We start from the raw sequence: 72089 nt of genomic DNA on the forward strand, positions 1-72089 counted from the left end.
GAGGCCCATTTTTTGACCAAGTATATGGTGAATTTTGGAGAAAGTAAAATGAGGAGCTGAGAAGAAGGTATATCCTTTTGCTTTAGGGTAGAATGTTCTATAAATATCTGTTAAGTCCATTTGACTCATGACTTCTCTTAGTCTGTTTATGTCTCTGTTTAATTTCTGTTTCCATGATCTGTCCATTGATGAGAGTGGGGTGTTGAAGTCTCCGACTATTATTGTGTGAGGTGCAATGTGTGTTTTGAGCTTTAGTAAGGTTTCTTTTACATATGTAGGTGCCCTTGTATTTGGGGCATAGATATTTAGGATTGAGAGTTCATCTTGGTGGATTTTTCCTGTAATGAATATGAAGTGTCCTTCCTTATCTTTTTTGATGAATTTTAGTTGAAAATTGATTTTATTTGATATTAGAATGCCTACTCCAACTTGCTTCCTCTGACCATTTGCTTGGAAAGTTGTTTTCCAGCCTTTCACTCTGAGGTAGTCTCTGTCTTTGTCTCTGAGGTGTGTTTCCTGTAGGCAACAGAATGCAGGGTCCTTGTTGCGTATCCAGTTTGTTAATCTATGTTTTTTTATTGGGGAGTTGAGGCCATTGATGTTGAGAGATATTAAGGAATAGTGATTATTGCTTCCTGTTATATTCATATTTGGATGTGAGGTTATGTTTGTGTGCTTTTCTTCTCTTTGTTTTGTTGCCAAGACAATTAGTTTCTTGCTTCTTCTAGGGTATAGCTTGCCTCCTTATGTTGGGCTTTACCATTTATTATCCTTTGTAGTGCTGGATTTGTAGAAAGATATTGTGTAAATTTGGTTTTGTCATGGAATATTTTGGTTTCTCCATCTATGTTAATTGAGAGTTTTGCAGGATACAGTAACCTGGACTGGCATTTGTGTTTTCTTAGGGTCTGTATGACATCTGTTCAGGATCTTCTGGCTTTCATAGTTTCCGGCGAAAAGTCTGGTGTAATTCTGATAGGTCTGCCTTTATATGTTACTTGACCTTTTTCGTTACTGCTTTTAATATTCTTTCTTTATTTTGTGCATTTGGTGTTTTGACTATTATGTGACGGGAGGAGTTTCTTTTCTGGTCCAATCTATTTCGAGTTCTGTAGGCTTCTTGTATGCTTATGGGTATCTCTTTCTTTAGGTGAGGGAAGCTTTCTTCTATGATTTTGTTTAAGATATTTACTGGTCCTTTGAGCTGGGAGCCTTCACTCTCTTCTATACCTATTATCCTTAGGTTTGATCTTCTACTGAGTCCTGGATTTCCTGTATGTTTTGGACCAGTAGCTTTTTCTGCTTTACATTATCTTTGACAGTTGAGTCAATGATTTCTATGGAATCTTCTGCTCCTGAGATTCTCTCTTCCATCTCTTGTATTCTGTTGGTGAAGCTCGTATCTACAGCTCCTTGTCTCTTCTTTTGGTTTTCTATATCCAGGGTTGTTTCCATGTGTTCTTTCTTGATTGGTTCTATTTCCATTTTTAATTCCTTCAACTGTTTGATTGTGTTTTCCTGGAATTCTTTCAGGGATTTTTGTGACTCCTCTCTATGGGCTTCTACTTGTTTATTTATGTTTTCCTGGAATTCTTTCAGGGATTTTTGTGACTCCTCTCTATGGGCTTCTACTTGTTCATTTATGATTTCCTGGAATTCTTTCAGGGATTTTTGCGATTCCTCTCTGTAGGCTTCTACTTGTTCTCTAAGGGAGTTCTTCACGTCTTTCTTGAAGTCCTCCCGGATCCTTATCAAATATGATTTTGAAACTAGATCTTGCTTTTCTGGTGTGTTTGGGTATTATGTGTTTGCTTTGGTGGGAGAATTGGGCTCCGGTGATGCCATGTAGTCTTGGTTTCTGTTGCTTGGGTTCCTGCGCTTGCCTCTCGCCATCAGATTATCTCTAGTGTTACTTTGTTCTGCCATTTCTGACAGTGGCTAGACTGTCCTATAAGCCTGTGTGTCAGGAGTGCTGTAGACCTGTTTTCCTGTTTTCTTTCAGCCAGTTATGGGGACAGAGTGTTCTGCTTTCGGGCGTGTAGTTTTTCCTATCTACAGGCCTTCAGCTGTTCCTGTGGGCCGGTGTCTGGTGTTCACCAGGCAGGTCACTTCAGCAGAAAAGTTGGTCTTACCTGTGGTCCCGAGGCTCAAGTTCGCTCGTGGGGTGCTGCCTATGAGCTCTGTGTGGCGGCAGCAACCAGGAAGATCTGCGCCGCCGTTTCCTGGATCCTCCGTGCACCAGGGTTCCAGATGGCGTTTGGTGTTTTCCTCTGGCGTCAGAGATGTGTGCAGAGTGCAGTCTCTTCTGGTTTCCCAGGTGTGTCTGCCTCTCTGTAGGTTTAGCTCTCCCTCCCACAGGATTTGGGTGCAGAGAACTGTTTATCCGGTCTGTCCCTTCAGGTTCCGGTGGTGTCTCAGGTACAGGAGTCCTGCTGCTCCTGGGACCTCCCCCACGGGAACCCAGAGGCCGTATACAGTTTCCTCTTGGGCCAGGGATGTGGGCAGGGGTGGGCAGTGTTGGTGGTCTCTTCCGCTCTGCAGCCTCAGGAATGCCCCCCTGACCAGGCAGTGAGGTCTCTCTCCCACAGGGTCTGGGAGCAGAGAGCTGCTTTGGGCCGGGATCCGAGGGTCGCCATTCATATTTATCATGGGTCTTCCCGCTTCAGATAATCTCTCCTTTGGATATATACTATGGGTTCCAGTTTAGTTTTATATGAGATTCCTGAGTGTGCAAATGAGTGGGTATATCTGTCACCCCCCCCCTTTCTTGGGCTCTTTTCCTTCTGTTTTTTCGTTTTGTTCTATTTCAATGTGTTGCTTTTTGTTTGTTCTATCTTATTTTTATTATTGACTGATGGGTCTTATCAGTTTCACTTCCTCAAAAGTCTATTTGTTTTCTGATGAGAAACAGAAAGGGCTATACCCAAATTAGGGAAAGTGGGGAGGGATCTGTGAGGAGTTGAGGGAAAGGAAACCACAGTCAGGATATAGTTATGTGAAAAAAAAAAACCCACACACCTATTTTCAATAAAAGGAGAAAGGTAAATAAAAAAATAGAAACAACAAAAACATCAAAGAAAAATCTTCACCCGATTGCCTGACAGTGTGTTTCAGTTGACTCCAGATACAGTCAAATTGACAAGCAAGACTGGTCACCACAGACATCATCCATCACGGTTTATGAGTCAGGATCTCTCGCTGGTCCAGAGCTCACTGAGTAGGAGGGTGGCTGGTTACAGAGGACTTGGCTATCTCTTCTTCCTCTTCTTGAAGTCACAAACTCATGTCCTAGCACATGGCTTTCTTCTGGAGATGTGGCAGGAATGTGAATTCAGGTTCTCATTCGTGTAAGGGCAGCACTTTAATAACTATCTCCCTGACTGGTCTCATCCTTGGTGACAGGATCTCACTTCCGGCCAGGTTGGACTCCCACTCCTGACCCTCTTACCTTAGTTTCCTGACAGCTGGATTATCCACATGTGCCTGACATTACAGTCTGTTTTAGTTCATAGAAAACGGATGGTTCTAAAATCTGGAGCTAATTATGACCAAGGAGGCTATCCATCAATACTGCCAGTTAAAATAGTTTAAAATGCAGTTAGAAATAGTTATTTTTCATTGAAAATACTAAAGCTAGCAAAAGAATTTGTAAAGGCTCACAGCGGAGGAGGTGGGAGGAAGGTAAATGCATTTGCCAACGGCGACCACTGGAGTGACTGCTAACAATCTGAATTAGGATTATTTTTAAAAGCAAAAGTCTGAATACATTTCTTCCCTGAGGCAGGCAAGGGCCATGGCTGGCTCCATCCATTTTTAGCAGCTGGCACATTAATGAGACCATTTCTATTGAAATGAGCTAAATGCTGTTACCATTTGTGGACTTCCAACTGATTTCTGAAGCATTTATTGACCTAACAGATTTTTCAAGAATCGGTTAAAAATAAAGTTTTGCAAGTTAAATTTTAACATGTCTATTATAACCTATGAGTAGTTGGCATTTATATTTAGTTGGATTGGCTCCTACAGTGTCCAATTTCCTTTAAAGTTAACATTTATATTATATGCACACACATATATGTATATGTGTGTATATATACCTATGAGTAAACATTATTAATTTACTAAATTTGCAAATTTTTGACTTTTTTTTTAAAGAGAAGTGATAGAGACATCCATTGATCAAGAAGCCAGTTGTTTGCTATTTGTAGGGATCCTACACAGCTAAGGTAGGGTTGGCTCAGCCAGAATCCAAGCCCATCATAAAACTGTGAGAAAAAATGGAGCACACCTCAGGTTCCTGAATTGCGTGGGCATTAAATAAGGTTAAATTCTTATTTAGCATAAGGCATATGAAGAATACAAATACTCAGTCTGTAACCTTGGATTCATGTTGACTTCGCACTGCAGGTGTCTCATATGCCAACATAAATGTATGTCTAGACGTGATGATAAGGTCTGAGATGGAATTGTATGTATCTAGATAGAGATGATAACTCTTCTGCATATCATTGCTCCAAATTCTCCTTAATGTGAATGTTGCCTGTGTCATTCCTCCAGGAACTTCCTATGTCTCATGTTCCTATAGATGCTCCCGGGGGAAATTTCATTCTTGTTTATGGTTTCCACCACCACATGCAGAGACATAAACAGTAAGGCAAACCTCCAAATCTCATCTATCATGTTCCCTTTATGTCTTTTTCTTCCCAACTATATTATAACTAGTTGTGGTGGTTTGAATAAGAATGGCCCCCAAAAGGCTCATATATTTGAATGTTTAGTCACCCGGGAGTGGAACTATTTAAAAGGATTATAAGGAATAGAAGGTGTGGCCTTTTAAAGGAAGTGTGTCACTGGGAGTGGGCTTTGAGGTTTCAAAAGCCTGTGCGAGCCAGGCCCAGAGTCTGCCTATAGATCAAGATGTAGCTGTCAGTTACTGCTCCAGCATCTGCCTTCCTGTCTCCATGCTTCAGGCCACGGACACAATGGACTAAACCTCTGAAACTGTAGCCAGGACCCCGATTAAATGTGTTCTCTTAGAATAGTATCTTTAATCATGGTGTCTCTTCACAGCAACAGAATAGTGACTAAGACAGCCATGTCCAGCGTGGGGCCTATGGGCTGCATGCGTTCCGAGGTAGCTTCAAATGAAACCCAGTATCTTTGTAGATCATGTCATGTCACAGGGTCCGAAGGTTAGAAGGCTAGAGGTGGCCTAGTGGGGAAGATCACCTGTTTTCCTAGAATCCTAGTTTAGTTCCCAGCACCCATGTTGGGAAGCTTACAACCATCTGTAACTCTAGCTTCATTAGATTTGGCACCCTTTACTCTTCTGGCTTCTCTGGCACACCCTCACATAGACTCTCTCTCTCTCTCTCTCTCTCTCTCTCTCTCTCTCTCTCTCTCTCTCTCTCTCGCACACACACACACACACACACACACACACACACACACGTATAAATGAAATAAAACTATTTGAAAAGGATGGACACACCTATTCAACATTTCCATTTAATTTTTCTTACTGGTACCTCAAATGTAAGAGTCTGTAAGTTGAACTCATCATTTTTCTAAAGCACTTGCATCAAACAGCAGCACAAAGTCCTTCTTAAATTCCCTACTGGTAGCAGTGTCTCCTTGACCCGTCCTCTAAGCGATACTACAGAGATGGGGACCTTACCTTCTGTGTTCATTTCCGATTGCCACTGTAACACAACACCTCAAAAATGTAGTCAGAACAACACAGATGGAATATCTTACAGTTTCAGAAGTCCAGTATATATCTTGGTGGACTACATTCTAAATACCATTGAGGCTGTGTTCCCCTCTTGACATTCACTTCTTTGTTATCTGCCATCCCAGAGGCTGTACTGGTCGTTTTGGTACTTGGTCTTTCCTCCAACTTCAAAGTCAGAAGTATCAGGTCAAGTCCCTTTCTGGCCACTCTCTCCTGTATACATATGATTTTTTTTCTTCCATTTTTCAGGGCCCTGATGATTCTATTGAGTTTACCCATAATCTATCCTAACTTCCCCATTTTAAAGTTGGCCATTTAAAATCCCTACAATCCTTGTTTTATGTTGTTCTATAGACACTGTAGGAGAGCAAGCCTGGTTTTCTGAAGTTGTAGAGATACAGGTGTGTATTTGAATCAGTGTGTTACTGTATTTTCTTAACTTCAAGTAAATTAAATTTATTCTGTCAACATTTTTATTGCTTTAAATTATTTTCAGTAAGTTTCTAGAAGTTCTGAGAGGAAAATACAGTAGAGTTTGACTTATCTTCCACTTTCCATAGGGGCATCAGTGTTGGGTGGTGCAGATTTTCTTCAGTCACTTTGCCTCAAAAATGTTGCCTTAACTTGAGCCATGGGCTAAGTGCTTCTACCACAGGTTCAGGAAAGAATTTGTTAAGTTTATTTGTTTGTAAAAGGTGTTAGAATTTGATATTTGATGTGACTTACCCATATTTTCAAAGACTGTGAATTAAGAAAGCATCTGAAAAATGCTGAAGTGTTGTCAGAAGCATACTCACACACAGAGTGCTTTTCAAAAGCTTTGAATAAACTCTCCTTTCTCCTGCAGGTTTGAAAAGGCTTGGTGCTTTGCTAATGGTTGCCAGCCAGCTGATTTCTGTCCAGGAGGCTGTAAGAAGTGTAGTAAGAAACCTGTTCTTTTAACATTTTCAGCCTCTCTGGAATAAGTCTGAGCAGGAAGTGTGCTGTGGGAAGTCTGTTCTCAGATTCTCTCCCCCCCAGATTCTCACTTCTAGAGGTTTCTTCCAAACCCAGATGAATGTCTGATACATAATTTTCTTATTCCATACAAAGAAAATTGTGGTACGGAGGCAAGTGGATTCAACGCCTTGATTCACCCCAACGGCAAAAGACTTCCCATTTGTTCTTGATGGTATCAGGATAATGGCTTCATCATGACTTGTCAATATTTGGAATTTCACTTTGCTGCTAAACTAAGCAATCCAGGTTCATTTCATGCCCATTTCATTGGCAGAGCTATGCATTGGCATTTACTCAGTGAGTGTAGGAAGGGCACATGTCCCCAAGGCTCAGAAAAATGCCCATCACTCAAAGTGTATTAAGGTATGAATGCTGGGCACTTGACATTGTCTGTGTCTTCTTGCACTAGATTCTAGGAACTCTTTGACCAGAATTTACTATTTCATGTTTCTATCATTGATTCAATTAAAAAAAATCTCTGGAATAAGTTAAATTCACTCCTCTTACTAACTCTTTAAATGCAGGAAACTTTGAGGTATGTAGAAACAATTAACCAATGAAAGATTGTTCATTATAGGGTTCTAGGAGCCCTCCGAGTAGAGCAACAATTTTAATGCACAGAGTAGAACGCAAGTGAGCTGCATGGGCAAGAAATGTGTCTGATCCTTTGCAGACAGAAGAATTCATTTAATTTTTTAACACATTAATAATAAGAAATAGTATGAAAATATTTTAAGGAATTATCCAACTGAATAGTGTCTGCAAATATGTATATTTTATTATTGTGTCACTGAATAAGTTTGACTTTCCTTTCTGTTTTTATTTGTTTCAAATGCACTTAGAAAGCAAAGATTATGTTATTGCATGTTTTGCTCTCTTAAAAAAGTATCTCATTTTTATACTCATTCTAAATAAAAAATTCCTTTACGGTAAAGGAATTATCACATTTATTTCCTGTGAGGAATTTTTCTCTAATTAAATTGTTGCCTTTTACCTTTCTGTAAGCTAATAAGACACTATACTAATGGGAACAGAACCAAGGTAACCAACTTATTTTCAATTTGTGGTGTTAATTGCTGTATTTTGTAGGCTATTTTTGGGATTGTCAAAAATGTGGTTTATACACATTTGGGGGCTGTTAGCTATCCTTGATGCTTGCTGTACAGTCAAGGACGAAGCTCATGACTTTACTTCATACAGCTCATGCCTTTTCCCTCTGCTCCTGACACATTCAAATCAAAAATACTCCAAGAGTGTTCATCAAGTTGTAGACTTGTACTGGAACTCTTAGCTGGAAATACCTATTAAATACTTATAGTTCAGAAGAAAACACATATTTTAAATAAAATAAGGTTGTTTCAACTTTTAATCAAAAATTTAAACTACTATGTAAACTACTCATTTTTTCCACAGGTCAAATAGATATTAACCTTTAGTCATATGTGCCTCCATCATGTCTACAGGCACAAATCATAAGGTTTGGGTTTTATATGCTGTCAGGTGTTGCTGCGCATACAGGCTGGCAAGTGCGGGGGACTTCACTTCATCCTCACAGGTTCACCAAAAATTTTGTTTGAATCAGTCAACATACTGTAGGATGTTACCAAAACTGGAAAGACAAAAACAAGATACATAAACGGGTGGTCTTCATTCTTTTTTTTATTAGAGTTTTTTTTAATTTACATTTCTAATGTTATTCCCTTTCCTGGTTTCTTGGACAGATGCCCCCAATCCCATCCCCTCCCCTTCTTCTATAAGGGTGTTCTTCTCCCCATCCATGCCCCCTTCCCGCCTCCCACCCCCAACATTCCCCTACACGGGGAGTCCAACCTTGGCAGGACTGCTGGTGCCCAACAAGGCCATCCTTTACTACCTATGCAGTTGGAGCCATGGGTCAGTCCATGTAAAGTCTTCAGGTAGTGGTTTAGTCCCTGGGAGCTCTGGTTGGTTGGCGTTGTTCTTATGGGGTTGATAGCCCCGTCAGCTCTTTCAGTCCCTTCTCTAAGTGTGGGAAACGGTACACTATGCGTGGGAGGGTGCAGGGGAAGTGCCCTTTATTATTTCAATTGTATTCCCTCTGGCTTCCCAATTAGTCCAGCAAACCTACCTGCGGCACTTTCTCCTAATGACTGCGTAAGAGAAGGAAAACAACGTTTGCACACTGAACTTGCCTGTTACTTCTAAGTATTCCAATTGCTGTGTTAGAGATTAAATTATACAGAGGACATGCAAAAACATTATTTCCATCTTTAATGCACATTTCTTATATAAATTATGCATCTCAATAGCTCTTTTAAGATAAACAACATTACAATCTCTAAAAAAAATAAATACAGGGAGTGTACCCTTTTATTACAAATATATTTTTAAGATAAATACATTAAGACATAAGAGAGTTATGATTTGCTTTTGATCTCATGGTTTTTTAAATTGGTTATTTTATTTATTTACATTTCGAATGCTATCTCCCTTCCCAGTTTCTCCTCCACAAACTCCTTATCCCATCCCCCTTGCATCTATGAGCGTGTTCCCCACCCACCCTCTCACCCACTCCTCCTCACTGCCCTAGCATTCTCCTATACTGGGGCATCAAGCCTCCACAGGACCAAGAGCCTCCCCTCCCTTTGATGCCAGATAAGGCCATCATCTGCTACATAAGCAGCTGGAGCCGTGGGTCCCTCCATGTATACTTTTTGATTGGTGGTTTAGTCCTTGGGAGCTCTGAGGGGTCTTGTTGGTTGACATTGTTGCTGATCTAATGATTATTCTAACACAAATTCTATATTTACAAGAACCATACCATCAATAAAAATACTTCTAAATAAAACCAATGACAATAATTTAAAAAGTTTGTAGATCTTATAATTGAACTTTATGCGTATTTAGTATTAAGTACTGTAAGATACTCTGCATAGGAATATACGGGATGGCAGAGAAGTAGGTTTTAATTCTGAGATATTTAACAATAACAGTGATAAGTGACAAACACTCAGTGTACATTCACTACTGAGCCAAATCTATACAGTAGTTAGTCAATGCTACACTTTTGATTTAGATATTACTGTTTCCCACATTTAGCAACCGTTCAAGTCACAGGTAAGAAATTGTCCTTGGTCAAATTAATAAGAAATAATGGAAATAGAGTTTGAATTTAAAACATTTTTATTAATTAATTTCTTTATTTAGTTTACATCCTGACTGAAGCTTCCCCTCTCTCCTTTCCCCCCTCTCTCCTTTCCTATTAGTCCCTCCCTCTCACCTCCCTTCCTGACCTTACCCAACCCTTCTCCCTTTACATCCAAAAATAAGAGGCCTCCCATGGGTATCAACCCAGCTTGGCATTTGCAGTAAGTTGCAAGCTGTGGTAAGATCAGTAGATTAGGCACATCTAAGTTTGAAACTTTTTATGTCATAGTCTGTATTTCTCCCTCGACCATTGAACTTTACCTTCTTTAGGTCTAAAGACGAGCAGAGGATTCTGTATACACACATGCTGATGCAGTAACTATAATACAGATGAGTCGAAACAACAGAAAGACACATCGGACCAAAGAGAGCATGGCAGACCTTCCTTCAGAAGGTAAGGAAGAAGCTAAATGTGCAGCTGAGGAATTGTGCACCAGCTAAAAGTAGGATGTTTTCACTCTTCATAGTATAATGCTGGACACATGGTTCAGTATTAGTAACAACAGCAAGGAAAATGGAACTATCTGTTTCTGTGTGAGTCCAAGAAGAACATTTTTATTATGTCTCATGTAAATTCATGGGTCTTTGTAAGTATCACTTTAATCCACGTGAAAAGAAACTGGAGGGATTATGATGGCAAAGTCTTTATAAAGACATTTATTTCAGTAAACAGAGAAGTCATAGGACAGACACCTACAGGGTCTTTCACTAACTCCTTATATATTGCATGTGAAGCTGGGGTCTTGCCCACAAATCCTGCTCTTCCACATACCCTCCCCACCCTCCCTTCAGCTACACAGTGCCATGCCTTTTTCAAAAAACACAAAACTCTGCGTTATGGATGTGATTTTCAAAAATAATCATCACAAACAAAAGTGCTTAGAATGTTCAACTGCATTTGTAGGATGGGGCTGTGTCTGCCTGCCCTTAAGCTTTGTCTCTGCTACTGAGATTCTTAGTATCGATTCATACATACAACTGTCAGAGATGGAAACTCCATTTCTATATCTTATTATCATACATCTATTGTATTAGGAATTCAGTTTCACTGTTCCTTTCAGAAGTGCTTGTGTCTATATAAAAATCTCCAATTCATGAGAATCTTATTTCTTACACCCACCCCCTATTTCCCCCAAATAAGAATGTTAAATGGATTGAACTCAAGTAAAGTCAGAGAAACAAAACACGGTATAAAAATTTGGGTAAAGAATAAAAAGAAACTCCCTTTTAGAATCCTTTCAAAGCATGAAGGTCAGATAGAAACGGTGAAAGAGGAGGCTTCAGAGCTGGTCTTTGCTTTTGCTATGCCACCAGGTTTCACTAAGAATATCCAGGGATTGGTGGAGCAGTCAGTCCAGCATGAATCAGAGGCTTCTATAGTAATGTGTGAGAAATCTTACTACTTCCATGTATTTTATGAAATAGTAAATACAAAAAAAGTGATCTTTTTTTTTTAATTTTTGTTTCCAGAATAGTTTCTATTGCTCTTGGCAGATAATAATCACACGTGATAGTGGGTTCTGTCATAGTTGTTTTCACGTGTGTGAAGAATGCCTTTTGGGAGTGTGATCTCTTTAAAGAGCATCTCTTGGACTTACCAGATAACATGAAAGAATTCTAATCACTCTCTGTACAAGTAATAATAAATAAGTCCGTGTGTCAAAGCAGTCCACATTAGACAGGGGAGAGAACAGAAGAAATTGTAGCTTCAAGCTGGAAGGGTGCAGCGAGGGGGATGATGAACTTGAATTTGAGGGATATACTGTGATATGTGAGAAAATGGCTGCTCGTCATACTGTCGTCCTGTTTTTGAGCTAATATCTCCTCTAACAGTTTACATTGAGGATCCCTTTGTAAGATATTTTAGTGGTTTTCATAAATACTAAAAATCAAATGTACCTTTGAACACTGTGGCTCGTGGTTCCACATGAGGAGGGGACAGAAATAGACTTAAAGGTTAGAAAGACTTCTGAACCATATATATTAAACAATATTTAATTCTCAATCCTAGAAGTGTAATGAGAGTGCCAAAAAAAAAAGGAAACACAATGACAAGATGTCCCCTTTTAAAATTAGACTTCATTTTTAGTGTCGGGTCCATGGCATGTTTAATAAATTTGACTTTGAGTACTATAATCCTTCATATGACATTTTAGGATTTGAGCATAGTAAGGTGTGCTATGCTTCATCATGTTAGTGATTGACTCTCTAAAGACAAATTTCAAAGTTGAGTGATATGAAGCAAAGAAAATCGATATTGGATTCCTCCTCCAATTTAATTAAAATAAATTGTGTTAAGATTTCAGATACAGAAATTTATGTTTTCCTAAAATTCAGAAAACAAAAGTTAACAGTGCCAAAGCTCTTTAAAAAAGAAAAAAACCTTAACTATTGTCTGTGTTAGGGGGATGGGGACCTGGGGAACTGTACCTCTGTGCATTTTAGAGAGACAACTAGTTACTGTTAACTACTAATAAAACAAAGCAAACCAAACCACCTATGAGTTTTTTTGTGGCTGGAGAAGCTCTTCAGTGGTAGAGGGCTTGCTTCCAAATGTGGGGCCTGGGGTTCAATCCTCAGTATCATCTCCTACCCCCAAATATTAAAAGCTTAGGATAGGTTTTTGGTGAATAGGCTAAAGTATGAAATCAAGAAAGACGAAGTCATTCATTCAAAAGGTATTTGATGAAAAATTCCATGTTTTAGGTTTTTTCCCCCTCCAAATCCTGTGATTTCAATCTTGTAGACAGCAAAGCCACACTCTCGGGCATGTCCTCTTATGACAGGAAGAAAGCCAATGAAGATGGGGAGCCACTCTACGGTAGATCATGTGCTTAGTAGTCATGTATAAGGCAGTGAGTTCAGTACACACACACACACACACACACACACACACACACACACACACACACAGACACACACAGACACACACACGCAGACACACACAGAGACACAGACACACACGCAGATACACACACGCAGACACACACACAGAGACACACACAGAGACACAGACACACACACAGACATGCACACAGACCCACACACACAACAGAGACACATACAGACACACATAGACACACACAGAGACACATACACACTCAGACACACACACAGACACACACACAGACACACACACACACACACACACAGACACACACACAGACACACACAGACACACACACACAGCCATTAATCAACAAATACAGATTCCATCACAACTATGAGAGCTGTTCTGCAGAAAAGAAACAGGCCCATTACAAAAGGATGTTAAATAGTTGGGGGTGTCAGGGAGATCTTCCTTGAGTGAGATGCTTCTCAGAGGCCAAGAAACAATAGTTGAGAAACAAAGATCCCAGTAGTGGAGACAGGAATGCAGCTGAGGCTGAGAGAGAAAGGGGCACAGGCTGGGAAGTTTGGTAGAAAGGAGGTCATATGGGCCATATGTATCCCGTGCTGTCTTTTCCCCTAAGCCATGAAAATGTATGAAGCAAGTAGGTGACTGAATGAGACACTCAAGTTTGCATCTGGAAAGAACAGCTGCTGTTTTGGGGGACTGGTTGTAACCAGTGTGGAGTGGTTGGGCTATAACAGAGTAGTTTGAGTAGAGTAGAAAACTAGGGATTTACAGGTACTGCATAAAACAGCAGGTGCTGGACATCCAAAGAAATTAAGGATTTTGAAGCTTTATGGGAAATAAAATTGACATGACTAGGCGATAAAATGGGTTTAGACTCTCTCTTTTTGCCTTTGTTTTCATATAAATGCATATGTGAAGATTTATTATATTTCCACATAATCCGATCTTAGATGTATATGTACATATATGTATGTATATATATGTATATATATGTGAGTGTATATCATGAGGATATGTTTCAAATTAGTTCTTTATAGATTATGTTTAAACAGAACATTCCTTATGGTTAATTTCTTTCTCTTTTTAAAGCAGATTCTCTACTTGGTCTTATTTTTCCAATAAAGAGCAGTGGTCGGGATTTTGATGCTCCAAACTATGACACCACTGAATAAAGGTGGAAGGAAGACCTCTTTGCTGGGACAACTCATCAGCCTAAGAATTCTGTCACACACTTTACCCTGTTTAAGGCTGGAGTCTGCCAAGTTTCCTCCCAAGTACTCATCAAAGAAGTCCCTCAAATAACGCCAAGGTTATAATAATGTGCTGTAGTTAAAGTGACAATAAAGAAGAAGTAAAAGTGAAAAGCAGTGAATCACTTGTGACCACCATCACCCAGGTAGGGCATGAGGGGATTTAGGGTCAGCCTGCAGCATGATGTGGAAAAGCGACTGGCAGAGTCTAGGGTTTCAGAGATTTTGCTATAAGTTTCCAAGACTCTAAATGAAGCCATTGTACATCACCTTACTGTGTTGCCCTAGCCTAGCCATAGCAGGAAGGACATTTTAAAATACAAAGTTACAAGAGCTCTTGCAATATTTCTCTCTCTCTCTCTCTCTCTCTCTCTCTCTCTCTCTCTCTCTCTCTCTCTTCTCTCTCTCTCTCCTTTTGTTTTGAGACAGGGTCTAATTATGTCATTCTGGCTCTGCTGGTACTCACTCTGTAGAACAGGCTGGCCTTGAACTCACAGAGATTCTCCTGCCGCTGCCTTCTGAGTACTGGGATTAAAGATGTATGCCCCATGCCCAGCCCTCTCGCAGACTTTCATCCTTCTTTGATCAATCCTACAAACACTGTCAAACATGAACTACTGGTAATGATACAGCAATCCAGAGACACTCTGGGGGAATATTTAGAGTTGGGTTTAAGCCCACTTTCTTGATAATATAAATAATCACTTTCAGCTTGGTATTTTATATTGTAAGAGACAAACTTGGCTTGGAATAGCCTTTATTTGGGAACATCTCTAAGATGCCCTCGATGCTGAATTCTTGTCACTGAGCAAACAGGAAGTGCAGACGTTGTGGGCAGGGGATATTAAAATGGTTGCCACTCGGACTCCGCCAACTTAGCTGCCGCTTCCTTTTGCTCCTTACATCTTAACAGCAGTGCTTTTTTTGTCCTCCGACAACATTCGTTTTGAGAAGTCCAGTTGATTTGAATTTCTCTCTGTTAAAAAGGTCACTGATATCCCACTCCTATCCCTTATACATCCTTGCCTCTGATCAATAATCTATAGTAATTATTCCTGTGAGACATAAATGTTTTAAGTTAATGAAGTCACTTTTTTTTCATTGAGCGTGTATTGATTTGGGGTACCCACTCTACCACCTTTAGGGATCCTTTTCGATAATTGTTCCTCTATAGTAGAATCCTTCTGGACTCTAGAAAGGTTAAAACATTTTCAAGACTGTACGTCTTAATTATAATATATGACTCAGTTGACCTTGTCACTTTTTAATAAAGTATTTACAAGCTTGCTTTCCTTTTTATTTTCATGTTGGTAAGTATAAATGAACTAATTTTATAGTAGAAGATACCAAGGGTTCAAGGTATTACATAATTTGTCTATGGTAATTTATAGAAAATGAAAAAGTCCACACACACACTAGGTAACATTTAAAACTTTTAAAACACACAATTCAAATTGCAATAGTCATTAAATCCTTGTTATGGTTGAAGCACTATTTGGGCAATGACTTGGGTGATAGAATTTTCCACTCCCCTTCCACAACTGGATATTTTTAGTTAAAAAATTTTTCAGTACAAATAAGGCAAGACAACCTCCCTATTGCATTAGTTTCTTACAGCCATTAACTTACTAGAAGTTCAGAGCTTCTTTTTGAAAAGAGATATTGGAAAAGCCACCAAACTATCACCAAACATAGTATGCTCACGATTTTCTTCAGATGAGAAGAGAATGGAGTTTGAACATTTGCAGTTGACAGCGCACATGTTCAGAACACCAAATGGAACCCGGCTAAAAGATCTGGACGTGTCTGCTGATGGCTTCCTGGTCTTGGCTGAGCTTTGAAGACCCCCAAGCAGGTCAGTCAACAGCGCCTGCGCAGGGCCTCAGCTGACGAACCGAAGCAGCTTCTGTGTGGATTCTCTTATCCTGGAGTCTTGTTCTGGGGTGTGGGGTCTCAGATCCAGCTCCCACCAGCAACACAGAGCAAGTGTTTTAGCAGATGGATGGAATTACGTGGTTGGAAATTGTGTGACTTCTACACTTGGTCCCTTGGCCAGGTATTATTCTTCTAGGAATTCTTAAGAGGAAGCCTTCAGCAGCCTAGGGCAGCCTCAGTAGTACTCAACCTTTGGGTTCTGACCCCTTGGGACTAAATGAATTTTTCATGGTTATCGCAAATCAGATATAGTGCCTATGGGATGTTTACATTAACAATTCATAAGAGTAGCAAAACTACAGTTAAGAAGTATCAACAAAATAATTTTACGGATGGGATCACCACAACATGAACAACTGTCTTAAAAGGTTGTAGCATTAGGAAGGCTGAGAACCATCTCTCTAGCTGCTCTATTCAATTTGGAGAGTAGCTGGTGGAGACTGTCCTCAGTAGGATTGAGATCCTGGGGTGCTATGTAAAGTACCAATACCAACAAAATAATTAAAGCGTTAAGAGAGTTCCAAGATTATACTTCATTGAAAAAACGATTGTTTGGGGACCAATGTATAATGGGTATATGGAATAAGAGGGAATGTTTAAATTAGAACTTGATTTTGGATGGTGACTGCCCAATATTTGAATCAAGGATAGTGACTGAAACTCCGTTAGGAAAAACAAACACCCGCAAAACCAAGCTAAAACAAAAACAAAAAACAGGAGGGTATAGCATTGGGAGCTTTAATTGTGTTGCATTTATGAAATATTTTGAAGAAATGTCTGTAACTAATAAACTACTTTGATATTGGCATTGTGACAGAAAATTTCAAAACACCCCCTAAGGTATAGATGAGGGTGGCTTTCCAGGAAGGTTTGCGGAGGGGAAAACGCTGCAGTTCTCCACATTTCCAGCAGGGGTCAGTATGTTTTCATCATTACACACGGGGAGCTCTCAGGAAGCAGCCACAGTGTTGATCCTAATTGGAGCAGACGCAAGGATCTTCTATAATCCACTGACATCCTTTTCAAATAATAATTCTTAGGTGGGTGGTGGGCTGGTGGCTGCAGTGCCAGAGCGAGGCTTCTCCACAATGAAGCCTAACCATTGTCAATTATTTTTGATGTATGCTAGCTTAACTTAAGTCTCCGTCTGACTGGCGTTTCCAACCCACAGAAGGGTATTCCTCCTCCTAATTATGGAGACACAGTGCCAGGATGGTCAGAACCAGTGTGCTATTTTGGCTTAATGTGCTCTCCAAAACGCGTTCCCCCTTCCCAGCCTCCTTGTGCTCTTCCCACTCAGCACAAAGACAAGCATATGCTTTCAGTCAAGAATCTTAGGAATGGTTTACTTATAACCTTAATTGCTGAGGCCATTGACTTTAACTCATTACATGCCAGTCCTGGGAAGCAGTTAGAGACGTCCTGCGTACCTATGATTATAGTTGTGTGAATATATCTCCCAACAGTTTGGTAATCACAACTAAATCTCCCTAAGTCTGTCCACTTTCTAATAATTTGTTTAGGAGCTCTGCCAGCTGTGCTGTGTATTAAGGGAACAAATTGTCACCCTTTGTGTGCATTTTAAAGACTCTTGGTTGCCTTGAGTCTCAAATTGTCAATTGGAAGACATTCTTTGAGAGGAAAAAAAAAAACCAAACTCCCCTCCCCCACAACCACCACCAGACACACAGCACGTTCAATTTTTTTCTCTCTCCTTGGCCCTGGATTCAGCCCTTTCTGGTGATCAGGGGAGTGAATGTCTCCATGTAGAGACATTTGCAGAAATCTGATTCTGGAGAGCCAGGAGTGTAGAGCAAGAATATATTACCAGGACACCGGAGAAGACTGTTAACTGCTTATGCGCTGCGCCTGCCTGAAGGGCGAGCCACTCACCTGGCAGTGCACCTCTTCTGGCCTCAGGCTCGGTGAAAGCAGGGCTTTTACCCTGAGGCCTTCACACCTCTCTCTAGGTGGGGGCTGGAGAATGCTGCTTGGAAGATGAAATACAAGCTGGAAAGAAAGCTACCGGGAACACAGCAGACCAGTGGCATTTAGAACTCGCACAAGCTATGTAAGAGTCAGGAGAAATTTCCACTTCGAGGAGAGGTTGCTGGGTTCCTAAAAAGATTGGTTTTTGTTTGTTTTTGTTTTGTTTGTTGTTTTTTTTTTTCACATACCAAACTGGCACATGCTTTTTATACATGTGGGCGCATTTTACACAACTAAAGCTATTGTTCCTCTTACTGTCGATGATTACCAATATCCTTTAAAGTTCACGTTGCGATAGTTAAGCAAAGCAGGCTCTTTGATAAGATTCTTTGATGAGACCACTCTACTTCCAGTTTTTCAAATCCATGTTTACAAAAACAAATGAACAAACAGACAAAACATAAGAGCAAGCCTCAAAGTTAGGTCGAGGTATAAGATTTGCAGGGCACAAGTTGCTAAAAAAGGTCAATGTTAATTTCATGGGAGGTCTTACCTGATAGGCACTCTGAGTCTTATGGGGAGTCAGGAGAAGCTGAAGAGAATTTTGGGCTCATGCTTGGCGGATGCCAAAAGACAGATTAATTTACCGATTTTTAAAAAGGGGTATCATTTCCATGAGTATAAAAGTAGTTCACCACATAAGAATGCATCTCTTAAAAATAAGCATTTATTTATTTGCTTCCTTAGCCTACTATAACGCCAGAATCTGCTACCAGAATGGGACCGAATTGATGAATAAAACAGGAACGGGCTGTATTCCCATGAAGGTTACACGCTGCTTGCTAAAATATACATGCTTTGAAAAGTATGTATGTTCTAAAAAAAAAATCCCCAGTATATTTTTATTTCCTTACTTCACACGTTTGCTTCTTCATATTTAAAATGTAGGCTGAGATACTCCTTGCGTTCTTTAAAGGTGGAGGAAAAAAAGAACTCCAGGGTGAACGACAGAATTTTGGTGGCTGTGGAATAGCTTCAAAGTCTTAATTGGGAGCAGGGTAGATATGAACTGGTTTACAAATAATTGACAGATTGAGATGCTTCTTAGAAAGTTCACTCATTCATAAAATGAAACAATATGCCTCTGGAGTAGCTGACTCTAGAGTTCAAGGTTGCCTTTCCCCTCCACAGGAGGCTGCAGTAACTCAACATGGCAAGGGCTTGTTCTCACAGTAAGGTTTCCGCAGAGCCAAAGGGCCTCTGCCCTTAGAGTCCTGATCTCACAATTTAGGAACGGTGAGAGGAAGCAGCTTCCCAATTATCTTTTAAGACTCGAGTGGATTTTAATTCTATCCACTGGGTTTCCTGTTAAATATGAAAAGCAACGTTAAAAGACAGTGTTCTTTAAATTTGTTTATTCAAACACATCTCCTCAAAGTTCAAAGAATGGCTGTCTGCCTTTAATTTAAAAACTAACACAATTTGTAAAGTTTAAATTAAACCCAATGCTTGAAGCCACACTAATTCTTTGCTTATTGCCAGGGTGATCCAGTTTTCAAGGCACCAGGAAGCCAGTATCTTCTATCAGTATAGTTGGGTGTCTATCCTAGGCTCTGTGGAACGGTTACGGTGTTCCTTTAGAAGCTCAATTTTGATTTTTTTTAACTTTCTCTCACTTAGGAAAACATCATCAACAATGACAATAACAAACCCTGCAGGATCAAAGCGACAAACGAAGAGACTTGATATGCCATGGTGGGGGATACCCAGGGTGGGTGGGGGATACCCAGGGTGGGCTTTCACCCTCTCAGAGGAGAAGTCGGAGTGGGCATGGGAAGAAAGACTGTGGGAGGGGGACCAGGAAAGGGGGGGCAGTGATCGGGATGTAAGGTGAATAAATAAATTAATTAATGGGAAAAAAAGCTACAAGATAGTTATTTTCTCTCCTTATTGGCCTGTCTCTCCATTCTCTGTCAGAAGATGTGATTGATATCCAATGTTTCCTAATCATGTTTACCTTGAAATGGTAAATAACTACAAGCAACTACTAGGTGTCTTGCATTGAGAGCTTTCTGAACACAAGAAAGCTCTAGGTCATGAAGGTCAAGGCCTGAGGGAAGAACTTACCGATGTATTGTTAGATGAACATGATGTCCAACTGCCTTGGACATATGTTAGTGTCTATAGATTAGCATGGTTCTTAGCCTTTTTGGACAAGCTTGTGTTTGAGGTGGGCAATGGTTAATGCAACGACTCACAGCCTCTGTCAGTGCTGAGAACAGGTGACCCCAGTCTTCAATGGAACATCTATCTGCATCTTGAACCCCAACCCAAAGCTTACAGAACGTCACAGAAGAGAAAGGGGGGCGGGTGGAGAATGTAAGAATGGTGAAGGGTAAAAATGCCGTGAAAATGTCTTTTGGACAAGTCAGGTCTGCTGCACCTAGAAATCCACAGCAACAGCAGCTGTCTGGAAAGACAGGGCCTATCAGCATTGCACTATGGGATAAGGCCCATCCCTACATCAACTCCAGGCAGGGGCACCATTCTCAGGGGTGTAGTCACTGGGGATCCACTCATGTTCATGGTCCAATTCCACCTTCACCCACATAGCAGCCTTAATTAAATGCAGTGGTCCACAAAGAACAGAGGAGAACAGAACGGAACGGAACGGAACGGAACAGAACTGATGCAAAGAGCCATGAGACCTGCAGGAACAAAGAAGGTATTCCACGAGAGAGAGAGGGGGGGGAGGGGAAGGGGAGGGGGAGGGGAGGGGGAGGGGGAGAGGGAGAGAGGAGAGAGGAGAGGGAGAGGAGAGGGAGAGGAGAGGGAGAGGGAGAGAGAGAGGAGAGGGAGAGGAGAGGGAGAGGAGAGGGAGAGGAGAGGGAGAGGAGAGGGAGAGGAGAGGGAGAAGAGAGGGAGAGGAGAGGGAGAGGGAGAGGGAGAGGGAGAGGAGAGGGAGAGGAGAGGGAGAGGAGAGGGAGAGGAGAGAGAGAGGGAGAGAGAGAGGAAGAGAGAGAGAGAGAGAGAGAGAGAGAGAGAGAGAGAGAGAGAGAGAATACCAACAGAGAGAATACTGTTGCTTGTGTTGAGATTCCAACACTGCCTGGTTTCCAGTTTTTAATCTTGCGGCAGAAGAGTTATTTTTAACTGCTAAAAACTTACAAACGAACCCACTTGATCTCAGTGAGTACATTCCTTTCTGCCAGATGTGGGACCGAGATGTCCTGTGAAATCTGGTGCCCGTGTAAACCTGTACACATGAACCAGTAACTCGGTCAGGTAGACGCAGCTTGGCAGCTCAGTATCTCCACATTCCAGATCCTCTCGCATATTGTTTTCTGACGTTAAAGGAAAAAGGTTCACTTGGATTTTTAACTTGCAACTGACCAAATTTCTTTATTCGTTAGGACATTCAATTCAAATGTGAGACCCTTCTGTTGCAAATGTATATATATATAACATGTGGGGTGTGTGTGTGTGTGTGTGTGTGTGTGTGTGTGTGTGTGTGTGTTTCTAGTTTAAATTTAGCCAATCTCTCCTACTTATTTCATTGTCTTATTTGTTTAATAATTTTGAGACCCGACATCACTGAAAGCCCAGCATAAGGAACGAATGAAGTCCTAATGTTTTGTTTTACATAGGCAAGGCCATGTCAAGGACCCCAGTGTCTCAGACTTGTGGGATTGGCACAAATTTCCATGGTAAGACTCAGCAGGATGGCAAAACCTTCCTCGGGACTGAGTATGAGTGTTGACAGCACTCAGGAAACACCCACCATCACTTTTCTCATTCCAGACATTTAGAGCCTGCAGACTGCTCCCCTGTAGAGACTGTTAAGAAATTAGCTGAACCTTAGACAGAAAATTCTTGTTCAGCTGCACATGATAACCTGATTCATTTTTTTAAAAATCTGCTAACAATAACCCAGCCTCCTTGTTCATCTCTGTACAATAAACACCCTGAGCTTCCAAGACTCTGTGTCTTCTCTGCCGGAAAGGCCAGATCACCTGATCCCAGCGTTTCCGTGCCTAGGCGTCTGCCATTTCTCCACTCCCATATCACCCATAGGTTGGCCTAAACTTATTATGCAACTGAGACTGTCTTCAAACTCCTAATCCTTCTACCTCAGACTCCTGAGTACTGGGATCATAGCTATAGTCCTCTACATTTGGTTTCTTTCTTACTTAAAATAATTTTTGTCTTTATGATTCTTCATTTCTCTTGAACTATATGTAAGCATGTAATGCATCTGAAGTAATTTCAGAAGGAAATCACTTAAATTTTCAGGATGAAATTAGCTTTCTAATAACTAAAAATAAATATAAATTTATTGGTTGTTGGTTGTTCACAGATATTAGATTTTTAGGTAAGCCTCATACATTGTACATAAAACAAACCCATGGTGTAGAGCATAAGGTAGGAAGTTATTCAGATGCAAAGAAATCAATATTTAGTGGATGGTAACGTAAATAAAATGCAGGTATCTGCCATAGCATCTCTTTAAAGTCCTGCCATTGATTTGGAAGGTCATGGAGACATAGCGTAAGCAATTGAGATTTTCTTTGTTTTTCCTCCTGAACTTAAGACAACTGCAGTCAGCAAGAACATTATACTTGGTATTTTACAAAGGAAAAGAGTGGATGGGGTGCCTGTGAGATCTTATGCTTTTACCAGGAAGCAGATTTTCTTCTGAAATCTCCCTCCAGATTCTCTTAATGTCTGCTGGCTAGAGCCGTGTCATGTAACTTTTCTAGACAAAAGAAATAAATGCATAGGAAAAGTGGCTAGGCAGTGAGTGTGAAAAGGGGCACGCTTTTAGACATTTCAAATACATAACGAATGCTATGCATATAGTTATGGACCCTTATAAGTAAGTATAGTTGGGTCATAAACTGAGTATAGTATTAATACACTCATGTTTAGGTAAATAAAGGCTTAGGTCAGTGGTTCTCAACCTTCCTAACGTTATAACCCTCTAATACAGTTCTTCATGTTGTGGTGATCCCAAACATAAAATTATTTTCATTGCTATTTCATAAGGTAATTTTGCTAGTGTCATGAATCATCATGTAAATACCGGATGTGCAGATAGTCCTAGGTGACCCCCTTGAAAAGGTCATTAGACCCACACAAAGGCTGTGACCCACAGGTTGAGAACCTCTAATTTGGGTGCTACATGTATACATAGATGTGTGTGTGTGTGTGTGTGTGTGTGTGTGTGTGTGTGTGTGTGTCTGTGTGTTTACTATTCTAATCCCACAAAGTGAATAAGGACTAGGGCTTGGGCTTAATTCAAGGTGATCTTGTCCAATTATGATCTGTGTAGGAAAAATCTTTTCAAAGGTTCAAAGGCTCATGTGTTGAAGGTTTGGTCTTCAACTGGTGGCAAGTGTGAAGTGATTGGGTCATGAGAATGTTGACTTACTTCATCCATGCACTAACCCTTTGAAGCAAGTCTGAAGTGATTGGGTCATGAGAATGTTGACTTACTTCATCCATGCACTAACCCTTTGATGCCATCAAAGCAGACTGAGCAGTTGGGAAGAAGAGACTCCTTGGAGAGAGTATGTTACTAACGTGTGTGCTGTCACAGGGTGTATCTAGTACTCAATGCTTTCTTTTTCTCCTTGGCTTTCCTGGTGGCTGTGAAGTAAGCAGCATGTATCTGCCCTTCCTCTGGAGCACAGTATCTTTGCCTTGTCACAGGCCTAAAAGCAATGGATGCTGCTACTCGTAGAGACCTATGGGATGTGCACCAAAATAATGTTTTCTTTTTTGAAAATTGATTTTCTTATATGTATGATATCACAGAAATAAAAAAGCTTGGTTTTTATTTTATATGAAAGTAAAACCTGGTTTTACTTACAGTTTATGTGTTATATTATGTAGTAAAAGTGACACACATCTTTAGTCCTAGACTTCAAAGGCAATGGGCAGGAGGATCTCTATGAGTTCAAGGCCAGCTTGGTCTACAGAGAGAGTTCTAGGACAGTCAAGACTACACAGAGAAACACTGTCTTGACAACAAAACAAAACAAACAGTATATTCATTTAAAAATACATAAGTACATGGATGCTAATCTAATAGTTAGTGCTAATTAGTTTGAAATTCCTACCCAGGACACGATCTACTTTTCCATGGTGCCTACTAAGTAAAACTAAACATACCACCATTTAAAAAATATATCCTGAAAGCCAGGAGTGGTTGCATGTGCCTTTAATCCCAGCACTCAGAAGGTAGGTGAGTGTGTATTTCTGGGAGCTCAAGGACGATTTTGTCTATATCGAGTTCCAGGGCAGCTATAAATTAAAAATGAGTCCCCATTTCAAACTTTCACATGCATGCACATAAACATGCATGCACGCAGGCATACAAACACACGTGCGCATGCGTGCATACACACACACACACACACACACACACACACACACACACACACACTGAAGTTTAATATCTCTCTTGTACCTAGTATGCACAAAACCCTGGGTTTAAATCCTATTGCTGCATAAAACTTGGTGTTTTGACATGCCTGTCATTCCCACAAGAGGCAGGAGAATCAGAAATTCAAGGTCATATTCAATGTAGAGAGTTTAAAGTCACATCAGGCTAAGTGAGATTCTCTCTCTCTCTCCCTTTTTCTCTTTCTGTGTGTGTGTGTGTGTGTGTGTGTGTGTTTATTCATTCGTTCTCTTTAGAGAAGATACTGTAACACAATATTCCTACAATATAATATTTACTATGTCTAGAACACTGACAAAATTAGTAAACATGTGTAAAACTAGTAATATTTAATCTTTTAGCCAGAAAAGAAAGTAGTTTGAATGAATCAACTCCAGCATAGTACAGACTTATAAATATGCTCAAATTTATTAATCATTTTGTCATGAATATGCATATCAAGACTGTTGTACACCTTCAATGTATCCAATAATAGTAGAAACATAATTAAGAAAATGAATCATGAACAACCATGCAACCCAATCTACAAATAAGAACCAGTTAGAAATTCTCAAACTGAGAAGTCGATAGCTGAGATTGTGAAGTTTAATAAAAGGCTTCTCTGTTGGAAGGAGAAGAAGAAATATTTAGTCAGCATCAAGATAGATAAATAAAATTGTTGATCTGAGGAGCACAGAATGAGTTAGAAAATTACGAACAGAGCATTAAGAACCCATGAAAACAATACGAAATATTGTAATATTTATTACTAGCCTTCCAGAAGTTAAGGGGGGGAGAGACTAAATTATAGATAAATAATATTTGAATGAATAATTCTTTAAAGATCTCTACAGTTAGGTTTAGTGGGGGCATTTCAACACAGAGGAGGCAGAGGCAGAGGCAGAGGCAGAGGCAGAGGCAGAGGCAGAGGCAGAGGCAGAGGCAGAGGCAGAGGCAGAGGCAGAGGCAGAGGCAGAGGCAGAGGCAGAGGCAGAGGCAGAGGCAGAGGCAGAGAGGCAGAGGCAGAGGCAGAGGCAGAGGCAGAGGAGGCAGAGGCAGAGGAGGCAGAGGCAGAGGCAGAGGCAGAGGCAGAGGCAGAGGCAGAGGCAGAGGCAGAGAGGCAGGAAGCTCCTCATTCCTTGGAGGCTAGCCTGGCCTATATAGCAACTTTCTAGTTGGCCAGGATCAAATGCTATCAGATTCCATCTTCAGAAAGTCTTCAATTTGAAGAACACATAATTTTTATAGTTTCAAAGTGTTCAGCAGCAATTATAAAAATGAAAGTATTACACAGTTAAACTGATGAGAGCAGACAGTATTCCAAGCAACTAGAGAAAAGTTAAGCATCACATATAGAAACTGGATCTAAATAATTGATATTCACATGTTTCCAAACAATGAAACTTAGACAATAAAGAAGGATGTTTAACACCCTATGAGAAATGGTTAAATCGACGGTTGAATATAAAATTATAAAATTATATCTCCAATGAAAATATTCACAGAACAAAGCAAAACAGAAAAAAATCTCAAGGTAATAATTCATAATTAAGCATAGTAGATCTGATTACAAAATACTAAGAAAATTTCTTGAGTTTGAAGTGGACAACCCTACATGAAAGCTCGTATTTATAAGGAAAACAAAAAAATATAGCACAAACGATTTATTGATGTTAGGCATAAACTATGTTATCTACTAATCTCAAAATGATGTATGTCTTAACAACAGCACATCAAGAAGCAAGGAGCTGAGCTGACAACCAAAGGAAAGGATACAAGTCACTGCCCATGGAAGGGTTTTGACATTTGCTGGAGATGAATTTGAACTCATCTGTTGGTAAAAACAGAATCCAGTGTAGGACTGTGTGTATGTGTGTGTTTGTGTGTTTGTGTGTGTGTGTGTGTGTGTGTGTGTGTGTGTGTGTGCAGAATTTATTAGAATCAGAAAAACAAGGATGGGTACAAGAAAAGTAACGTTATGTCCTTAGAAACAGGGAGATAAAGGAATGAGGTTGTGCAGAACAGTACTAGGTTATGCTTCCAGAAAAATCTGCAAGACAGATTGGAGTGGGGATCATTAAGCCATATTTGCCTTTTGTAGAGTCCGCTGTCTTGTCAGGAAGGGCCTGCCTTGGTATTAAAGTGAGCTCGGGGATTGGGCGGAAGCAGTCTGTGGGTGGCTTGGCCGGTGTGAAGGTGCTGGATCAGACGAACTGCCATAGGTTGTTAAGTTGATTATGCTCCAGCCCAGGAGCAGAAGTGAGGCATGCACACCTTCTTCTCAATTGTAATGAAGCTACTGGATGGCCAAGAGGTTTAATACAGAGAATATCTGACAGCATGCCCAGTCAGCCGATCTTAGCATTTTTACATTTCTGTGTTATGAAATACTTGACATGAACTTAAATATGATATCTAACAATGAAATGTGGTTCAGGACCAGCTTCAGCTATCAAATAAGATCCTGTCTCAGAAAATCAAACATAAACACATTCAAAAAAATATAAGAAAATAGGTCATGTCAAAATTTGGAACTTAGGGGGATGTTGGCCTGGAAACCAGGAAGGGGAATAACAATCGAAATGTAAATAAGAAATACTCAAGTTAATAAAGATGAAAAAAAATTTGGGACTTGGATGGAGCTAAAGCAGTCCTTGGAGAGAGCTTACTGTTTTGCATGGAATCTTAGGAAAATCACAATGTATTGGTAAATCATCAATAGACTGAGAGTCAAAGTATAGAAAACAATAAGTTGATCTAGGAAGTAAATGGAACCAAATTAATATCTCTCATAGCTATTCTTTATCTGATGAAAAAGTATTTAAGCCAAAATTAATTACAAGAAATGAAGAATATTAATTATTTTAATAAAGGTAGCATGTAGTAGAAGGGATACAACAACTGAAGATAATATGCATTATACCCTGACATTTCCAATATCATAAGATAAGCAATGATAGAGAGAAAACTTTAAATAGAACCTGGTATAATAATAATAGCCAATGATTTTAATAGTCAATTTTTATCTCTAGATAGGGCAACGAAACTAAAAGTGAACAATAGCAAAAAACTCCCACAGAATTAAATCACTTACCACTCAACTGGATATAACAGCTATATAAAGAACATTCTATCCAATAGAAACAGAATAATTTTTTTCATGTGATCAAATAGTTTCTTCTTCAAAAGAGGCCACATTCTAGGCAACGTACTAAGCCTTAACAAGTAGAAGAGAATCAAAATATTTTTATTGTGTGGAATCAGTATATACTGCAACAAAATTTAAAACCAACATCAGGAAAATGTCCAGAAATTATACAAGTCCATGGAGAGCAAACAACGCACTCTTGAGTAACTAGTAAGTTGTTGTTGAAATTAAGGAGAAATTTTAAAGTTCCTAGAGCTGAATGAAAATTAAGAATGGGTTGCTAGAACATTAGGATACAATTGAATTAGTTCTCTTCAAGATTCCAGATAAGCAACAGTGATGAACTACATAGTCTTCAGCAAATGAGAACAAACTAAACAAAACAGCAATATATGGTAAGGAAGAATAAATATCAGACAAAAAACAATGCAATGTAGACTAATAGAACAACACAGAGATTCAATCCAGGGTTTGGAATTTTTGAAAACAAAGCAAAACAAGATTAACAATTTTGTAGCTAAAGTAACCAAAAGAAAGAAGAAAAGATCCAAATGTAAATTAGAGTAGAAAAGAAGAAATAGCTAGTGATTCTAGTTAAATAGGAGGAATTATTAGAGAGTACTTACAAAACTTATTAACAGAATAAAACTGAAACATTTAGAAAAAATGGACAAATTCTTAGACATTTAAATCCATAAAATGAATAAGATTTACCAATTAAAATCAACTTAATAAGTTCTACACAAATAAAAAACAATTAGAAAATTATCAACCTGATTGAAGCAATAGTAAAGCTTCTTAACGAAGAAATTTCCAGGGAATAGATTCATTGTTAGGTAATGCTATCCACCAGCAGTAACATAAAACAGGGAAAGAATGCTTCTAAACTCACTTTATAAGGCCAACTATGGTGGATTCAAGATGCTTGTCTCAGGGAGTGGCACTATTAGGAGGTATGGCTTTGTAGGAGTAGGTGTGGCCTTGATGGAAGAAGTGTGTCACTGTGGGGGTGGTTTTTGAGACCCTCCACCTAGCTTCCTGGAAGTCAATCTTCTTCTGTGGTCTTTGTAACAAGATGTGGAACTCACAGTTTGTTCTCCACAACCATGCTTGCCTGGATGCTGAATGCTTCCTGCCATGATGATAATGAACCGAACTTCAGAACCAGTAAACCAGCCCCAATTAAATGTTGTCCTTTATAAGAGTTACCTTGGTCATGGTGTCTCTTCACAGCAGTGAAACCCTAGCTAAGTCACCAATGTTACCTTGATTCTAAAATTAGATGAGGATTCCAAGAGGAGGGCTCCCCCTTCGCAAAGGGAAAGAGGAGAATAGAATTTGGGGAGGCTATATATAAGGGGGTACTGGGAGGAGGAGGGCTGATATTTGACATTCAATAAATAAATAAAATAAATAAATAAATAAATAAATAAATAAATGTAATAAAAAGATGAAAAAAAGGAAAGAAAGAAAACTAAAGGCCAAATTACCCAAAGAACAGAGACACAACAAAAGTTCTCCCTAAAACTTTTACAAGCTAAATTCATAGACCTATTAAAATGGTTATATACCATAAAAAGTTGGTTTTATCCCAGGAGTGAATGAAATTTGATTCAAAATACGAGAATCAACACATGTAATTCAAAAAGTAAGTTGATTGAAAAAAAAGAAATTATATAAGTATCTCAAGGCTAACAGAAAGGGCCATCAATATAGCTCACTGCTCCCTTATAACATAAGTCCCAAAAGAACTATGAATAAAAGGAATATATCCCAACATGATAAAGACTATTATGACAGATTTGTAGCCCTGATTGTCCTAAATGGGGGGTGGGGGGAACTGAGAGCATTTGTCTCAGTCAGTGGTCTGTTGTTGTGAGGAGACACCATGACCACTGCAATTCTTATAAATAAAAGCATTTAATTGGGGCTTGCTTACAGTTTAGGAGTTTAGTCCTCATTATCACAGTTGGGAACATGGCAACATGCAGGCTGACATAGTACTTGAGAAGAAGCTGGGAGTTCTACATCTGGATCTGTAGACAGCAGGAAGAGAGACACACTGGAAGTGGCTTGGTCTTTTGAATTCCCCAAAGTCTACCCCCAGTGTCATACTTCCTCCAATAAATCCATAACAACCTTCACCAACAAGTCCACAGCTCCTAATCCCTCTGAAGTGGTGCCACTCCTTGATGGCCCAGCATTCAAATAAATGGGGCTATTCTTATTCAAACTACCACAGCATTCCTTCTGAAAACTGGAATGAAGAAGGGTGCCTGCTCTCTACACTTGTTCAATGCAGTACTCACCTTCTTAGAGCAGTAAGGAAGGGACACAGGTAGGAGTAGAAGTTAATCTGTGTCTATCCAGGATATGTTCCTATGCTTAACAGATCTCAGATACTAATGAGAAGGCCCTCAGGCCTGATAAACATTCAGCCAAGCATCAGGATACAAAAATCACTGTACGAAGATCAGCAATATGTTTTATATACTAATAACAAAATTGGAAAAAAAATCAAAAGCAAGTGTGGAGGTTGAATATGCTGGGCTCAGGGAGTGGCAGGATTAAAAGGTGTGGCCTTGTTGGAACAGGTGTGGCTTTGTTGGAGGAAGTGTGTTACTGTGTGGGTGGGCTTTGAGACCCTCCTCATAGCTGCCTAGAAGTCAGTCTTCTCTTCTTTCCCTTCAGATCAAGATGTAGAACTCGCAGCTTCTCCAGTGACATGCCTGCCTGGACGCTGCCCTGCTTCCTGCCTTGATGATAATGGACTGAACACCTGAGCCTGTAAGCTAGTGCCAACTAAATGTTGTCCCTTATAAGAGTTGCCTTGGGGTGGGTGGGTGGCCCCATCCCTCAACCAGGGGCAGTGACTATCCACTGGAAATGGTCTCTAAATGTTCTCTCTTCCCTTTATTAGGTAATTTGGTGAATGTCCTCTCTGTTAGGTCCTGGAAACCTCTTGGGTCATTGGCTTCTGGGACTTTGCAGTGGCTACTGCCAGCTCCCCCTCCCCCACTGCTACTCTCCTCCTTTCAAATTCCTGACCCATCTCCTCCCATATCTGCACTGTTCCTCCTTCCCTCTCTCTCCTCTTTTCCTCTACTCCCCGAGCATACTTTCTTCCCTCTTCTGAGTAGGACTGTAGCATCCACATTTTCTGTATCCATCTCTCTGTTCAGGGGCATCTGGGTTCTTTCCAGCTTCTGGCTATTATAAATAAGGCTGCTATGAACACAGTGGAACAAGTGTCCTTGTTATATGTTGGAGCAACCTTTGAGTTAATCCAGAATTCCTCCTGTCAAAAGGAAATGCAGGGATAAAGAGTGGAACAGAAACCGAAGGAAAGGCCATTCAGAGACTGTCCGACCTAGGGATCCAGATCTGCAGACACTAAACTCAGTCACTATTGTTGATGCCAGGAAGTGCTTACTGACAGGAGGCTGATATAGCTGTCCCCTGAGAGGTTCTGCCAGATCCTGACCAATACAGATGAGGATGAATGCAAGGAAACATCAGACTGAGAGCGGGGTCCTAGTGGAGAAGTTAGGGTAAGGACTGAAGGAGCTGAAGGGGTTTGCAACCCTAAAGGAAGAACAACAGTATCAACAAACCAGACCCCCACCCTCCATAACCCATCCCCAGAGCTCCCAGAGACTAAACCACCAACCAAAGAGTTCAAAATGGAGGGACCCATGGCTCCAGCAGCATATGTAGCAGAGGATGGCCTTGTTGGACATCAATGGAGGGAGAGGCCTTTGGTACTGTGGAGACTGGATGCCCCGGTGTAGGGGAATGCTAGGGCACTGAGGCAGGAGTGGGTGAGTAGGAAGGAGAGCACAATGGACCCCGAATAACCTTACTGGAAGGAGAAATGTTTGAATCGTAATAATACCAGATTTCAAATTATACTGCAAAGCTGTAATAACAGACCATCACGGCACTCATACAAAACAGCATGCAGACCCATGGGATAGAACAGAGCCCAGAAGTAAACTTACACAGCTACATAGACTCAGTTTTAAAAACAAGAGTATCAAGTTTATACAGAGGAAAAAAAATAATCTTTTGTCAAAGGTACTGAGAAAATTCTCTTTACACCTGTAGGGGAAATGAAATAGCGCTGTAGTCTCACCTGCACACAAGGCAACTGAAATGGGTCCCTGGCATTAGTGTAAGCCTGGAATTTTGATGTTTCTAGGGGCAGATAGGCAAAACCACTCAAGATACAGGCAAGGAATGTCTAGAAAGGACTCTGCCACCACAGGAAACAACCCCTAAATATGATTACTTAAAGTTAAAAAGCTTCCTCACACCAAAGAAGATATTATCAGAACCCACAGATAGGAAAAACACGTTTTTTGCACCTCCATTGCAAATAGAGGATTAGCATCCAGACTGTATAAAGAACTACAGAAATAAAGAACCAAATAAAGCATTGCAGGGAAAGAGTGTCTTTCGGACACTCCAGGTCCATGCCACACACGTACTCACAGAGCCCATGGCTGCATGTGTACGACTCGCGCAAGATCAAGCCAGCCAAGATTCTACCATGGACTGGGGAGGGGTGCCATGAGTTTCCATTCTGAGAAAAGGAACAATCCACATTTGATGGCTTTTGAGGAAAAGAAAGCCAGTTTACTTCAGGGAAGTAGCCACTGAGAGGGCATACACGCTCTAGTGAAAACCCCACATCTGCGCACATTGGAAGAACTAAGCTGGGCTGAGAAATTAACATGAAATCTGGAGAGAAAGTCGCGTGGGAAGAATCCGAGAAACAGGAATGGGGAGTGCTTTGGTAAGAACACAGGGAATGCATGTATAAAATTCTAAAAATAAAAGACGTTAGAGAAATTAAAAAACAAAACGAATCAATAGGTGAGCCAAGGAACGGAACAAAGAGACTAAAAGTGGCCAACCAATATTTGACGAAATGTTCGACATCCTCAGCCAGCAAATAAATGGAAATTAAAATTGCTTTGAGGTTCCTTTACAGCCTATTCAGAATGGCTGTCCTAAAGAGAACTAATGACATCAAACACTGTGGAGAAAGAGAGATTCCTTCACTGCTGGTGGCCACTCTTGTTAGTTCTACACATGGCTGCCCTGAGACTCTGACCTAGTGAAAAGAGGCGAGAAAAAGAAATAAATTTATAAAAATTGAACATTAAGTAAAACCTTATTAACCTTATTTATAGAGAAATATCCTAAGAAACAAAACCAATTACTAATATTCATAAGGAAATAGAATAACTTTGTATAGTAAGGTTCTATTATATGCAACAATTTCCATTTATCTATAATCAACAATTGGAAATTAAAATAACACAATTCTGAAGTACTTAGGGAGACTACATCATTAAACAATGTGTGTTAAGTATATATGTGAAATTAATACATAAAAAACCAAAACATTTTTAAGAGAAGCTAAGACCAAAATAAGTTAGGCTGATCTATTAAAAAATTAATACAGCTAAAATTGCAGTTTTCTTTTAATTTAATTATAGATTACATAAAATCCAAGTAATAGTCCAAGTTTAGCTTTTTAAGACAAAACAAACTAACAAGGGGTTCTTGGTGTTTTATTCTGTGGTTCACCGCTATGAGCAGGGTAGGTTAGAACTCTGCGGCTGAGTGAACTATAACCTTAACCCACATTCCAAAATCGTTGTGCAAGTTTAAAAAACGCTGAAAAGAATCAGAATAATTTGGAGGGGAAAGAGACAGATTTGATCTGATCACGATAGCTACTGAGAAATTACAGTGAATGAGATTATGGCATTGGTGTAAGAGTAAATAAAAAACAAAATAACAGGATAGAAAGCTTAGAAATTAACTAAATGTTAATATTTAGTTGATTTAAAAAAGAAAAACTAAGGTACCAGGGGAATTTAATGGTACAGAAAAGGTCTGTTCAACATAGTGCTGGGACTACTAAATAAATGCACAGAAAGTAGTAAACATTGATTACTCCTACGTTGCACAATACATAAATGCTAATTAGTCTGAAAAGAAGGTCAACAGGAGACTTCATATTTCCCGAAGAAAATAGAGGATTTAGCATAATTTACTCTTCCTGTGCCTTTCCCATTTCTGGGTTTCTTTGGTAATCCCTCCCTGTTTATAATGGATTTGTTGATTTTCCACCCCTCCCTCATTACCATCTCTCATTTCTCCCTCTCCAGCAGAAACCCTCATTCCCAACAAGTTCCCAAAGAGAACACCTCAATCTTGGAATGATTGAAATTCGGCTTTAAAAAGAGATAGACAATTAAAGACTGAGATACTAAAAATATATTTGATCATTAAAAATGTTAAATGAAAATGGTTTTAACAACTTCTAGTCACCAAAGGATCCTGTTGACAATAATCTATAAGCTGGCCACAAAGACGGGCAGACACTTACAAAACTTACTTCTTTTTATTAAAGTGCTTGTAGAAGGAACATATTAGAGGCTCCCACAAAGTATGAAAATAAAAGAGATGAGCAATTCAATTTAAAACCCAGGTGAAACCTGAACAGACACATGGCTAGTAAACACAGGAAAACATGTTCATCAGCACCCAGGGAAGGAGACAGGTATTCACCCATCCACGCAGTTAAAGATGATAAGATTGACATTTCTTGAAGAAAAAAAATATGTGAAATTTGTATCTCTTTAAAGAGGAATGTTTTGATTTTGTAAAAATAGTAATTTCTACAAAACAGATGATGTATTTGTTCTTTACAGTAATCATATTTAGGAAGTTAGGGTGACTTTTACAGATGTTATGCTAAATAAAAGAATCCAGGTATAGACAGTAATATACTATGCAATTCTGTTTATGTGACATTCTAGAAGAGATGGAACTAATTAAACTTGTGTGAAAAAAGTTTGGCTGTGATTGCTTCTGGGATAGATGCAGGGTGGCTTGGGAAGCAGACAAGAGAGAGATTTCTCAGGGGGAATAAGCATGTCAGGGGTGTGAGTTTCTATGATGCTGAAATTTCTAAAACTACTTTCTGGATAGTTTAAGTTTGATGAAATAAATATATACACTCAAAGTAATAAGAAACAGTTACTTACTATCAAAAGAATTAAAACATTTAGAGAGAAATGCCTCAAAAAGTCCTGTGCTATTGAAGTATAATGTGAGGCATTAAAAAACACTTGTAAATACATAGATACGTATATGTACACACTTGATATGCATACTTGTAAATACACAGATACGTATATATACACACTTGATATGCACACTTGCAAATACACAGATATGTATATATACGCTTGATATGCACACTTGTAAATACACAGATATGTATATATACCCACTTGATATGCACACTTATAAATACAAGATATGTATATATACATGCTTGATATGCACACTTGTAAATATACAGATATGTATATATATGCTTGATATGCACACTTATAAATACAAGATATGTATGTATATATATACATACATACATATATATATATATATATATATATATATATATATATGCTTGATATGCACACTTTATCTCCAGGCTTGGAAGTTCTAGGCGCAAAGGCACAATGGAAATGACCAACAGCTCCCAGATCTTCATTGTAAATATTGTTTTCCACAGAAAGAAGACAATAGACCTTGAAGATACGGCTATCTATAGTCAGGGTGAGAACAAGGTAAGGCTCTAACCCTCAATAAGGAAGGACATGCTCAAAAAATGAAGAAGACCCAGGAGAAGCACAGGGGCAGTTTCAGCTCTGAAGCACCCGGTCCTTGCAGGGTGTCACCCTCACCCTTGCAACAACACCAGGTGCCACAATGCTCAACCACACGAGAATTAGTGAGACGTTTTGAACCCATCAAGGAACTGAGAGCAACCTTCTTGGAATCCATTTTCTAAAAAATAAAGACATTTTCAGATCTGAGAGCTAATGAGCAAAAGGAACTGAGAACATGAGACGAAATATCACCCTGAAAACTGGGGAGACCGATGGTCTTGAATGATACAGCAACTGTGACCTGTTTACTGGGAGCAGAAACTGCTGGAACCCTGGACAGAATGGACCACCCAAAAGATGCTTGTGAACTGCACTGTATGACAATGAGGAGGGCCCAGGGACAAAGACCTCCTTGGGCTTCTCCTAGAGAACACTGGCAGCTTCTTGTGTGGAAACTTTGCATACACACTAAAACGGTACAATTTATTCCATACGATGTTTGGCCTCTGAGCTAAGGTGTCAAAAGCAGCGTTGGTGGGCGATGCCTGAATGATGTCATACGAAGTCAAGGCACACATTTTATGTGATCAGAACCAAGGATTTTAAACATCTCAATGACGTATTCTTAAAACGTTGTGTTGGTGTGGATCTGCAGTTTAAAAAGTTTGGAGACCACCCGAGCTCCTGACACTGGTCCACTCCCTGACAGCTGGGAGTCAGCATCGGGGTAACTCTTAGGTAACCTGAGACTGGAGTGTTGGGCTAATCCAAGCTTCAAATTAGCATCCTCTTATGGAGGCTCCTCATTTTATCGATGTAGCGAGGGCATCCCAGGACAACTTGACGTAGAATCAACCAAGCTCACGGATTTTTATAGTTGCAGAAAAGATAGCAAATCTATTCTCCTACCAAATCTATAATATAATTGCACATTCAAATGTAAAATATGCTAGTTTTTAAAATGTTATATCTAACAGTATATGAAACCCAATTTGAAAAAGTTCCAATCTATAAGTCTCCGTTTTAACAAACTTCATCCCCAAAACCTAAAACCTTTTGTTAGAAGGTGGGGAGACACAACGTGCACAGCACAATATAGAAATATTTAATGTTGCATTACATTCAAAGATACAGTTATTTTATGCTAATTGCAGTTTTGAGGTGGGGAGGTCTGTTTTGGGACATCAACAAATTGTGTTATTTGCAACATCACTAGATGCTTTCGGAGTTCGATCGCTGTGGCATCTTTAGGGAAGGCTTGTAATTCAGCAAGCTCTGTTTCAGCTAGCACCACATTTGCATCCTCTAGTTCTTTGCTAGTGCATTCTGCAAATGTTAAAGTTAAGATCATGTCATTAATCGTAAGGGTGTCAAAGGGTCCCAGCACCGAATTGTCTGTGCTTCGTCAGCTGCAGTCCACATTAAAAGTAATGCTGTGGTTTTCCTTAGACTTCTAAACTTATATTTCTTGTTTTCTACAAAACAATTCCTCAGTTGAATTTCTGTCTTCCCAAGGATCACCTCTAGTTTGATCTTACGTATTGTTCTTTTAGCACCCATTTCAAAAATCGCTGCTTTATTTTTTTTTAATTAATTCTTGACATCTAATGCTTTGGGGCCCCTTTTTTCCTAAGACATTGAGAACTATCATTAGGTTGTGTACTTGGGATCTTTCTGGACTTTTTAACGTGAACATGCATAGCCATACACTTGCCTTTTAGAACCTCTGTATTTGTATAACAAAGTTTTTAGTAATTTTGCTTTCATTCTCATTTGATACTGATTTCTTAAGTTTTACTCGCCAATTTTTCAAAGATCCACTTGTTGTTGAAGAGTGTGTGGTTAAGTCTCTGTGTAATTGTATGGTCCCTGTGGTTTGCTTGTTACTGATTTCTACTTTTATTTCCTTTTGTCCTTATAAGATACCATAGATTATTGTCATTCTTTTATACTTTTACACTTATTAGGCCTGATCCATGGCTTGAATGCAATCTGTTTTAAAGAATGTTCCATGGGCTGCTAAGAGGAAAGGGTATTTTGTATCTTTGGCAAAGTATTACATATATATATATATATATATATATATATATATATATATTACATATATATATGATCAGTTAATCTTGTTTGATACAAGGTATAGTTTACCTGTTAGTTTTCCTTGATATTCTGTTCAGATTATCTACCTACTGATGATATTGGAATATTACAATCATGAGCTATTATTGTATAAGGGCCTGTCAGACCTTTATTTTTGTTGTTTAATTAAATTAGGAATATGTGTGTGTGTGTGTGTGTGTGTGTGCGTGTTCATGCATGTGTGTGTGTGTGTGTGTGTGTGTGCACGTGTAAGTAGAGTTTTAAGGGAAGGCGAGAAATAGAAAACTATGTTAAATGGAATAATACAAGAAGATGGAGACTTGAGAACATCGTTGAAGGAAGAGACAGGAGCAAGAGGTGATTTTAAAAGAGATAAATTTAAAACTTGCTTCATTAGAAAGAAATCATTTCTCACCATTGACAGAGTTAAAACATACTGTCAAGATCACATAAGAAGGGGAATAGAAAACAAGACACAAAGTATTTAAAAAACCCAGCAATACTGAAAATATAGAGAGAAAAAGAGCAAATATAGAAACCAAGGAGAAAAGCAAACAAGTAAACAGAAAAACCTCATGTCTCAATAATAATAATAAAATGCATAAACACAGTTAAGGAAGTAGAATATATGTGCCTGTAAAATGACAGTGGTCCTGACTAGGAGCAGAAGACCTGCGAAGGTGAAGCCAGACAAAATCAAAGCACGAGTAGGATAGGGGATCATGGATTCATCATGAGTTGAGATATGGGAAACCGATAGCTTCCAAGAGAGGGAGAGTCACTTTTCCTCAGGTGTCTGGCTGTTGGGAGGCTACCCCTGCTCCAGTACAAAATACAATTCAAGGTATAGGCATAGGCCAGATATTTCTGAGTAAAACCCCAGTAATGCAGGTAGCCCCCAAAATGTCAAATCAGATTTCAAGAAAATAAAAGCCGCCTGCACAGAAAAGAAAATCATCAACATAATGAACAGAGTTGGAGAAAATCTTCATCAGCTACATCTCAGACAAGAGTTAATGTAGGAATATACAAAGAACTGCACAAACTTCTGTCAACCAATGGATAGGCCAATGGATTAAGCAGATGTTTCTCAGAAGAAGAAATACCAACAAGTGAATTAAATGTGTTAAGGCTCTTTAGCCCTCAGTAAAGAATACAGATTCAAATCACTCTGAGATTCTATCTTACCCAGTGTAGCATAGCTACCATTAGGGACACAAATGACAAGAGCTTCAGTAGAGTGACGTGAAACCCTTATTCAGTTTAGGCAAGAGGACAAAATGGTAGGGTCACATGGAAATCAATATGAAGGGTTCTCAAAACCTACAAAAAGAACCACCATATGACCCAGCTATAGCATTTCTGGTCACCCACCGCAAGGACACTTTATCCACCACAGAGACACTTGTATAGCAATGTTTCCTGGTATTCTATTCTCAATTGCAAGGAATCAGCCTAGATCAGTCATAATTTCATGACTGGATAATGAAAATATGGTACACATAAACTATATGGTTTTATTCTGCTGTAAATAAAAATGAAATTAGTAGTAAGATGAATGAAAATATTTAAAAAAAAAAACCCACATTCAGCATAGTCATTTGGGATCAGAAAGACAAATACAAAATGCTTTCTCTTACATGAAGATCATAGCAATTACTTTTCATGTATGTATATTTATGTACGAATGAGTGGAAGTAGAGATCAGGAAAATAGAAAGGAGCTCCTCAAAGGAAAAGGAAGTTTTAAGAAAAGAGGGTGAGGAAGGTAACAGGACACATGTGATAGCAAAGTGGAAGGAGAAATAGGGAAACTAGAGGGGTGCAAATTGGGAGAACAGGGAGATGGGAGAGAGAAGCAGGTATGTATGAAACTATGTATGTATGTATACCTGTACAGAAGGATACAGATGTCATGAGGAAACCTGCTACTTTGTATGGTGACTGGCTGAGAGGTAGCTCAATGGTTAAGAACACATGGTCTTGCAGAAGACCCGGATTCAGTTCCCAGCAACCACATGGTGGTTTACAACCATCCATCATTTTAGTTCCAAGGGATCTGACACTCTCTTTTGATCCGTGTGGGCACTTGGCATTCATGTGGTGCACATACATACATATATGTAGATAAAAAACACTTGTTCACACAAAATAGAATAAATAACATCTTTAAAGTTTAAAATATATATTTAAAATAAATGAAAAACCTAATGAAGGAAGCCTTTTCCAAAATATAAGCTAGTCAAGAGATAACTGATGGGTAGTTATAAACTTATGACCAGCCTACAATCCAGCTTTAGGTACTGATGAGACATGATTACATCAGTGGATAGGTAAGAAGTGTAGAGAAATCCCATTCTTCAAAGAGCAATGGCCGGGAGCCGTTTTGAAGGGCAATCTTGATAACTGAGCTACCCCCAGCCTGAAAACATGGGACAGTCATAGGTCAGGGAGCATCAGTGTGGTTTCTCACAGCCCTAGGGTTAGAGAAGGCTCAGAGAGACAATTGAGGAAAGAAAGGGAGCAACGGAAGGTAACAGAGGACTTGCATAAGGCAAGTCAGCCCTTGCAATACCTAGGAGTAGATCATTTCAACTAAGAGTGATCTTGCAATTTGACAGCTCTGAATCTGACATCAGCTAGAGTAATCAAGCCCTGGAAACACCCAGTTGTCATTCATGGCCGTAGAACGTGAGGTGTCAGAGGACTAACCACAGTTGTATTCCTTGGGCAGAGGACTGACTTCAGGAGACTGTGAAAGCGCAAAAGTCCTTTCGTCTGCACCAGTTTCAGTGTTGTGCTTGCTGTGGTGCCAGGTCAGATCAATCAAACCCCTGAAGTGAGATCTCAGTACCGTACTATAACTAGCTTACGTCTGCACGCCCTGCAGTATTGAGACCCTGTGTATTCTGGTCCTGGATGCCTTACCTACAGTTAAGCTGTTCTCATGGCTCCCTGGCACTCCCCAGCTGTCTGTTTCTACTCTGTTTCCATGAAGTTGCTCCTACTCCTACACTAAAACCAAAAACAAAAGTATAAAGGCGTAAACATCTCACAGATCTTTCTATCTTCTAAATAAACTTCTTGGTTTTTCACAATGTTGTTTCTCCATGCAAGGTTTCTCTAAATGTGTGCAGCATGAACGTGTGCATGTGTGTGTGTGCACATGTGCCTGTGAGTCCATGTGTGTGCACGTGTGCATACTTGTGTGTGTGTATGTGTGTGTATGTGTGTGCGTGTGCGCGCGAGCGCACACGTGTGTGCTGTATTCCAGGTTTGGTTTTCACTACTTCATTCTCTTCTTTCTGTTTAATTTCTGCAGGTGGTATGAGCTCCTTGATTGTCTCACGTGTGAGCATGTGTGTAGGTTTTGAAGATACCTAGCTATCCTAGTACGTATCAATTTAGTAGTTTACATGGATGGTCTCCGTACTGGCTGATTGACAAAGACAGCAGGTGGGATCTGGCACGTAGGCGGTGGGAGGTGAGCGTGACTTTCCAAAAGCTCTTATTTAACATCCCCCCGAAGAAATCAGAAGATACGACGGGCAAAATTAAGGTCATAATTGACCTTTCAAACGAAATTGAGTTGGAAGTAAGACCGAAATACGTTAGATTTTAAAAGTCAATTCACATAGAAGGTGCACTTTTGATTCGCATACACAGGAAAATGAAGTTCCTGGGACTGCTGTTTGGATGTGCTAAGTTTAGCGCCTTACCCATGGTGGCCAGGATAACAGCTGGGGGTATTTCACAATGTGCAATTCCCTTCTTTTCCTGCTAGCGTTCCCAAACTTAGCTTAGAATTCTTGTTTGAGTGAACATCTTACATTAGTTTTCAGAGCCCTAAATCATTCCGTGGGGACATCTTGATATTTAAGCATACGAATCCCATTTAAAACAGAATCGACAATTACTCACCAAAATTTATTTTACTTTGAAGTATTTCATTAAGTTATTATTGTTTGGATAATCACATCTAAATCATAACATGACACTGATTTTTTTTAATGTTGTAATCTGAATATTTCTTTATTTAAAGAATGTGCTAAGTCACTCCTTCCAACATCTGGGGCTGAATTTTCTTTGTATAATAGACCTCACTACTTTTCCAACGATACCTCTTTCTTTCTTCTCGAACTGTATATGCAGTTCATGAATTGGGTTTCTATCTCAAATATAGTATAGGTATAAAGCACCATAAAAGGTCCATATCGTCACAGTTCATATATGTGCCTTAAGTGAGTGACCGCATCAGTGAAACTATAATTTCAGAAGCCCTAGCAAAGATATTGGGGGTTGTATAGGAGAAGAAGGAAAATTTTAAACCATGAGTTTGCAGAACGGTAGTTAAAAAATACCTCTGTTCTTAAATGCACATGATTAAGTTAATTCCTTAAAAATTAAAGCTTCCAGGTTGGGGATTTAGCTCAGTGGTAGAGCGCTTGCCTAGCAAGCGCAAGGCCCTGGGTTCGGTCCCCAGCTCCGAAAAAAAAGAAAAAAAAATTAAAGCTTCAAGCACGACTTCTGTGACATTGACACTAATATTAATTTAGAATCCAGTTTATTTTCCTGACCCGTATGTGTTGGTGAGGTGGCTTGAATACGAACGCCCCACCCCACCCCACTCGGTTTGTTTATCTGAATGCTTAGTGACCAGGGAGTGGCCCTATCTGAGTAGATCTTAGGAGGTGTGGCTTTGTTAGAGGACGCGTGTTGCGGGAGTGGACTTCAGTTTCAAAAAGCCGGCAGAAGATGCGCACTCCTCTTTTCTGCTGTCCGCCTGCCTACTGGCCGCCATGCTTTCCACGTGTCCTGGTGATAATGGACTGGATCTCTGAAGCCGTGAGAAAGCCCCCAATTACATGCTCTCTTTTAGAAGAGTTACCAGTGCTTCTTCACACCATTAGAACCCTGACCAAGACAAGTAGATATTCTACAGAGAGCCATATCAAAACTGTGTCAATGTAAACGTGATATTTCTCCGTTGTATTTCTGAACCACCTCCTCCTGGACTTGATACTAGAACCCACTTAGGCATTCAACACCAGCATAGACTAATCTTAATTTCTTTTATCCCCGTGTAGGTTATCTTCTCAAGATCAACAAAGCTTGAGTTTCTTCTATTCACACACATCTTCCTAAATAGAGTTTTAAAGGTTTCTTTCTTATTCAGTCCACTCTTCCAAGCCACCAATTTCATTAAAAATAATACATATGTTGGGGAGATGACTCACCTGGTAAAGTACCCGACACATAGATATGAAGAACTGGCTTTCATCTCCAACACCTACATAGAAGCTGGACATGATGGCATTGTCTGTAACCCCGTCACTGACAAGCAGAGACAGGCAGATCATGGACGCTCATCTGCCAGTGAGTCTAGCTAAATCTATGAGGTGCATTTGAGAGATGTTGCCACAAAAATAAGGTGAAAATTCAGAGTAGTGGTTCTCAACCTGTGGATTACGATTCCATTGAGGGTCAAATGACCCTTTCATATGTGTTGCCATTGAAAAGCAGAGATACTTTCATTATGATTCATAATAGTAACAGACTTACAGTTATGAAATAACAATGGAAATTTTATGGTTGAGGCTCACCAGCACATGGGGAACTGTAAAGAGTGACAGCATCAGGAAGGCTGGACTACTGGCTTTGAGGAAGACACCAAGGACCTATGTCAGGTCTTCACATGACATGTCCCCTAACACATTCGCATATGCACCTGTATGTATACACAAATCTGTAGGCTGCATATATACATGGATATATATGTACATAGATGAAGAAAGATGTAAGTGCTGCATTTTTTCCCACTTAAATATCTCAGGTAGCATCTCTCATTCTGACTTACAATTCTTTCTCTTTTTTGATTTGAAAATGCTTTTGTCAAACATAAGCCTGTTACTATTAGTGTATTGTATAGTGTGGGTTCAGGTATTTTATTGATTTTCTTCTCTGCTCATCAAAGAATTGGTCAATAGTTTGTTTTTCTGTTATTTTCTTATCTGGTTTTGGTCTCAGAAAAAAAATGTAGATTTTATTGAAAGAATTCAGAAGCATTCCTCTCCTTTTCCTTTTTATTTCATAGGTGGTTTGAGGAACATAGGTGTTAGTTCTTTAATGGTCTCATAGAATTCAGCTATGAAATCATCTGGTCCACAGCTTTACTTTAGAGACGTTTTATTTCTAATTTAATCTCATTGCTTATTATGATCTGTTTAGGGTTTTACATATCCTTTTGATTCCATTTTAGTTGGTCATATGGGTGTATGTATGTATGCATGAATGTATACATAGGTATATATGTGTGTATGCATATATGTGCACATATGTACATATGTATTGATGCATTTCTTCAAATTTTCTAATGTGTTCAAACTGTTTTAAAATCATTTTTATTTATCTCTGGATTTTGGTGGTGTCTATTGTAATATCCTCTTTCTCTAATTCTAATATCCCACAATTTTATTAATTCATGTCTCCTTTCAAGGAGTTTGTCAATTTTATTTATTTTTCTAAATAATCATTTTAAAGTTTTTCTTTAATTACTCAATAGAATCTACACTTCTCTCCACTTTATATTATAATATGACAGTTCTGGGCTTCTTCTGATTTGACAATTATACCACACTCTTGGTCTTTGCTGTAGTCCAGAGCAGTTATTTCCTGTTTGCCAGAGAAACACTTTCTCGATTTCTTTTGCTAATTCTTAGCAATGTTCTCACTCTCTGCTTCAACACTGAGATTGCTGGTTAGAATTCTTCAGCTTCACCAGGTTAAATATTTCATGTGTAAGTTCTCAGACTATTCATCTGTGTAATTCTGGGTTAAAATTGCTCATTCAGTTAATATTTTACTTGTGGATTATAAACCTTATTAGGATGGGATATATGCTGTGTATTTACATACATACATACATACATACATACATTCATACACACACATACCTATGTACATGCATACACACATACATATGTTCATACATAATACATATGTACATACATATGTACATGCATACATGTATACATACATACATACGTACATACATACATACACATTTCAATCCTGATTCTTTTATATGGCTGCCATTCCCTTCATTCTTTTCATGGAACAATCATGACTCATCTTCTCCTCATTCTCACATGTTTCTTAATGTGGGGAACAGACTATGTGACTGATACTTCTGAAGTAAAAAATTACAGTTTCCAGCTCCCTCTCTTGTCCTCCTCATTGAGTGTGCAGATTATGGAAATGGAAGGACTGTATTCTGCTCTGAGTCTCTATGTCAAAGCTTGCAAAGACAAGCCGTATGTGAGGAGCTCTTTGGTGCCTAGGTCTGTTGGCCTGCAGGGCACTGTCTACTGAGATCTGGGTTGATGAGTTGGAAACCCATTTTTCCATATCTGTTTGCCAATCTTATTTGTCGGATTTTCAGTACTAAAGACCACATTGCTAAACACTATTCATCACATTTCCTCTTTTACTTGTCTCTGGTTTAGGAACAGAAGCAGCAGAGGCTACGTGCTGGCTCCCAGTGAACATTGTCACTCAAGCATTACTGCATTCTACTGCTTCTGAACCCTGCGTTTAGGGAATAAATACTTACCAAATATCTACTGTGCCCGGAAGTCTCTAGGTAGAATAAGTAATCTGATTTTTAAGATTGAACCATTAGGGGTTCTATTTCTTCTATTTTGTTTGGGTGGGCTGGAATTTGAGGTCATATTGTTCTCGGCGTGTTTCAAAGATGTAAAATTCAGTTTAAAAAGTGTTTCCTGAGGGTCCTTCATCCATCACCCTGGTTTCTGTGCTGTTTATTTTCCTAAGATGCTCCTTACTTCTTCTCGGTAAGTAGGATGCATTGTTCTTTAGGCAACTAAATGTTTTTAACATTGTGCCTCTGTGTTTGATTAACGCAATTTTCCTTGCAGAATATTTATAACTACACTTAAGCCATAGCAGTTTCTATGGTAACATCATAACTTTCTAACATCAGACTCCAATGCAATCAACTAAAATGACTATCACGCTCCAATTCCTGTTTGTTTCACCTGCAGAATTCTTCTGGTCTATTGTACACACATGGATTTTCCACATCTGAATTGATTTGGGAACTATAAGTCATTTCAGACATTCGTGTTTGGAGTTAAGATGCTGGCCAAATTGATTATATTATATAGAGAGCATTATATGACGTTGATCTAGTTTTTACAAAGTTAGGGCCAGTTTTACATGGGCCGGCAAAATATGGAATCTCGCTATTGTCAAAATATTATAAAAGTAAATCTCACTCATTAATCTAATTTGATATATATTTAACATACCACAAAATTTTGATTTCATTGTTTTTCTTTATGCCACAATTGTAAATGACTATTCTGAACATACACATCTATATGATAATTGGTATTATCTTTTACATGTTCCCCAGAGGTGGAAAATGGTGAAATTCTTATGTTTGGATACAGATAAGATATTTCTTTGATTCAATCTATTCATTTGAGCCTGTAAACTCTGGAAAGGACTTACATTTCCTTATTCAGATAAAGAGTACTTTAACTAATGCTTCTTTTTTATCTATTGATTCAGTAAGAAACACAAAGACATGTGTGACAGAATCTAAAACATGTATGAAAGTAGTTGAGTTATATCCCAATGCAGAAAATGAAAGGCCAGAAGGGGAGAGGACTTTATATGTGTTAGCATTATCTCAGATGCTCCATGTATAGACTCAGAAAAGTTCAATTGTTTGGAGAATGTGCAGAGCTATAAACCAGAGAAAATATTTTATACTAATTTACCATGGAAGATACAATATCCTTCATGTCAACATATATAGAAGCATTCCTTTTGTAGTATGCCTGTCCCACTCCCCCTGCATATACTAATGTTGGCAACAGTGTTAGATTAGTCTCAGGTGGAGATGTTCTGGGTAACGAACATGGAGGTTATTAGATTCTTTGCTGGAATAGATCCTGGTGTGCTTTGAGTGGATTCCTTTGGCACTTGGGGAAATATGCCATTCTCTCTAGTCTGTGTATTAAGGGCTTAGCACACAATTAAAGGCTGACCATAGTGGTTGGGAATTTATAGGAGATGAGGTAAGGGCTGCCACAGAGAATAAGGAGGCAGTTACTAATAGGTCAGAGAAATCGACTTGAGAATCTCAGTTCAAATCACTAAGGCAACTGTTTCTCAAAGTCTGTTGCATGTCTGGAAACTGTAATGTGGTTGCATAACCAGAGGGAGCCCCTCAGCCACTGTCTCTGCCTCAGAGGAAAACAGCTTACCCGAAAGTCACACACCAGTCTCATTTCTACATCTCCCTTATATGTTATATATAGTTATATAACTTAGGTTCTTTATGTGGGGTGTGATGAAGCGCTTTGATAAAGCAACTTTATTATCTGATAAAGACGAAGGCTTTATTCTGGTTCACACTTCTCAAACATGACAGTGACGGCACAGCAGTAGGAGCCCGAGACAGCTGGTCACATTTTGTAAGCTGTCACAGGACAGAAAGCAAGAGACACGTGCAAGGTAGAACTCTCCTTAGTTCTTCTACTTCATAAGGGCAGGGATTCCCTGCCCAGGATATGGTCCCACTGACTGTCAAGACAGATTTTCTCACACTAATTAAGATAATCAAGATAATCCTTCAAAGGCATTATCTCAGAGAACAATATTAATTTGGATAATCCCTCACAGGTGTGGCGGGCCTAGAAGCACAGCTGATTCTTTAGTTGGTCAAGCTGACAATTTGTCGCAAACAACACAGATGCCAACTGCTCCTGGTAAAGTCCAATTCTGAATAATCTCAGCCTAATTATCACCTGAATTTCTTCTTTTGAAAAATTCTAACCCCTATCACAGAGAGAACAGTGTTTCTAAATTTCAGGAACTTAGATGGATGGTGATGATACTGAGTTGGTGACACACAGTCCAGAACCAGAATGTGACCAATACTGGATACCAAGCTTAAGCCAAGTAGGACAGGAAGCAGACTTTTTTTTTTCACAAAAGATCACGAAAGAAGACTATAGCCCAGTTGAAGGAATATTTACCTAGAGCTCTGGGTTCAGCCTTCAGAACCACATAAACCTAGTATGGGTGCCCATACCTAGAGCCTCAAAAGTTGGGAGGAAGAGGCATGAGGATCTAAAGTTCAAGATCATCTTCATTGCATACCAAGTTAGAGACTAGCCTGAGACACATGAGGTCCCGTCAAAAAGGAATCAGAAAAGAAGATTAATAATGACTAGGGGTGGGATATGTTAGAGATAGACAGGAAAGATCTGAGCTTCCTCCTTTTAAAGAATGGTATTTATGAGGTAGAATTTTTTTTCTTCTGCTGCTGTTACAAAACACCATGACTAAGGGAACTAATAAAGGAAATAGTTTATTGTGTCACTTGGTCCTAGAAGAGCCAAAGCCCATAATGGTATAGTGAAGGCAGCAGGTGACAGGCATGGCAGGAACGGCAAGATGTCAGCTCACATCTTCAACTTAAGCATGAAGCAGAGAGAACAAACTGCAATGAGGGTGAGGCCTTATATCTTCAAAGCCAGTAACACAGTTCCTCCAGCAAGGTCTTCCCTTCTGAGCCTCCCAAGCAGCACCATCAACTGGGAACCGGGAGTTAATGTACCTAGACTATGAGGGGCATCTCATTCAAAACGTAACAGATTTTTATGAATAGGGGAGAAAACCTAATAGCTGAGAGCTAAGTGTAGCATGATGAGATGATATTGTTAATGAAGTAAGTTCGGAAGGAACTGAGGGAGGTTGAGAACAAGCACCAGGCCTGGAGTTTTCAGTCTTGAAGAAGGAAGAACCATTCTGTGTCTGAAACTGAAAACAAAACAGCATGGTTCAAAAATAGAGTTTGGAGTGTTGATGAATTGATGGAATACATGGGTGATGACCTCAATTTTTCTCTGTGAAGCAGGAAGTAATGATGTCTGCTGGGGTAGTCTGTCATGAGAAATTCTTTCTTTCTTTCTTTCTTTCTTTCTTTCTTTCTTTCTTTCTTTCTTTCTTTCTTTCTTTCTTTCTTTTGGAGTGGATAGGTCTGGAGTAATGGTGAAGGGAATGGGAACCAGAGTAATTTATGAACTGATGAAAGAGTGCTGAATTCAGCACACATTCAAAATACATCCAGCTTCATGGCTGCTGGGTTTTCCTTGTCTAAAGTTTCATTTTTTTAAAATGAATTTATGCCTTACTTGAGTTCATTTTCACTGTAGTTTTAATAATGAGTCTACGAATTTGTTTCATGGGCATTCACCTGGACGAGCGAAAATTGTTTGCTTGTGCCCGAGTCTTATAAAGTATGTAGTGAAAGTATATTGAAGGAAGAAGAGAGTCCTTCCAGGTTTCTTCCAGGTTTAGTCGTGGAATCTATGAAAGCACAGAAGCTCAGGAGAGTCTGTGGCAGTACTCAGTTGATAGAATAAGGACACCAGGCTGGATGGAAAGGACAGGGATAGCTGGGAGGTAATTGAAGGATAGAAAGGAAGGGGTAAGTCTTGACAGATTTGAGAAGATACTTAGTGAGATTAAGGAAAGAAGAAAACAAAAGGGCTGGAAAGCATCAGAGGTCATCAAAAGGGCAGATTATGAAGCTATTCCAGGAATGTTACACTTCTAGGTGGTTGGAAAATAAAAAGCTTCTGGTATTATTAAGGGAATGAGTGAGAAACCCAGAAAGAACATCAACACATCAACGGAACAAAATGTGTGGTCCTGGACCAGAACACTCCACACCCTGAGGCTACATGGTCTGTATGTGTGTTGGCCTCTGCCCCACAACTGGGTGTTGTTCAGACTATTCCTGTAGTTTTGACACACAGCTTATCAGGTGCTCCCATGTAATTCTTATGTAGAAGGACAAGGATGCTAAGTCAGAAGCCAATTCTGTAGAACACAGGATGGGAAGCTTGTGCTATGAGGAAACTCTGACCCACAGAGGCTTTACATGAGGGAGGAGACCTGCAGGAGTAGGATTAACAGCAGCAAAGTGCTCTAGTTGTATAAATGCATACTCTCTGTTAGTTACAGCCAATCAGAAGGCAGGCTTTAGTGTGACGTGTCAGGACTAGCAACTGAGTCTTGGAGAATAAGAAATGGTCTACTTTTAGTTGATAGAAGGTACTGGAAACCCACTGTTACTGGCTCAGCAATACTGTCTGGATTAAAAAAATAAGAAAAAACATTTTCTTTGTTGTTAGAGGCAACTTTTTGTATTTTCAAAGCAGTTATCTTTGTAACTATGAAAATGAAGGAATTAGATGGGTAGCTTTTACAAAGTACATTCTTAATTTGTTCTACAGAATTATTGTGAAATATATGGTCATAGCATTTACTTCAGAGAAACAATTGATTTGGGGACTTCGTTTTGTATTTATATTGTGCAGTATTATTCATTAAAATTATAGTACATAATAAAATTAATATTATTATTTCACAGTATATGAACCACTGTAGTGGAAACTTCTAATTTCTTTGGAAAGTTAGTTATGTCAAAGGATGTTGTGCTGGGGCACAGAGGTGAAAGGATGTGTTGCTTAAGCAAACTCATGAAAGACTGTTTTCCTGAAGCAGACACAGGAGAAAGGATGTTTTGATATGGCAAACATGTGAAAGGACTTGCGATGAAGGTGTATAAATATGACCCCACAGACAGTGGGAGAAGAGCACTGAGTATTGGTTTGGTTCGCTCCACCTCTCTCTTTTTCACTAAAGACACGCATGAATTGGTTCACCTTACGTAGTGTTGTTGAACTCAACTTGAGATAACATTGCCATTGAGAGAAGCTCACCCATAGACTGCCCGTGAGGTTCCTGCAGCAACTTGCCACTTCTGCAGCCTCATCTTAGATCAGTTTAGGTGTCTACCTGCTGAGAGGACTGCACTGTAGCTGCTGGTTTGTGTCTGGTGTCTGCCTGCCCAGATGACTGGTCTGCAGCTGCTGAATCATATTTGGCATTTGCTACAGGACTGAACTATTGCTAAAGAAGATTGAGCTCACCCACAAAGAACTATTGCTTGCAGGTTGATGTCTATATGCAGGTGAGGGCTGGCACGAGTTAGGTCAAGGCCATGATTGGTCAGTAAAAATAAGGCAGGGACAAAGTTTTTGTAAGGCGGGAGGGAAGGAGAAGGAAGGACAATCAAGATGTAGACAGGTAAGGATGACCCAGATCCAGGTGATCTTGTATTGACAAGATAGTCAGGACGGATTTCTGTAGGCAAATTTATCTTATCTAGGTGGGCAGCTTACCTCTTTATCAATTGGTTGTGAGTTTATTGTGTGAATGTATTGTGGATTGAGAATTTAACATGTAAATCTGACTATTGGGTTGTAGTTCATTGAATTTTGATTTTAACGGGTTGTTGGGAGTTTATATTAATTATTGAAGGGCGGATGTTGGGAATGTAAACAGAGCAGCTGCAGAGAGTTATGAGAGGGCTGCCGCTGGGACCAGGGGGTAGACACTGGAAATGCAAACAGAGTTCACAGTAAGAGAGCCATGAGATAGGTGGCTGTGTAAGAAACTGGTGTGGCAGTGATGGGCCTGAGTCAGAGAATACTTGGGGCAGCATGCAGCCATGGAGATAAATTAGCTCTGCTTCCAATGGCCCAATGTACTAGCGAGCGAGCGAGCGAGCGAGCGAGAGAGAGAGAGAGAGAGAACGCAGAAACTGGTCCCATCCATTTTTATCTTTTACTGCAACAATTGCTGAACATTTCACTTCCCTCAGATCCTAATAACTTTTTTCTCCCACTATCTGCTAGGTGGTAAGCTAAAGGAGAGGTGGAACCCTTATTAAAAGTAGGTTGCAAAAAATCTATTCCTATGAACCATTGCTTCAAGCACTCCTGAAAGATCAAGAGAAATACTGCAATAATTAAAACAGATCTTGTGTAAGGGGTACTGTTTATTAAAGTTCTATTGTCACTAATTCTCAAAATAATGAATTATTCATTCTGCATTGACAGGAGAGAAAAGATGGGTAGCAATCAACTGATACAGTTTTTAAAATTTATGCCATTGTAAGAATTATGATTTGGTACTATAGTAAACACTGATATCTCAATAAGTAAAAGAAATATTTTACATATATTTTTATTATATTAATTTTAACCAAATTTTACTTACCTAAATTTTAATTTAGTTGCAAAATAATGTGTTTCATTATGATGCCATTTTCAGACATGTTTATCACTGTACCTTATTAATATAATATTTACTATTATTCTATTAATGTCACCCTACTGGCTGCCATGCTCTCCTCAAATAGTCTCATGTCTGTTGTCATGCCTTGAATGTATATGTATGTATCTATATAATATGTATGTATATGTATGTATCTATATAATATGTTATTACATGTACTACTCTACCTATAAAAATTTAAGTTTTTTTATTGCCACTACTCCATTACACTTTTTTCCTTTTCTAAAATTCTATGGATAGTGAGAGGAGTGATGTGTCAGGTAATCATACAGGCACAGAATGTTCAGGAAATTATTGTTTTCAATGATATATAGCTTCTAAGATTAAGCTAGACATTTTCATATAGACAACTGACAGAAGAATTGTGCAGATAATTTTTATTTAGCATTCACCGTTTATGTCCTGATCATTGTCACATCCTACACACGAATGGCTGCTGAACAGCCTGGAATGGTTCCCTCTTCTCTCTCTCTCTCTCTCTCTCTCTCTCTCTCTCTCTCTCTCTCTTCTCTCTCTTCCTCTCTGGTGTCTGTCTCCTGCAATCACCATTCAATAGCTCATATGATATGATATGATATGATATGATATGATCTCTGATGTGAGATAAAATCTTTCCTGTGAGTCCCCATGGGCCCAGGTTAGTTGACTCTGTAGGTCTTTCTGTAGTGTCCTTGGCCTGTCCAGCTTGATCAGTTCTATCCCCAATTCTTCACAAGACTCCTTGAGCTCCATCTATTATTTTCTAGCTGTGGGTCTCTGCATCTGTTTCCATCTGCTGCCATAGCAGAACATCATTAATTGTGTCAGGTTTGGCTCTCTCATATGGGATGGGTCTCAAGTTGGGCCAGCCTGTCGGCTGTTCCCTTAATCTCTGCTCCATTTTTATCCCTGTGCATCTTATAAGTGGGGCAAATTTGGGGTTGGAGGTTTTTGGATGTGTTCGATATCCCCTCCCTCCATTGGAAGTCCTGTCTTGCTATAGGACTTAACTACTTTAGTCTCCATATCCCCAGATGGTAGGAGTCTCAGTTAGGTCACCCCCATAGACTCCCCAGAGCCTAGGTTACCAGCTAGTCCCAGAGATACCCCCAACCAATTTCAGTTCTCACTCCCAGCCCTCACCTTCCCCTTCCCCATACCTGACTCCTTACCCTCATTCCCCCCTTACTCCCTTTCCATCCCAGTTCTCTCCCTCCATCCACCTCTGACGATTATTTGTTTTCCCTTCAGGGTGAGCATGTGGGGGTTGGACCTGGGCCCCGTACACATTTGGAGTAGTTGTACAGCTTGGTCTTCATGTAAGGCCCCTTACAATGGATTTGGGGCTGTCTCTGACTCCGTTGCCTACCATTGGGTCTCCTTCCCTTAACTGGACTGCTTGATTGGACTACAGTGGGAGAGGATGCACTTAGTGCTGCTATGACTGGATATCCCAGGGGGGGCTGGTACCCATGGGGGCGTCCCCTTCTCTGAAGGAAAAGCAAAGGAGTAATTGGGGGGATTTATAAGGATAGGACTTGGAGAGAGGAGTGAGGGGGCTATGATCAGGATGTAAAATAAATTAATTAATAAAAATATTTCCTGAGTTACTTCAACATGTTTTTTGATATCACCGTCTAGTATTGTATACAAATACATTCCAACAATACACATTTCCCTAGCAAAATTTTCTAACATAACTCCAAAAATCATGCACACATTAATGAATGTTACAACTTTAAATGGATACAAATTTAAATAGAAAAAAAGAAAAGAAAGAAACACTCTTATCACACACATGCATTCATTCATTCTACTCACATGAGTAACCCAAGCACACTGGTCCAGGTACAGTAACATTTGGTCATACAAATGAAAGTGGTATTAGATCTGAATAGGGAAGTAGAAGATGAAATTTTGACCTTGAGGAAGAGGTCACTTCTGGGGAAACCATGGACCATAGGACTAACCTCTAAGAATAAAAGCACCACATGGAGGAATACCCATGTTCAACCATCATGGTTTCTAGGTTTGGTTACACACACACAGCTGTTGTCGAAGTCTCTCACCATCAACACAGGACATTCGAGTGCATGGAATGTAATTCTGACTGTCAAGATAGCTCAGAAGAAACTGCAGATTGGGCGGGAAACAGACAAACACCAAGTTCTTCAGGTATTCTATGGTGAACTTGAACAGTGCAGAACTTACATATCGGGTGGGACATGTAGTGACTAGGGTTTATGCCTGTACATGTATAGAAGTTAAGACGTTGGTCTTCACCATGAAGAAAGGAAGAAGTGGGATTCCACATAAAGACCAGAAGTTCAATGGCTATGTCTTCAGAAAGAAGTGTTAAGAAAAAAATAAGTGACCTTTTTTCTCTGTTCAAACCTATGGGCTTTAAAAATGAGTATTTTAAATATCTCAAATTGAAGCATTTTCAAAAGTATTATCTCTAAAATAGATTTCTACTAAATACCTTGATGTATATATGTAGTTGGAAAAGAATACTTTTTGAATATGAGTGATTGAGCATAAATTTTTACCATATTTTATACATACATACATAATACAACATACACACACAGGCACATACTACAATTCAGGATATTAACCCCTAAATATTTAGATAGAAAAATAGACTGAAATATATAAACAATTATTATACTAATATAGCAACTGATTTATTATGTTAATTAAGATATATGATTAAAATAAATATTTATAAAATTGAGTAAAGAGATGAAGGATTTAAAATAACTGAGAAAGAATCAAGAAAGATCTTTATTAAGTTTCATCTAAAGATACACACACACACACACACACACACACACAGAGTCATGCACACACATAATCAACAGATTTAGAGTGGCAAGTAAGAAGTCAACACCGGTTCCAAAATGGAGCAACCAAGGCAAAAGAAATAAATGTCAAAAGAGAAAAAAAGAGAAAAGCATCAAGGAACTCAGTAGACGCCTGACAATGAACAGAAGGCTGCTATATGAGCTCACTAGGTGCACTGCCCATACTATCCATGGAAACCATGAGGAGAGAAGATCTCTGAAGCCACTGTAGAAAAGACATCATGATCACCAACATCATACAATGCTTCAGCCACTATATTCGTGTTTTCTGAGCCCTGTGCTCTCACCTGTCTAATAACTAAAATACTAGTCTCTAATATTCTGCTTATATTATTAATAGATTAACCCTGTGTGAAAAAAGAGAAAGAACTGAGTCAATATTCTCTTTAATCAATAGTCTCTTGATTTTGAAATATAGCACTGTGCTACCTCAAGCTTTATTCCTTTATCTCAAGTTCTACTTGGTAATTCATTATCACTTTTGTTTCTATATGAATTTTAGTATGTTTTCTACTTTTATAAAGTGTTAAACCACCACAGATAATATGGGGAAAGATTAATTAAAATATACTTTACCCTGTTACCACTTTGAAGACTAAAATAAAATAACAAACACCTACTTTCTCTAATGGAGTCGCACAAATTTATGAAATAATCACTCTAGGATATTTACCCAACACATCTAAAAGTGGTGCATAATTCACAGTCCAACATATATCTCAATAGAAAATACTTGCATGGAAACATTTATAGAGCTATCCTGGAGTGATAATTTTCTAATTTTTGAAAAAAGTCAAGCACGTTAAAGTATTAACATCATCCACCTCTAAAAATGTTTGACAGTGCTGTACCAGTGTTCTTTGGCAGCATGCCACTTTGGTGTTGAGGAGATCCATCTACAGAGTAGGTACTCCCCTTCTCTCCCACTCTGCCACCCATAGGTCATACATATGTTCCTTTTGTTCTCACTTCCCATGCTGTCACAAACACAGTGGCAACCATCACTGCCTGGGTTAGTTTTCTAAATCAATGCTAAATTGTTTTAAGACAAATCAAAAAACTGTCTAGTAATCTTCCAAAGATGCTCTGAAGAGCAGAGTAGCATTTAGGGAGAGTTAGTTGACTGGAATTTGTGGCTCAGTATCCCTAAGATTGTAGAACAACATGGAAAAGAACTTAAAAGAGTTTAACTACATGACAGGGACTATTTATTTTATTTTTTTATGCCCGTTATTTTTGCCTATGTGTATGAGAATTTTGCCTATCTGCATGTGTGCGTATGTATGTGTATGTGTGTATGTGTATGTATGTATGTTGGTATGTATGAATGTATGTATATCTGTGTGTATGTATGTATGTGTGTGTGTATGTATGTATGTATATATGTATGTATGTATGTATGTATGTATGTCTCATTAATTCTGTGCTTGTGGAGTCCAGAAGGGAGCATCAGAACCCTGGAATTACAGTTCCAGATGGTTGTAAACTGCACGATGAGTGCTATGAACTGAACCTGAATCCTCTGCCGGAGCAGCAATTGTTCTTAACTGTTGATCTTGTCTCCAGACCCAAGAATCTTTAAATGAGTAGAGCAAATTTCTGTCTTAAAAATATAATGTGCCTCCCCCCCCCCTTTACCCTGTCACTGGTGGAGGAGGGAGAATTAGCCTCAGCATAGTCATGAGAGCAGGAGAGCTGGCCCTGCCCCTCATTTCCTGTGGCACTTGGGAGAGCAGGCTCTACACCTCACCTGGGCAGCATAGTAGAGCTGCCCTTGATGGCAGTGGTGTGGGTGAACCAGCCCAAGTGAGCATGAGAGAGCTGGCCCAATACTTGTCTCTGTGGGGTAAGCATGATTGAGGGAGAAATGCCTTGTCTCACCCTTGCTTCTTGCCACCTACAGCAGGCAGGAGAGCTTTCTCTGGAGTCATGAGATCAGGAGAGCTGTCCCTGCCCATCACCTGCTGTATAGCATCCAGGAGAGTGGGGGCTTCAACTTGCCTGGGGAGCAGAATAGAGCTGGCCCTAAGATGTGAGGGTTGCTGGTGAGTTGATCCTGAGGGCATGAGCACAGGAGAACCAGCCCTGCCCCTTGTCTTCTGGGAGGTGGTACAGATAAGGGAGAGATGCCCTTCTCTCCTTTCTCATTCCTCATCATTGATGACAGCCCAGAGTTGGTCCCAGTGTCAGGAAAGTGGGAAAACTGGCCCTGTTCCCCACTGGCTGCAGTACTTGGGAGAGGGGGGCCTTGCACTTTGCCTGGGCAGCAAAGTAGAGCTGGCCCTGGTTGTACGGGTAGAGGGTTGAGTGAGCCAGTCCCCAGGGGATGAGGTGGAAAGGCTGCAGGTTGACCGGCTCAGATATCTCTCAAGCCCAGATGCAGGGATTTGAATTGGTGCACCCCAACATCTACCCCATGGATGAACTGCTGGAGTACAGAAGGGGCCATTCCTACAGATCTAATGCCACTGGACCTCCATTACATACAGGGCGACATCAGGATATTTGAGAGGCGTTCCAGTGAGTTCCAGTATTGATAAGGTAGCATAAGCCACCAGTACTTGTACCAGACCAAAGAGTTATTGCAATGAAGATTTGCAAGCAAAGAAGTATGAACAAAGGTTTATACTGTAGGACATATTATGACACACTACAGTTCCATGATGAGATCTTTTTCTCTGTTTCAGGGAGAAGTTACAAAGGTGGAGGGCAGGAATGAGGGGAAGGGGAGATGAGTGAGACTGGGGTCTATGATGCAAAATTTGCAAAGAACCAATGAAAGTTTTTTTTTTAAATGTAATGTTCACAATATTGGACGGCCAGTAAAATTTACTAGATATTACAAATCCACAAACTGGATAACCATATTAAGAATGATAGAGTTTAGTAATGAAGGACATGGAGATGTATTGCTGTGTGTTGGATTTGTTATGTCCTGCCACCTTGATTGACATCTCCCTGATTAGTGAAGCTGAGCATATTTTTCTATATTTGTTGGGTATTTGTGTGTCTTTTCTGAGGAAAATAATAATTTTGCTCCTTTAAATATCATGCTTATTACATAGTTACTTTTGCTGTTGAGTTATTAGGAGTCTACGTTTCCCAGACATTTATGCTTTGTCAAATGCATAGTTTGTGAATATTTTCCACCATTCTGACAGACTTCTTCTTACTCATTATTTCCAGTATGATATGATGCAGAGTCATTTTAGCTCTCAATGTAATTACAGTTGTTTAGTTTTGGTTTTTGTTGCTTCTACATTTGAGGTTTTATAAAATTTCCTCCAGACCGGTGTCTTGGAACACTTCCCTGCTTCTTCCCTAAAGGCTGAGTAGTTAGGAATCTTGCATCTTCACCTAAACCATTTTGACTTGACTTTGTCTGTGGAAAGATGCAGATTTGATTTTTATTCTTTTCCATGTGGATGTTCAGAATTGCCAGTTACCGAATGAGAGGTTATTATGCCTTCTGAGCAACTTGGTAAAAATCAACTTGCTTAAAATGCACGAAATAAATTCTCCCTGCATTCTGGGTCCTATTCCACTGATTTATTTGCATGACAGTAATATGTTGTTCTTATGGCCTTGAACCATATTTCTATATACTTTGGTGCCTTCGACTTTTTTCATCTTACTCAAGGGTGCTTCACCTTTTTTTTTATAACTCCATATGAATTTTAGAGTGCTTCTACAGGAATTGCATTGACTCTATAGATTCTTTGGGCATTATAAACATTTCAACAAAACCAATTTTTTCAAATTCATGAAGATTCATTGTCTTCCCATTTGTTTCTTTCCTCTTTAATTTCATTACTTCCCTCTGGAATTCACGACTTCTGTAAGTGGGTGGCCCCCTGGAGTTAGTACAGGACACAGGGAGGCACCAAATTCTTAGCACAAAGGAGACTTGTCCCCCTAAAGGGGAAAGTAGGGGCTGGTGCAGCTGCCTCTGGATAGGGCAAAGGCAGACAGCAAGCAGCACCAACAGCAGGTGCTGTATTCAAGAGTGCATTCTTAAGAAGAAAAGACATCTGTGCCAGGGTGAATTGGTAAACCCTGATTGGACAAATCAGCCAAACAATGAATTTTGATTGTTGGACATTGGTGTTTTGTCTCAGAGATGAGTCAGTGGCCAAATAAGGGGGTAGACCTTGAGGGCTAGCTTAGGAATATAACCTAACCTAACAGCAATGGATAAGGGAGCGAGGAAAGGGGAAAATCTGTTGGAGCTATGTTTGCAATGTCCAGTCCTGTTAGAGAGCCCTTCGACTTCTCCCTTCCTATAAGGGAACTCTCTACCTAAGAAGCAATACCTCTCATTTGCCTGCCATGCTGTTAAGCACATGAAGAGGATTGCAGTAAACCACAGAACAAGAATAGGAAATAACTGCAAACACATTTCAGCATTTATCACTAATAAATGATAAATACGCTGATAAATGCTAATTCGCTGGGAGGACTGATTTTATAAAAAGTGATGGCTTACCAAAACAAGCAAGGAAGAAATGTCTGACGGCCCTATCAAACTCATACAATGGATGTCAGATGCTAAAGAATGCACATGGTACACTAGCTGAGTGAAAACAGTTTCCAGCACACCATTCTTCCCACAAGGGGTTTGTGTGGCGTCCTTTTCACCAAGACCAACAGGAGTACACAGATGGGAGAGAGGCTCCAATATCACCAATAAATTCCCTTGAAGACTTGAAAGGTCATTGCAAACTTCGGTTTGTTATATCCAGAGAGGCATTGGAATCATGCAGTAATGAAGACCAGGAAGTAGTCCTTAATTATCGGAAATTAGGAGGGTGCAATTACTTTAATTACCAGAAAGATCAGAGGGCAGCCAGAGGGATTTGTCCCACAGGAAATTACAATGATGTTTATGGAGGATGGCATCTTTGGGAAAAAGTAGTTTAGGGACCAGCAAGCATGCTACTTAATGTCATAACCCACCTTTAAGAATGGAGGCGCAGAAGAATACCCTTGGCAGGGAATAGGGAGGCAAAGTTTAGAACAGAGACAGAAGGAACACCCATTCAGAGCCTGCCCCACATGTGGCCCATACATATACAGCCACCCAGTTAGACAAGATGGATGAAGCAAAGAAGTGCAGGCTGACAGGAACCGGATGTAGATCTCTCCTGAGAGACACAGCCAGAATACAGCAAATACATAGGCGAATGCCAGCAGCAAACCACTGAACTGAGAATAGGTCCCCTATTGAAGGAATCAGAGAAAGAACTGGAAGAGCTTGAAGGGGCTCGAGACCCCATATGAACAACAATGCCAAGCAACCAGAGCTTCCAGGAACTAAGCCACTACCTAAAGACTATACATGGACTGACCCTGGACTCTGACCTCATAGGTAGCAATGAATAGCCTAGTAAGAGCACCAGTGGAAGGGGAAGCCCTTGGTCCTGCCAAGACTGAACCCCCAGTGAACATGATTGTTGGGGGGAGGGCGGTAATGGGGGAAGGATGGGGAGGGGAACACTCATATAGAAGGGGAGGAGGAGGGGCTAGGGGAATGTTGGCCCGGAAACCGGGAAAGGGAATAACAATCAAAATGTAAATAAGAAATACTCAAGTTAATAAAGAGAAAAAGGGAAAAAATAACCAAAAAACAAACAAAACAAAAGTATACTATCATATCATCTGAAAAAAAAAAAGAGAATGAAGGGGCAGTAGGGTAAGGCTTTTCGAACCAAAGAAATGCTACTTACTATGCTGTCCTCCAGTTCTGAATGGAAATCAAAATTTCAGATTCAGAACCTACTGACTAAAATGCATACTGATTTCATAGAAAGAAACATCCTGTAATTTAAGTGTGGTAGAACGTTCTTACATTCCTTCCACCCATTTCCCCACTTCCATTGAATCCATATCGTTTCTTTCTCTTGTTGAAAAACATAAGTTTTCTAAATGATGATGATGATGATGATGATGATGATGATGATGGTGGTGGTGGTGGTGGTGGTGGTGGTGGTGGTGGTGGTGGTGGTGGTGGTGATGGTGGTGGTGGTGGTAGTGGTGGTAATAATAACAAAATAAGCTAAAACAAAAGCAAACTAACCAAAATAGGACAAAACCAACAAACAGAAGAAAACAAGCCAAAGAGAAAGAATGGAAACACATTTAGACACAGACATACATGTGGGTACATATAGAAATCCCCAAAAAGCACAAAAGTGGAAGTCATAATATATAAGTAAGGACCTGTGAGCTTAAAAAGAAAATAGCTGAAACACACTGTGAGACAATAGAACCTCCAATATTGGGTTTGTTTGGTGATGATCATCTGCTAGGCACAGGGTCTGCCCTCAAGAGTGACATGTACCTCCCATGAGACTGTTGGAGAGAACATACTTTTTGTTTACAGTTATCAATTAAGAATAGCTTTTGGATTAAGGACAGGGGCTTGTGTCCCCTTGCCCCACCAACTCTAGGCAGACCTGTATAGGTCCTGTGCATGCTTCTCTGGTCTCTGTGAGTTCATCTTGTGTTTAGAGAGCCTTAATCCTTGGTATCTTCCGTCGTCTCTGCCTCTTACAATCTGTCTGTATCTTCTCATATATCCTTGAGGGAGGTTTTGATGAATACATCCTTAGTGTCCCAAAGTTTCCCACTCTACACATTGACTGTCTCTGGGTGTCTATATTTGTTCCAGTTCGCTGCAGAAGGAGGCTACTCTAATGATGGCCGAGTAAGACACTGAACTATGAGTATAGCAAACCGTGGTTAGGACTCATTTTATGACTATATTCCTTTAGCAGAATAGTAGTGTTTGGTTTTCCCTTAGTCTCTGGACTATCTGGCTTTAGGTTCTTTGCCACCTGAGGAGTCTTAGGGATATGTGTTGTGGTTTGCCCTGGAGTTATCTATATTTTGATGCTATTTCCACTGCCCCAAGGACAGCTGCCTAGTCAAGTATTCAGGAATCAGGTGACTGCACCAGAACCTTCTCCCCATTGAATTTGTAAAGTACAGGTGAGGGGCAGGTACAGGATAGAAGGAGGCCTGTCACTGGAGGAGAAGGAAGGATGGGCGGGAGAGAAGTTTGAAGGAAGAGGAGGAGAGACAGGAGGAGGAGGGAGAGAAGCCGTGGCCTGAAGATGGAGGCTGACGTTAAGATTCTGCTCTGTGTATTTACAGGTTGTTATTAATGTTCTCGAGGGATGGATGGTACCGGGCTTTGTATGTTTAAGTGGGCAATTATATCTTACCAATTGGGTCAAAGATTATTGTGTTGTGTGTTCTTTTATGTGAGGGTTTGAGTGTAGGAAAGTGTGCGGCGGTAGGAGACACTGGGCCGCCGGAGAGTTGGGATGTGTTTCCGCCAAGATATCTAGCAGATATGTTGTGGTAAATAATAAAAAAAATGGTTTCTTTTATCCCACGTTAGTGAGGGAACCATAGGGCCACATGCATCTGCAGGATATTTTCATCTCAGTCAGCAAAGCATCTCACCCACTAAGCTCCATCCCATCTCACACTGTTTACGGCTACTCTCTGAGACTGTCAGCAGTCTCTCTACCCATCTAGTTCCCAAGGCGGGTCACTGCCACACCAATTTCATACAGAGACCAACTATCTCACGGCTCTCTTACCGTGGACTCAAGTCACCACATGAAAGAACACACCACACAATAACCTTTGATCCAATTGATAAGATATAATTTGCCCATCTAGACAGCACAAAATCCTATACACACCCTTAAAATTAATCATAACAACCTGTATCTATGCGTAGAGAAGAATCTTAACATCTGTCACCATGTTCTCCCAGTTCCTTCTCTCGCTCCGACCCCCTCTCTCCTGCTTCTCCCTCCCTTCTAAAACTTCTGTTCCTGTGTTCCTTCCTTCTTGTCCAATGACAGACCTCATTTTAACCTGTACCTGCCTTCCTGCATAAAGACATCAACCTACACTTGGCAGTAGGCTGGGTTCTTTGGGGATTCTCACAGGGCCTTTTTGGCCAACAACCTGATTAAATGTAACCCATTCCCAGGACTGGAAGCTTCGTTTGATGATAAATGATGTCCAGTTTGGGCTCTTTCTCCACAGTTACTTGGCCATTTCATTTAGATCACCTGCCCACAAGTATATATTTCAGGAATCATCTACCATATTAGGTTTCCATTTGACCTCTTAAATGACCCTTAGTTTTAGCTGTCTCTCCCTCGATTCCTTCCCTTTCCTTCATTCCCTCTCCATTCCCATTTGATCTTCCTGTTCCTGTCTTCCCCTCATCCATTCATAACTCTCTATTGCACTTGTTTTTCCTAGGGAGATCTATTCCTACCTCCGCTCTGGCTCCCTTACTCTATATGTAAATTCTGTGGTTATACTGATTCTAGCTTGCTTCCTGAAGACTTCATAGCTAACATCGCACCTAAGTGAAAACATGCCATATTTGTCTTTCTGGACCTGGGTTGCATCACTCAGGATGAATTTTTTTTTAAGCTCCATTTACCCAAGGATTTCATATTTTACTTTTTAAAGGCAGAGTAACATTCCGTTATGTAAGCGTACCACATTTTCTTTATCTGTTAATCTGTTGGTGGACATCTAGGTCCTTTCCAATTTCCAGCTATCATGAGAGGAGCAATGACTGTGGTTGAACAAATGTCTCTCAGGCAGGATGAAGTGCTTCTTGGGTATATGGCAAGCTCAAGAGCGGTATGATTGGGTCTTGAGGTTGTTGGATTCCTGTCTTTCTAAGGAGCTGCCACACTAATTTCCATAGTGGCTGTATAAGTTTGCACTCCCACCAGCAATATATGACTCTCCCACTTACCCGGATGTTCGTCCTCACCAGCATGAGTTGTTATTTGTTTTATTGATCTTGCCCATTGTGATTGGTATAAGTTGAAACAGGTAAGTAATTTCGATTTGCCTTTCCATGATGACTAAGGATGGTGAACATTTTGTGAAATGCTTCTTAGCCATTTATGTTTTCTCTTTGAGAATTCTCTGTTTAGACTTACAGACCCTTTTTTTTAACCTGTCCTCCTTGTTCCCAGAATAACCAATCTCTTATATGATAATTTATGAATAAATGCTTAAGCCATAAGCTTTGCCAACTATTGCCATTATCTTTCCCAGCTAGCTCCTAACTTACACAACCCATTTATTCTAGTCTGTACACACTCTTTTTAATTGGGTTAATAGTTTCTTCAGTCTCCTATTTTTGGACTTTCTATATATTTTAGATATCAGCCATCTATCTGATTACACTAGACCCCTTTTGTCTTGCTATAAGTTACATTTTCTAAAACCATTTTATTTACCTAGAATGCCCCCCATTAAGCAGATGGAGAAAATAAAAGTATTTTTTGTATCTGCCTGCTTTGTTTTCAATTTAATGACTTCCCCTTTTGTACTGGACCTCTGCTGGCTACCCTCAGCTTTGCATTCTATGGGATGCAAAACTCATATAGCCTGTAGGTTCGAGTAAGGGTTTGTCTTTCAGGTGTTAACTTCTGGGGAACAATCATAGTATTGATACTATAAAGTCCTTATCATGTGTTTTCCAAACCCCATGCATTAAACTCTTGCTGGAGGGATGCATCTGGGGATGTCAGTATCTGAAGCTTCAGATGTGTGACTCCGTAGCTTGGTCCTCTGCTAACCTCTGTCTCAAGACTATCGAATTCCAGGGCTGTTCATCATCAAGGAGGTCTGCTTCCAGCTATCAGCATCATCTTTCCATGAGAGTTGCACTGATATGCCTCCCTTCCCTTTTCGGCCTCTCAGGGGCTAGCCCTCCTGCTCTTCCCTATTGCCTATTGCAGCAAGTAAAGTTCAGACTCCCTTGTTTGTGATTACTCCTTGCTCTCAGGCACCCCAGGGTAGCTCAGTTTTAAGCAATCTATTCCTTCTCCAGATGACATCTAAACAGTGCTGTCTGAGTCCCATGGAGTGACAAAATGCCATTCCTATCCAGTGTTGACCCAGCGGGAAAACCACTACTTTGATAATAACTACGGTTGTATTTGAGAATTGTGAATTTCCGGGTTTTCATGAAGGTAGGGCCACCAACCTCCTGGGGAGTCCAGGGATGAGACTTTTGTCTCTTGTCCTTGCCAGAGAAACACATGGCTGAGCTGTGCTGAACTGTCCTCTGCACCTCACTTGGCCTTCCCCACACTTACCCCTCCAATGCAATCTGGAGTTCTTCATCTCCTTATCTCTCTGACAGAGTTTATTATATTATTATTACTACTATTTACACCACCACCAATGTCACAACTGCCACCATGGTCTTGACTTTTCCACCAGGTCACATGAAGAAAGCTTCAAGTATGTGATTTTATCCACAAGTCCTGCACTTGCCTTTCCCTCTCTCTGTGGCCTTTTTAAAATGCCCCACCCATCAATCAACTCTCCCCTCCCCCTCTTTCTGCTTATGTTTTACAGCAGATATCATTAGTCTTCTTAATTCTTTGATATTCTTTACCCTCAGCTTCCCTTCACGCTGTACACATGCGATCCGGTTTCCCAGGTAACAACCTTGCTTACTTCTTGGAAGCTTCGGTTACTAATGTTTACACAGTCTACATACTTTTCTCTCATAGACAGGTTATACATATTCATTGGCTCTAAATAAGCAAATAATTGATAAGTTGAAATGATTTCTTCTTAATATGTTCAACCCGCTAATAATGTAGTTAATGACGTGTAGAGTTAGCTGTAAATTTGTCTTAATATCATTTTCTTTCTACTAATCCCACAAAGAGATTGGAAATACAGGGTTAGTCATTACTTTTTCTCCATTGCTTTGCGAGACACCGATTCTGCTCCAGTCTGCCACAGTGCTCTTAGTAAATTTGATTTTGCTTGGGTTTCCTATTGTCTTAGTTCATTTGTCAGGTTATAACAAAATGCTCAAGACAGTGATTTATAAAGAACAATAGTTAATTTCTTACGGGCCTAGAGGCTATGGAGGACAAGAACAAAGTGCAGGCATGTTTAACGTCTGGTATTGGCTGCTCTCTGCTGTGAGGCTTTCTTTACTGTTGACCACTCATGCTGTTGACCACAAAGTGGACATTTTTGGTTGAAGGGCTCTTATTTAAATTAAAATGTTATCATTACTATTGGTGTGCATGTGTGCTTATGTATGCATATATGTTCCATAACATGCATCTGAAGGTAAAATGGCATCTTTGTGGAGCTGATTCTGTCTTTCTACCTTCCATGGGGTTTAGGGATTGGAATCCAGTCATCATGCTTGTGCAGTAGCAACCCCACTTACTCTCAAGCCATCTCACTACCCAGGATGAAGCCCTTATTAAGATGTTCATTGCATCCAGAATGGCCTAGTCACCTCCCTAACTCCACACCTTCTAGTATGTTTGCCATGGTGATTAAATTTTCACATGTGAATTTTGGAAGGGCACAAGTGTGACACAGTGTCTATCAAAACATAAAGTCTATTTTTATGGATTGTATTAAAATTTATCTTTGTTCACATTAATTCTAGTTTTACTGACATAGAGACCCAAAGACTTTCTTAAGAGATCAGGGTCGTTCATAGTTGACATTCACTTACTTTGTTTCTCTTGGTTTGTATTATGTCATATCAGTAAAGCTCATTTCATCTAGACCAATTCTCATTAGTCCATGAGTGTGGAATAAGAAGCCATAAGCTTAAATTCTGGCAGGAACTTTTTAAAAAATTAAGTGAAATATAATTTTAAAAAATGACCACAAGAACTATTAAACATGAATCTTAATTGTCAATGGAAATCATGAATTTACCTTTAGTAATCATATTCCAAGTAGCACTTGACCTCATCCATCAAGGATGAGAGAAGAATATTAAAAACCAACTTTGCCAACATTCTTAGAATAGATTAAATAATCCAAGAGGGAATACGTCTCAGAATTCCTACCATGAACTAAAACAGATAGGCTCAATTAAAAACAGTAGCTTTAAAAATAGATGAAGCACAGAATATCAATTCTATGAATATCTGCTTGCTTCTAGTATATAAAACTCAAATTCATTTTCTAAGGTGAAAATACAGATAAATTCTAAATGTTAAGACTCTGGTACACTATGAACTTGGTACCTCCATGACTTCTTAAAGAAATTCATACATAGGCGACATTACTTCTGTTCTTCCCTCCTCCAACTCCTTCTGTATACCCCTGAAATTCATGGTATTTATTTTCCCTTTGTGTTTATTCACATATGTGTATGTACATATGCACACATATACAGGCTATTGAGTTTTTCGTGTTGCTCTTACATACATGTATTCATAGCCACTTTGGACAAACTCATACTGGAATTTATTCTTGGAGGAAGTAGCTTCTCTCTCTCAGTAGCCATTGTCTCTTCATCCAGGGTGGGATCACATGGACATTTTTATGTCCATGTTGATGTTGTCATTATTGGAGTCTTGCTTAGGTGACCATACTGTTAGGATTCCATGGGTGCCTTTTATTTTCCATGGACCACTGTCTAGTAGCAGGCATCTGGGCCTCTGGATCTTACAATCTTTCTACCACCTTTTGAACAGTTGTTTTCTGAGCTTTAAATATAGGGTTGCCCAGCAGATGTATCAGTTGAGGCTGGGTGTGCCATGGTCACGGTCACTTATCCTTTACATCATGACAAATAATAGATCTTTTTAATGGTCTCCTGTTGCAAAGAGTAACTTCTTTGACAAGGGATAAGAGGTTCCCATATGTCCTTATTAAGAATAATATTTTGGTTTCCTGGTTGCTGCCGCTGCAGAGAGCCCGTGGGCAGCACCCCACGAGCGAACTTGAGCCTTGGGACCACAGGTAAGACCAACTTTTCTGCTGCAAGAAAGCTGCCTGGTGAGCTTGGGATACACGGAAGCAGAATTCCTCTAGGACCGGGCATGTTCTGTGTTTACCGGAAGTCCCACACCCGCGGATCCCGGCCCGCAGCAGCTCTCTGCTCCCAGACCCCGTGAGAGAGAGAGACCCAACCGCCTGGTCAGGTGGGCACTCCTGAGGCTGCAGAGTGGAAGAGACCACCAACACTGCTCACCCCTGCCCACATCCCTGGCCCAAGAGGAAACTGTATAAGGCCTCTGGGCTCCCGTGGGGGAGGGCCCAGGAGCGGCAGGACCACTGCCTGAGACACCGCCGGAACCTGAAGGAAACAGAACGGATAAACAGTTCTCTGCACCCAAATCCCGTGGGAGGGAGAGCTAAACCTTCAGAGAGGCAGACAAGCCTGGGAAACCAGAAGAGACTGCTCTCTGCACACACATCTCGGACGCCAGAGGAAAAAGCCAAAGACCATCTGGAACCCTGGTGCACTGAAGTTCCCGGAAGGGGCGGCACATGTCTTCCTGGTTGCTGCCGCTGCAGAGAGCCCGTGGGCAGCACCCCACGAGCGAACTTGAGCCTCGGGACCACAGGTAAGATCAAATTTTCTGCTGCAAGAAAGCTGCCTGGTGAACTCAAGACACAGGCCCACAGGAACAGCTGAAGACCTGTACAGAGGAAAAACTACACGCCCGAAAGCAGAACACTCTGTCCCCATAACTGACTGAAAGAGAGGAAAACAGGTCTACAGCACTCCTGACACACAGGCTTATAGGACAGTCTAGCCACTGTCAGAAATAGCAGAACAAAGTAACACTAGAGATAATCTGATGGCGAGAGGCAAGCGCAGGAACCCAAGCAACAGAAACCAAGACTACATGGCACCATCGGAGCCCAATTCTCCCATCAAAACAAACATGGAATATCCAAACACACCAGAAAAGCAAGATCTAGTTTCAAAATCATATTTGATCATGATGCTGGAGGACTTCAAGAAAGACGTGAAGAACTCCCTTAGAGAACAAGTAGAAGCCTACAGAGAGGAATCGCAAAAATGCCTGAAAGAATTCCAGGAAAACATAAATAAACAAGTAGAAGCCCATAGAGAGGAGACACAAAAATCCCTGAAAGAATTCCAGGAAAACATAAATAAACAAGTAGAAGCCCATAGAGAGGAGACACAAAAATCCCTGAAAGAATTCCAGGAAAACACAATCAAACAGTTGAAGGAATTAAAAATGGAAATAGAAGCAATCAAGAAAGAACACATGGAAACAACCCTGGATATAGAAAACCAAAAAAAGAGACAAAGAGCTGTAGATACAAGCTTCACCAACAGAATACAAGAGATGGAAGAGAGAATCTCAGGAGCAGAAGATTCCATAGATATCATTGACTCAACTGTCAAAGATAATGTAAAGCGGAAAAAGCTACTGGTCCAAAACATACAGGAAATCCAGGACTCAATGAGAAGATCAAACCTAAGGATAATAGGTATAGAAGAGAGTGAAGACTCCCAGCTCAAAGGACCAGTAAATATCTTCAACAAAATCATAGAAGAAAACTTCCCTAACCTAAAAAAAGAGATACCCATAGACATACAAGAAGCCTACAGAACTCCAAATAGATTGGACCAGAAAAGAAACACCTCCTGTCACATAATTGTCAAAACACCAAACGCACAAAATAAAGAAAGAATATTAAAAGCAGTAAGGGAAAAAGGTCAAGTAACATTTAAGGCAGACCTATCAGAATCACACCAGACTTCTCGCCAGAAACTATGAAGGCCAGAAGATCCTGGACTGATGTCATACAGACCCTAAGAGAACACAAATGCCAGCCCAGGTTACTGTATCCAGCAAAACTCTCAATTAACATTGATGGAGAAACCAAGATATTCCATGACAAAACCAAATTTATACAATATCTTTCTACAAATCCAGCACTACAAAGGATAATAAATGGTAAGGCCCAACATAAGGAGGCAAGCTATACCCTAGAAGAAGCAAGAAACTAATCGTCTTGGCAACAAAACAAAGAGAATGAAAGCACACAAACATAACCTCACTTCCAAATATGAATATAACGGGAAGCAATAATCACTATTCCTTAATATCTCTCAATATCAATGGCCTCAACTCCCCAATAAAAAGACACAGATTAACAAACTGGATACGCAACGAGGACCCTGCATTCTGCTGCCTACAGGAAACACACCTCAGAGACAAAGACAGAGACTACCTCAGAGTGAAAGGCTGGAAAACAACTTTCCAAGCAAATGGTCAGAAGAAGCAAGCTGGAGTAGCCATTCTAATATCAAATAAAATCAATTTTCAACTAAAATTCATCAAAAAAGATAAGGAAGGACACTTCATATTCATCAAAGGAAAAATCCACCAAGATGAACTCTCAATCCTAAATATCTATGCCCCAAATACAAGGGCACCTACATACGTAAAAGAAACCTTACTAAAGCTCAAAGCACACATTGCACCTCACACAATAATAGTGGGAGATTTCAACACCCCACTCTCATCAATGGACAGATCATGGAAGCAGAAATTAAACAGACTAAGAGACGTCATGAGCCAAATGGACTTAACGGATAGTTATAGAACATTCTATCCTAAAGCAAAAGGATATACCTTCTTCTCAGCTCCTCATGGTACTTTCTCCAAAATTGACCATATAATTGGTCAAAAAACGGGCCTCAACAGGTACAGAAAGATAGAAATAATCCCATGCGTGCTATCAGACCACCACGGCCTAAAACTGGTCTTCAATAACAATAAGGGAAGAATGCCCACATATACGTGGAAATTGAACAATGCTCTACTCAATGATAACCTGGTCAAGGAAGAAATAAAGAAAGAAATTAAAAACTTTTTAGAATTTAATGAAAATGAAGGTACAACATACCCAAACTTATGGGACACAATGAAAGCTGTGCTAAGAGGAAAACTCATAGCACTGAGTGCCTGCAGAAAGAAACAGGAAAGAGCATATGTCAGCAGCTTGACAGCACACCTAAAATCTCTAGAACAAAAAGAAGCAAATACACCCAGGAGGAGTAGAAGGCAGGAAATAATCAAACTCAGAGGTGAAATCAACCAAGTAGAAACAAAAAGGACCATAGAAAGAATCAACAGAACCAAAAGTTGGTTCTTTGAGAAAATCAACAAGATAGATAAACCCTTAGCCAGACTAACGAGAGGACACAGAGAGTGCATCCAAATTAACAAAATCAGAAATGAAAAGGGAGACATAACTACAGATTCAGAGGAAATTCAAAAAATCATCAGATCTTACTATAAAAACCTATATTCAACAAAACTTGAAAATCTTCAGGAAATGGACAATTTCCTAGACAGATACCAAAGTTATACCAAAAGACAGGTATCAAAGTTAAATCAGGAACAGATAAACCAGTTAAACAACCCCATAACTCCTAAGGAAATAGAAGCAGTCATTAAAGGTCTCCCAACCAAAAAGACCCCAGGTCCAGACGGGTTTAGTGCAGAATTCTATCAAACCTTCATAGCAGACCTCTTACCAATATTATCCAAACTATTCCACAAAATTGAAACAGATGGAGCCCTACCGAATTCCTTCTACGAAGCCACAATTACTCTTATACCTAAACCACACAAAGACCCAACAAAGAAAGAGAACTTCAGACCAATTTCCCTTATGAATATCGACGCAAAAATACTCAATAAAATTCTGGCAAACCGAATTCAAGAGCACACCAAAACAATCATCCACCATGATCAAGTAGGCTTCATCCCAGGCATGCAGGGATGGTTTAATATACGGAAAACCATCAACGTGATCCATCATATAAACAAACTGAAAGAACAGAAACACATGATCATTTCATTAGATGCTGAGAAAGCATTTGACAAAATTCAACACCCCTTCATGATAAAAGTCCTGGAAAGAATAGGAATTCAAGGCCCATACCTAAACATAGTAAAAGCCATATACAGCAAACCAGTTGCTAACATTAAACTAAATGGAGAGAAACTTGAAGCAATCCCACTAAAATCAGGGACTAGACAAGGCTGCCCACTCTCTCCCTACTTATTCAATATAGTTCTTGAAGTTCTAGCCAGAGCAATCAGACAACAAAAGGAGATCAAGGGGATACAGATCGGAAAAGAAGAAGTCAAAATATCACTATTTGCAGACGACATGATAGTATATTTAAGTGATCCCAAAAGTTCCACCAGAGAACTACTAAAGCTGATAAACAACTTCAGCAAAGTGGCTGGGTATAAAATTAACTCAAATAAATCAGTTGCCTTCCTCTATACAAAAGAGAAACAAGCCGAGAAAGAAATTAGGGAAACGACACCCTTCATAATAGACCCAAATAATATAAAGTACCTCGGTGTGACTTTAACCAAGCAAGTAAAAGATCTGTACAATAAGAACTTCAAGACACTGAGGAAAGAAATTGAAGAAGACCTCAGAAGATGGAAAGATCTCCCATGCTCATGGATTGGCAGGATTAATATAGTAAAAATGGCCATTTTACCAAAAGCAATCTACAGATTCAATGCAATCCCCATCAAAATACCAATCCAATTCTTCAAAGAGTTAGACAGAACAATTTGCAAATTCATCTGGAATAACAAAAAAACCCAGGAAACTAAAGCCATCCTCAACAACAAAAGGACTTCAGGGGGAATCACTATGCCTGAACTCAAGCAGTATTACAGAGCCATAGTGATAAAAACTGCATGGTATTGGTACAGAGACAGACAGATAGACCAATGGAATAGAATTGAAGACCCAGAAATGAACCCACACACCTATGGTCACTTGATTTTTGACAAAGGAGCCAAAACCGTCCAATGGAAAAAAGATAGCATTTTCAGCAAATGGTGCTGGTT

The 72089-nt window shown here is 39.8% G+C and overlaps 1 long non-coding RNA gene across 3 annotated transcripts; it reads left to right on the forward strand.

The window, feature by feature from the left end:
- The first annotated feature begins 20296 nt into the window (after nucleotides 1-20296).
- LOC134485972 (uncharacterized) lies at nucleotides 20297-35677 on the forward strand. Of its 3 annotated transcripts, XR_010064446.1 has the most exons (4): nucleotides 20899-21082; nucleotides 26068-26175; nucleotides 30178-30273; nucleotides 35087-35677. It is a non-coding gene; the product is annotated as an uncharacterized LOC134485972 (long non-coding RNA). The 3 variants fall into 3 exon arrangements; XR_010064448.1 differs by lacking the exons at nucleotides 20899-21082; nucleotides 26068-26175 and adding an exon at nucleotides 20297-20618; XR_010064447.1 differs by lacking the exon at nucleotides 26068-26175.
- The last annotated feature ends 36412 nt before the right edge of the window (nucleotides 35678-72089 follow it).

Source organism: Rattus norvegicus, chromosome 2 (assembly GCF_036323735.1).
Source record: "Rattus norvegicus strain BN/NHsdMcwi chromosome 2, GRCr8, whole genome shotgun sequence".
Classification (NCBI taxonomy): domain Eukaryota; kingdom Metazoa; phylum Chordata; class Mammalia; order Rodentia; family Muridae; genus Rattus; species Rattus norvegicus.